This window comes from Ruditapes philippinarum, unplaced genomic scaffold (assembly GCF_026571515.1).
Source record: "Ruditapes philippinarum isolate M1 unplaced genomic scaffold, ASM2657151v2 ctg312_1_1_1_1, whole genome shotgun sequence".
In the NCBI taxonomy this organism is placed as follows: Eukaryota; Metazoa; Mollusca; class Bivalvia; order Venerida; family Veneridae; genus Ruditapes; species Ruditapes philippinarum.
This window is the reverse complement of record NW_026860715.1, coordinates 3,510-64,457: the sequence shown is the minus strand read 5'-3', so window position 1 is coordinate 64,457 and position 60,948 is coordinate 3,510. Positions and strand designations below refer to the sequence as shown.

General features: G+C 32.5%; 2 protein-coding genes across 8 annotated transcripts; one reads left to right on the top strand and one right to left on the bottom strand.

Moving 5' to 3' along the window:
* Nucleotides 1-6,264: 6,264 nt before the first annotated feature.
* Nucleotides 6,265-29,648, bottom strand: LOC132713153 (protein lin-9 homolog). Of its 6 annotated transcripts, none has more exons than XM_060695627.1 (16): nucleotides 29,524-29,648; nucleotides 22,951-22,986; nucleotides 21,207-21,235; nucleotides 20,463-20,561; nucleotides 19,293-19,432; nucleotides 18,369-18,494; nucleotides 18,034-18,191; nucleotides 16,179-16,312; nucleotides 15,466-15,606; nucleotides 13,324-13,425; nucleotides 12,580-12,666; nucleotides 10,969-11,094; nucleotides 9,491-9,589; nucleotides 8,711-8,797; nucleotides 8,184-8,278; nucleotides 6,265-6,963 (listed from the first exon to the last, which is right to left on the bottom strand). In XM_060695627.1, the coding sequence occupies exons 1-16, from the start codon at nucleotides 29,594-29,596 to the stop codon at nucleotides 6,858-6,860; spliced, it is 1,638 nt and encodes a 545-aa protein (XP_060551610.1). In that variant the 5' UTR covers nucleotides 29,597-29,648; the 3' UTR covers nucleotides 6,265-6,857. The 6 variants fall into 6 exon arrangements, with proteins under 6 accessions (XP_060551610.1, XP_060551609.1, XP_060551611.1 ...); XM_060695626.1 differs by having other exon boundaries at nucleotides 12,574-12,666; nucleotides 29,524-29,645; XM_060695628.1 differs by having other exon boundaries at nucleotides 12,586-12,666; nucleotides 29,524-29,634.
* Nucleotides 29,649-33,300: 3,652 nt separating this feature from the next.
* LOC132713152 (opioid growth factor receptor-like protein 1) lies at nucleotides 33,301-57,578 on the top strand. Of its 2 annotated transcripts, XM_060695625.1 has the most exons (6): nucleotides 33,301-33,554; nucleotides 34,539-34,611; nucleotides 34,820-34,898; nucleotides 35,412-35,478; nucleotides 36,815-36,963; nucleotides 54,951-57,578. In XM_060695625.1, exons 1-6 carry the CDS (start codon nucleotides 33,489-33,491, stop codon nucleotides 56,068-56,070), a joined length of 1,554 nt encoding a protein of 517 aa, XP_060551608.1. In that variant the 5' UTR covers nucleotides 33,301-33,488; the 3' UTR covers nucleotides 56,071-57,578. The 2 variants fall into 2 exon arrangements, with proteins under 2 accessions (XP_060551608.1, XP_060551607.1); XM_060695624.1 differs by lacking the exons at nucleotides 33,301-33,554; nucleotides 34,539-34,611; nucleotides 34,820-34,898; nucleotides 35,412-35,478; nucleotides 36,815-36,963 and adding exons at nucleotides 53,080-53,196; nucleotides 53,899-54,047.
* The last annotated feature ends 3,370 nt before the right edge of the window (nucleotides 57,579-60,948 follow it).

The following is a 60,948-nucleotide window of genomic DNA, read 5'->3' as shown; positions in this document are numbered from 1 at the left end:
CAAATTCGAGAAGTTTGCATTTAATTACCGTAGTTTGTAATTTAACTGAAGATAAATCCAACTTGCAAATACAGACCAGTCAAATGACAGACGTAAAGTATTGTCGTCATGTGGTCTCGTTAGGTCATTCTTTTCTTTACAGGAACAATGATACATTTGGATTGCTTTTACAAAAGTTTTTTAAAAAAAAACAGTCATTGGTATTGAGAGGAAATCCTGGAACAGGGTCCCTTGGACGCATCTGAATCTTACAAGGTCAATATGACCGTTTAGTAGAAAGTTAAATTCAAGCAATACATTTTTTAAAACTCGTCAAACTCACGTGCAACGTGAATAAACAGCTTCAATTGAGTTTTCAGACAATCAGTCGGTAAATTCAAAAGTGCATCTACATGTATATATACCTTCTTTATTGGACAATGATGGTTACATCTAGAGGAATGACACTTCAGTTCTGTTTTTTTTTGTAAACGAATTTTTGATCTTTCTGTTTAAATGACTACCTGTAAAGAACTAGTGGGGACCCCTTACTGGGTTAGTATTTAACTGTGGACAAGATAATGAACTTGTGGTTTTGTCCACGAGTATTTTGTTAAATCATTCTACAAACACGGCCAATATAACTACGATTGCAGTATGATCTCCCAATTTCCACTTAAGGGATTATCTTTTACTTGACTGGTCCGATTAAAGCAGATTAAAGCCTCTAGCTAAATTCTCTTACGACGGCCGAGCAGTACAATGGGGTACTTGGCCAGTTAAGCTGACAGGAGCCGAAGTGGCGGGACGACGTGTTATAAACCCAAAATACCAACACAAAAATAAAATCGAAACAATTAAATATTTTCTATTTTTATTTTTTCAAGCCTTAGCCAGGTATTAGGTATCATCGTAACACATGTTTTAAGACCTTTGGTAATATGCGCCAATCTGGACTTTGCGGCATTTATACAATCAAGTTGTTCTTTTAGGAAGGTCAAAGTTGTCACAAGAAATTTGTGTATCCGGCTAATATCGCGTAATAACACCATAATAACAATGGCCGCCACGTTCTGCTGAAATTTCTAACGCCCAGCACACATAAATGTAACGATGCTAATCAAATCTCTGTAAATAACAGCGATTAACCACTGTTCAAATGTGCCAGTCTGTATGATTGTGTTTCACACGCTTCCTTGGACGCCAAGAGTTAATCTTTGATCGAGATATAGATATATATTCACTCCGTGCTTTTATTCACAGAAACAAATTGGTCAGAATGCCCGCGACTCAAAAGGCTATAAAATAGCTGTATTGAAGGTGAAACAACGCAATGAACAATATTTTAGATGTCTAAGGTTAACTGGCCATCTGTTTATTCATTCTGTATAAATGGTGCGGATGCCTATATAGTACATAATAAGAACTGGAAAATGTATATATTTAATAACTGTAACTATTTCAAGCACAAAGAGAATATCTTACTACAATGTTGATGTATGGCATCAACAAATAGTCAGGCAGTCCATACAGTTTGACCAGTGTATATACTGTCCGTACCTTTTTTAATTAATGCGTTTTAAGTGTATGAAGCTATATATCTGCTGCAAAATTTTTGTTTGAATTATAAAAAAAGAATACTTCCAAAATGCTTGTATGGAATAAATACGGTAGTAAATTGCATTAAAAAGCGCATGGCGCGTGCACGATAAAACCCTTCTTAAAATAGCAGAATAATAGTTTGTTCCGGAACATGCTTCTCCTTTTTACGTACAATATTCATGTTTGTTAAATAACAGAGACATACTTGTACACCCCTTCCGAGAATCGACCATAAGATTATGGAACCATTATAAATTTACTGTTGATATTTTTAAAGAAAAAAAAATCCACATGTAGCTTTATACCCTTTAACTTCAATTGGACTATTCAAAACTTAAAGAAAAGCAAATCTGTTAAACAAATCAGATGAATGGCTATCATTTAATTTTGCAAAAGCATGATATGACCATACATGAAACCATGAAAGGTCCATCTAAGTTATGCCATATCCGTGGGACCTGAATAGTGATCCGATTCCTTGCAGGACGTAGAAGTCGATTTAATTGTTTCGGAGATAAAATGTGAATATCCTAGCACGAATTGCGTTGCAACCAAACGCTTTATAATTTTACGCAGTTTTTTCGGCACGTTTCGTCATAAATAAATAGAAGATAATAATTGTATACTTCTTGCTAAGCATTCATTGTATATAAACCAATCGCAACATTACGGTATTTTCAATTATAATAAGAGTGTTACGAGCGAGAATGTGCGTATTTCTTTATCTTATTATCTTATTTCTAAAAGCACGAGAATTCTTTTTCATCTTATTTTCACATCCAAATGATGCAGATTCCACGTTCAGTAAAACATACTGAAAAAGTTCAAATAAGATAATTCCTGCATGTCAACATTTATTTCTTTGTAATTGCAAAAATATCTCCGGTTCTTAATTGTAAGACTGGCCAAAAATGAAGGAAACCGTTCAAGACTGGCCAAAAATGAAATTTAGATAAGCAATATATGTTGACTTACTCTTAAATCACACACTATTGCCAGCAAACAAAGTCTTTTACAGTTGATAAACCCTTCTGCTTTCTGACTAGATCGATGTACGAAATCTCTCGAGTACGTCTGCCTCATTTCCCGCGAAATTGCTGATCGGTCGAGCGCGTTTTGTGTGAAATCTATGTTGACCCCCTAATGACTGTTTTCTTCACTAAGAAGTCTCTAACTTGACAGACAGAAATTCTAAGGAGGAAAATGAAATCTACCTCATGAATTTGGATTTCCGGGCGACTGACACAGGGTCGGAATATATTTCCATTTCTATTTATAAGATTCCGAGCTGTCAAAACATGTAGAGCTAGCGACCAGGAATCCAATTGCGAATATTTCGTGAAGCGCATAATCGGGACACGATTTGATTATTACTAATGATTACATCCCTGCTGAATTTCCATTTCATTAGAGGCTATCCCCCAATAGGATTTACACGACTAAATCAATTTGAAGACAATTGCAAACAAGCTCGACGAGGCCATTATACACTTGAGACAATGTCTGGTCATTACAGGGGATTCATTTGGGAAGGCAATTTAAAATCGGATAAATAACAGAGCAACTTTTTTTTCCTAAGAAAAAAGAGAGAAAAATTGGATAGGGGATTCAAATGAATATTTTAATGTAAAAATCTAAATCTTACGATTTGTTACGAGAGAAGAAGCGTGTTCTCAAATTCAGCGGTAATTAAAGAAATAACGCAAATCTTTTTAGAAAAAAAAACCACACACATTTTGTGATAACTAGAACTTTCCAATTATTTTAAAACCAGTCGCAAAATATGACTCTTTGGTTGGCAAATCTCAAGATTTCAACTTCCGACAATTAACACCTACAGTAAAACAATTTTCTACTATTGTTTTCTGTTTTAAAGAAATTCTCGAATTGCCATCGTGTTGGCTAAAGGCAGACCCCGAGTACACCATGCATTATTTCAGCACAAGCGGACTTCCGTGTAGAGCCTTTGGGCTTCAGTAAACCAGTCGGTAAGAATGTGTGCTCGACTTTTCTTAGTGCTTAATAATAAAACAAGCGCCTGGATAATGTAGAATGCTTCTAGGTTCAAAACTGGCCTTTAGTCTGTTAAAACCCATGCCAGAGTTATCGGCCTTGGACAGTGACATACTATGCTCTCAAGTGTGGGAAGTTTCAACCCATTCCTTCAGTAGTTTTGGAAATGCCAACTTACACGCACAAACTTTGCAATATATTATATTATAATGCAATTTTAAACCATTGTTTTCTTCTAACGTTCCTTTTATATTATCTCATCAACTTCAAAATTTATACTATAAATGTATTGTGAAAATCTTATGTCTCCTTTTATTTAATGTTTTACTTACTGTATATGTACTTACTGATGTGTATGTGTATGGATATGTATGATTGTATGTTTCGATCTATTAATAAATGGGGTTCCACATATGTGGACCTGAAGCTGAAAAAAAAGTAACATATTTCATTTGAGTATTTTATTTAAATAAGGAGCAATGTATAATTCATTATTATATTGCATGGTTAATGTTCCTCTTAATAAATGGAATACCATATAGGTTGGGCAACCGTTTGAAAGTCATGTAAATGTTTAAAGGGCCCATTACATGTATGCCCCAGAAGTAACTTTATTTCTTTTTCTCAAAAGCTTTTTTTTATTTTTGATGTACATATACTACAATAGTTTCCAAAAAAGTAACTCATTTGCTAATTACCTGAGCCATCTTTTTCTTCTGTAGCCTTTTGGCATTTAGTGCAGTTATAAGTCTTTATTGTTTTGTATGGGAGTCAAAAACTCCGTTTACATTTTGCTTATTTTATCACAGATCATTTCACATTTAGCATAACACGTACTTTCTTCAGGAAACAATAATTTACCATGCTCTAAATCATTATTTAGATATTCTAAACCTCATACTAGTATGTGCAAGTAAAATTTTATTCTTTTCTGTGGCATATGTCTATAAACTGTGTTCTGCTCCACACGATTTGTCCGGTTTGATATTAAACAGATACATTTGCATCCATCAAGGCACTAAAAACAGGGTCTTTCAAATAGAATTTGAAAGACCCCGCCCTAGTTGAGAGTTTCAAGCATGTCACACTAAAATGCCAGCATTTATTCCAGCAAAGTACAATGTATTTGAATTTAAAAGAATAACAATATATTTACCTCATCTTCATCGCCACAGGTAACATATTTTAACATGAAGATTTATTTTTAAAATAGTGTATAATATAAAAGGATCGAAATGTGGAAGTTATCCACTTTGCTTACGGAACGTCGGTGGTTCTACTCAGGTGCCCGTTCGTGCCTGAAATAATGCCCGGAAAGGCACCTGAGGTCTTCGCTGGAACGTCGCCATATGACATATGCTGTCGGTATGACGTAAAACCCAGTCAAACAAACAAGGATCGAATGTTACATCCATTAAGTTTTATTTGCTACAAAATGAGTATTTTTCATTTTTTGATAGACACGAGTGATATTTCAATGGAGTAAGGAGCTACTTATCTACGTCATATGATGTTAAGGGGAAAAACTAATTCAATTGAGATAACAGGCAGCCATTCAAAATATACAATTTAATTGCAAGGGGAATTACTTACTATAGTATGAACACGCGACCGTGAATTTATTATCTAAGGGGAATAACTACATCTAATGTATCAAATATTATTTCATGTGAAGTTATCTTACCCTTATTTACAAGGCCTCTTTTTTAAAATTGTGAGTGGCCAGTGTGGTATCTTGCAAGTACAGTGACATGATTAGAAAATAGTAAATGTTGCCATAGAAACAGACATTTTCAATAGTTATGCTATAAAAACTATCCCTTGATCAACTTTTTATCAATTTCCCTTATCTATGTTAAACAAGAGGGCCATGATGGATCTGAAATCGCTCACCTGAATATAAAACTATCCATGGGAAGGAAAAAGTATTTTATTAATATTGTAATCTATAAACAAAAGCTGATATAAAATCTAAATCTTAAACTGATATCACAAAGTTCATACATGTATTTGTATCTGAATTAGTTCATGTGTAAAAACATTATCGGTTGCTATTGCTTAGGGAAAACAATAGTTTCAGAAGATTTGTAAATATAAGGGAAATCAATGACCACCTTGGGCGGGGCCAATTTTGACCAAGGGCTATTATTTGAACGAACTTGGTAGACACCCCTAACAAGTTTTTTACATGTTTAATATCTAACCTCTAGCTCTTTGGATTTTTTAAAAGAAGATTTTTTTTAAAGTTTTTACTACATACATATAAGGGTAATCAATAACCCCTTTAGGGAGGGCCAATTTTGACCCCAGGTCTTTTATTTGAACAAACTTTGTAGACACTCATTAGAAGATGTTTCATGCCAAATATTTAAGCTCTACCTCTTTGGTTTTTTTAAAAGATATTTCAAGTATTTTCTTTTGGTTACCATAGCAACTGGAGTTCCGCATGGAATTAAATTCTTCGGACAATCTTTAAGGTGACCACCAAAGGAACTTTCCTGTGAAGTTTGGATGAAATTGGCTTAGCGGTTTATGAGGATATATCGTTTAAAGTTAAAATTTACAGACAGACGCAAGACAAACCGGATGAAAAGCAATCACAAAAGTACAAAACACCAAAAGTACTGGCTTAAAAAATCTCATTTTAAAATATACAAAAACAATATTATATATGTATGTTTCATTTATTATACACTTACAATAAAACTGTACATAAATTATATTTACAAATTATTATACAACATTATAACATTAAATTTTCCTATTTCAACAACTTTCAGAATTGTAATATCCTTAATTTAATTTCTTAATAACAAATAGCACCTGCATGTGGCTGTATTTTTAAATGACCAATTATCATATATGTATATGAGACTAGGCAAGTACATGTACTTTACAAAAATGAAAATTATACTAGATCTAATGTAACCATTAAGGTATTCTTGGGTCTCTCTAAATTATGAGGTTGAAAGAGCTTAGAAGATATCACCTGTTTTTCTTCAATTTCTTTTTCTCTTTTTAAATTATATTTTTGCACATACCATTTTGCTTATCAGTCAATTTCTTGCACATTTACCAGTTAACTATGTACAGAATTTTTTATATCATCTGCTTATAACTGCACATATGACATAACACATTATACAGATTTCATGGCATCACATGATGCATATTTTAACTGTCACATGACATGTCACATGACTGACAAAGTATAAGTCACATGACTATAGTTTCCAAAGTGTCACATGATACAGATCTGGGTGTCACGTGACATTAAAGTGTGTATTAGAGAAGGCGTGGAGGTTTCCCATCTGACTCAATCCACTCTGTACATGGTTAATATGAATCTCCACATTGTTCTTGAAAGAACTGAAATATAAATCAAAATTAAAATTTTAAAACAGAATCCTCAACATTCAAACGTTAACTTTATTATCATAGAGGTCATCGAAAATAGTGAATATGTTGCTATCATTCGCAGATGCAATTCGACCAATCATAAATTCTTACTTTCCCACCATTTGAACAATCAAACAAATCTTCCACAGCCACAAAAGGTTCTCTCGCATGCTTCTACTAAAGGTGTCCAGTTTTCTGTTAAGGAACAAAAGTGACTTTCTTGCTTCAATTATACAGTGGTGGAGGGAGAAAGTCACATACCGCTCTTTGCATTATTTCAGACACCAACAGGTACCAATGTCTTGGGTGGAATTTCAGTATATATCAGAAAGTGGGTAAGTGATTCTCAGTCAGTGATTTTAACCACACAGTAATGAAGACCCTAAAATGCACTTTATTTGTATCTCACAATTTACCATTCATTTACATACAATATTATATTTAACTTTATGTGATAAACATGTTTTTAAAATACAAAAGGTTTAATAATTTCATCTAAAAATCTAAAGACAGTCTTAACATACAAGATATTTGTAGATATTCAGCAACCTAAACTTCTAACTATTGGTATGTAGTGAGTCAAGTTTTTCTCTCGTTACAGTTATAAACAAAGTCAATTTGCTCTCTTGAAATAAATATATTATTTGCGACCAAGCAGTTGGTCGAGCATCAACTTAAATATGATTGCCTGCTTTACAGAATAATCCGTTTTAACTTCAATCTCAGGTATAGCATCAGATTTGAGACTTGGTGAAAACGAGAGCTAACAAGGCCAACACCACCCTCAAACTATTCTTAACTCTTGATAGCAAACCATCCAAGTGCAATGCAAAATTATCTAAGTTTTTAAAGGAGTATACTTCAGGAAAGGTCAAGATATCCGAAAGGCAAAAGTAAAGTGGACTTTTGATAGTGGCTCACAATCAAGATCCCAACGCCCCCGATGATATCTATGATGTTTCCATTGTTTATGGAATCCATGTTTGATTTCTACATTCACAAAGACATAATCTAGAGTATTTGGTTGATGCCCGACAATTATGACCCCCAATACATGTGTCAAGATTAATGTGACTACTTTCAGCGGCAAATGAGATACAAAGTTATGTTTAGAACTTGAACTAAAAGTTACACCCACTTTGTGTTGGGTAGGATAGATGCAATCGGTTTTCTATACATTTTGCACTTACTTTATATTATTTCCATCCAATTTTGACCTGACCTCTGTCAGAGTGTCTTGTAAGGATTTAAACTCAAAGGAATTCAACTCATTCTCTGAGAATGTCTGTAAAATCAAAGGCAAGATAAGAGAGTATGAAGTATAAAGCATATACATGCATAAGCACCATACAATGTTTATATTTTCTATGAAATCTAATCTAACAACTTTCTGTGCTTCTTAACGTAATACAATAGTGTAATCCTACTCAATAGAATATCAAAACTTATTTCCTATTGGAATAACAAATATTTTGAGTTTATTAATCCTAACAATGATAATTTTGATAATGTCTTGTCCAGGACTGTATATAACTTTTAACTTCCAGTAGTTCAATGGATACAGGTTCTTTCCAGGGGTTCACCACAAATTCAAGGGGTCCATCAATCTATGTAATTATTTTATATTGTATCAAAACAAGTTTTGTTAATATGAATACACAAAATAAAAACAAAAACACCCTTCTATAACAACAACAATTTACAACAATATTCCTACCTTTATCTGTAACATAAGAGATGTTAATTTTCCAATCAGCTCCATCAATGGTTCATTTTTGGCTAATCTTTTATTGTGGAACATATTCTGAAATAAATACAGGAAAACTTAAATCATATAACAAAATAACTACTGTATTGACAAGATTCAGAACAAAAGCACCACAAAGGTGGGGCAACATATGCTCAAATGTAAATTTGTTTGAGAAATCAAAAATAATTTTCCAATTAGGGTAGAGTCCCAATCAAGAAAATTGTCTCTTAATTATCCTTATGATACTATATGATTTCCAACATGGAGGAATTTTTACCCTAAGTGCATAATACATAAAACTTTTATGAAGGTCTCTACTAGGCAATGCTATAAGCCAAATAAGGAGGCTAAAAAGATAAGATGTGTTTTCCTGTACATTAGTCTAGTTAAAGCAAGTGACTCCCAAACACGGTAAATTTTGACCTTAGGTTCATGATTAGTATAACTTTAGTAGAACTCTACAAATAGATGCTGCATGCCAACTTGCAGGAACACTTCAAAGGATTGTTGTGTCCAAATATGAAGACAATTCATTAATTAACAATAAAGCAATAGCCACCTTGGTACATTTTTGGGACATTTTAAGTTAAAAGGGGGCATAATTCTGTTAAACTAACTATCAGAGTTATGAAACTTGATACAGACAGTTGTAAATTGTGATATGACTTTGATGTGCCAAGTTTCAAGATAATATCTCTACTGATTTCCAAGATGAACTATAGTTGGTGGGGATATAAATATACTTACATTTGTAATTTTGTTGACAAGATTAGCTGCCTCAGAATCAGCTTTGGCCTTGACCTCTGATGGCTGGTCTATAGGCTTCAACCCTTGCTCTGGTGCTATCTAGAAACACAAAGAACAAATAGTTAATAATAACCAATGGTTTTCTGTGTAGTATTATAGTATATTTATAGGTTTATCTGTCACATGACATTATCTCAGTTCTTTTTTAGACCAAAATGGCTTTCTTTGCATTAAAACTAGTATTACGCAGTAAAAATGAAACTTAAAATACTTTCAAGAAAACATTTTTTCTCTACAAACCCAAATTAACTGAATGAAGCCTGCCAAATTTATACAGAAGGCAAAGGCAGCAATAGGCGCCATTACATTAATCTTCTTTCTTGATTGGGTTTTACATTGCACCAACACGGTAGCAATCATATGGCGACTTCACAGCATTACAGGTGGAGGAAGACCTCAGGTGCCCTTCAGTGCATTTTTCAGGCACAAACAGGCATCTGAATAGAACCAAAGACATTCTGTAAGCCTGCTGAATAGCGTCCTCACATAGATGAAACCAAAGTCCCTGGCAAGATTTCAACTAACAGTAGTGAGGGGCAAGTAGTTTGAAGTCAACAACCTTAACCACTTGATATACAAACATGATACACTGATAAAAATATGACACCATCTTACATGTGCTAAATAAATTCTTCCGAGATAGACAATTACTGTAAAACACTTATTTTCGAGAGAACCTTATTTCGCGAATTTAAGGCAAAATGTCCAAAACAATTATTTCGCGTCAACATGAATTCGCGTCTTCCCGAAAAATGTGAAACCGGAAACCCGATGTTATTGGGATATTTTCTGTCCTGTCCGTTCACTAACTTTGCGTTGTTTATTTTGCGACGAAATTGAAATTAATCCATTAAGTTGGACAGATTTTCACATTAATTAGAACAATCTGTAGAAATACCATTAAAATTTTTTGAGACGCATTAATTTGTTTATACTTAATTCTAGTGCAAGTCACAGTTACCTTCCTTGACACAGGTAATATGCAGCGAAGAAGTGTTTTGCCAGTTCCTCAATAATACCAAATTGTTACAGGTAAATATTTCATACTAGTAATCTGTACGATATGTATATGCTGCAACACTTGAATAGCTACATGATGTAACTAGAACTGATTTCGATACTTTCCCGCAGATATATATCCATGTGTACACATTTTCGGATAGTGTTCATTTTTGGACAAGTGTATAGACAAAGTGAAATATTCGCGAGAAATATGAATTCGCGTCTAAGAAAACTCGCGAATATTAGCGAAAATAAATTTCTTGCGAATAATAAGTGTTTTACAGTATAATATATAGTTTCAAAGTCTTTATTCTGAAGATGAAAACTAACAATTTGGTAGAAAGGATATTATTTACTTTACATAATATGACCCAATATCTGCTATAATATGGGCCAAAAAAGAAACCGAGACTTACATCATGGCAATATTGCTGTACACCCACCAAATACTCGTTCAGGTCTTTATTTAAATTCTCAAGCTCTAGCACTATATTAGCATATTTCTTCTGGAACTCTGGAGGTATGGGCTGTTGGTATGATTTCTACAAAATATATACACAATAAATAATTATTTTAAGAAGATCTTAAACTTTCATTTAAAATTCCTAATCTGAAATGATCAGCAAGAGTAAAATAAAGACACATTATGCCTCAGAAACGAACAAATTTTTACTTCTTTAGAAATGGAAACACAAATTTTTACAACATTCAAATTAAAATAACAGTTTTAGAGCATGTTAGATGCTTGTTTCTCGAAGAAAGCAGCGCTAAATGTGGAATTATTCGTCAAGAAAGTAGCAAAATCTAAACAAAGTAGTATTTTGGAGTCCATACAAAATACTATATCACTGAAACTAGAGTAATTGCCAAAAAGAAACAGAATAAAAAGTGAGAACAGGAAAATGGCCAATGAGTTTTTTTTTTGGAAACTATAAAAGTACACCAGAAATGAAAAGCTTTTAAGAAATAAAAAAGCTGTCGGTAGGACAGCAACGCTCGACTATTCTTAGTGCTTGATAGTAAAAGAGCCTTGATAAAGTAAAATTTTCAAAGTTAACAAAAGGGCAAAATTTTTCTTTAAATCCATGTTACAGTTATAGGCAAGAGTCCTATTATGCTCTCAAAGTAGAGTATAAAATTTCAACTTGTATCAATGCCAGATATTAATAGAATATGAAAATAAGTCAATAGAATATGTAAATAAATGTAAATTCTACGGTGAAAAAGGGGTATTATTTTGTTAAAATGTATAATAGAGTTACCCCAGTGTCTACAGGTTGGGGTCATGATGGTAAACAAGTGTGCAAAGTTGCAAAGCTATATGTCAATGGACTTTGAAAATATTTGAACTATTACAAAAACTTTAACATAAATTCTAAGTCGAAAAGTTACCTCCTCCTGTCTACAGGTTGGGGTCATGATGGTGAACAAGTGTGCAAAGTTTCAAAGCCATATGTCAATGGACTTTGAAAATATTTGAACTTTTATTTAAACAAAAACTTTAACATAAGTGGTTACACCGACGCTTGGGTGACTACAATAGCTCTACTTATTCTTATCGAATAGTCGAGCTAAAAATAAAATCATTTTTTGGTCTTTAAAAACAGTATTTAAAAAGGCAGTTCACATTTCAGAACTTATGCTACAGTATCTTTAAGTGATGTGATTACAATCAACTGTCATATAGTGACATTCCAGACACTCAAAAAGGTTACAGGTTGCTGATGATAATCATATTTATTTACATCTTCATTGGAAGAGAAGTCCTAAATACTAGAACACAAAGAACATTTAGATGATTAAATTTGAGACAGCCTGATCTTGGTCAGCACTGCTTGCATGGGTAGAATCAGCCACCAACAGGCTAATTCTGAGCAAATATCACCGCTTTTTCTTCTGTCTCTAAAAATCTCAATACACCTTATATGAAATCTTACTGAATATGTTGCAATCAAAATAGTGCCCTCTGAAAATCTTTGATCTACAGAAAAAAGATGTACCAATAACATAAAAGAATTTACATTTACATGTACCCGTTTTTCTGCCTCCGTATTCATCTCCTTTAACTGTTTGATCCATTCCTTCTTTATATCTAATATCTTTGACAGACGTGTCTGTAAAATTATAAAACAATGCCTTCAATAACTTGGTGGTGGTGGTGTTGGTAGTTTTCACTCTGGATCATGGCAGTAAGCCACACTGAATTTACCAGAGCACAGTTCAGCAAACCGCATCGTTCCTGGGCAAGCTGTCAAGCAATTTACCAGTACTAGTTGCCTACACTTACGCAAGGAACTGATTACTTCTGTACATGCCAGAGCAGAGGTACAGTGCGATTGACTGTAGAAAGGATTTCATGATCAATTACAAGGAAAGTGACCTATGCTATTCAGGAATCGAACCCGATTTGCCCGATTCACAGTCCAACGCTCTACCTATTGAGCTAACTGGACGGCTTAAATAACTTTTTACCTTCTCTTTCCTTTATAACATTGAGCCTCCACATTTGTGTTTATTTATATGAAATATAAGTGATTACGTCTAGCCTTAGGCACTTACACATCAACAGAAAATATGTATTACTTGGAGAAAAAAGATAGAAAATTCTCTTTCTTTATAAGTAACAGCATTAAATGTAACTTTCGTAACCAATCAAAGGGAAGTAATTGTAAGATAAATGGTCAAAAATCCAATGTTACCTTTAAGTCAAAGACTTAACATTCTGAAATTTGTAATCAAAGAACCTGTTATAAGTTCATTCATATATTTACCACAAGAACAAGAAATTTGATGGGGAATCCACCATATGTTCCTCCTTCAATGCTCATCAATTGTCCTTTAAATGGGCTACCACTGAGTAATGGGTCATTGTCCTGGAAATGTAAGCAGATTATGTATGATACAAATTATAAGTTATAAAGATTTTGTCAGATAATGGCCGTATATAAACGGTTGTTTGGAAATATTAACTTGAGCCACTAGGGTATATAAATGGTTGTTTGGAAATATAACCCAAGTTGTCAGGTTAGGGTTATATTGCAAACAACTGTTATAATAAAGCCATATAACCTGTCAGGAATATTTATAACAAATTTTTATAATACAGCAAATTTCTTTTTTTGAAGAAGAAGAAAAAAGTGAGATTTCTTCATAAATTGACAGCAGCTGTGTATATTATTAGTTATAGATTTTTTTTGACAGGTTATATGGCCCTATATAAATGTTTTTTTGTAAATATAAGCCTAGCCGCTAGGCAAGTGTTATATTGTAAACAACAGTTTATATACGGCCATATAACCTGTCAGAAAAAAAACACTGTAAATGTACAGTATTATAAGAAAAAAATAAATAAACTGAAATACATGCTCCAACCTTTCCTTCTTGCTAATAAACACATATACAATAACAATTTAATAAAATATAAAGGCTGTTAGCTTCCAACATCTAAAAGAACTAATAGAAGGAGGGGCTTGCATTGCTACCCAAAATGTTGTGACCAAGTCTTTCGAAAATGTTTATAATATCTGATCAAATATCACTTTTAGGCAGTTGACATAACATTTGAATTTTACTGTTTTTTTTTTAAACATTCACTTGTTTCCTTTTCCCTCTGATTTATTAACTATGTTACCTAGTGTTTTGTACCATACTGTTTGCAAGTCACATTTTATTTTTTGTTTTTGTGTCAAGAATTTGAATAAAATAAAAAACTTATTAGAAGATAAAACAAGAGGGCCATGATGGCCCTGAAGTCGCTCACCTGTATATAGGCCCCCGGAGCGGGGCCAGTTTAAACCCCAGGGCTTTTATTTGAACAATCTTTGTAGGCACTTACTAGAAGATGTTTCATGCTTAATATCTAAACTCTAGCTATTCGGGTTTTTTCAAAGAAGATTTTTAAGTTTTTGCTATACACATATAAGGAAAATCAATGTCCCCCGGGGCGGGGCCAGTTTTGACCCAAGGGCTTTTATTTGAACAAACTTTGTAGACACTAACTAGAAGGTGTTTCATGCTTAGTATCTTAACTCTAGCTATTTGGGTTTATTTCAAAGAAGATTTTTAAGTTTTTGCTAAACACATAAAAGGAAAATCAATGACCCCCGGGGCGGGGCCAATTTTGACCCAAGGGCTCTTATTTGAACAAATTTGGTAGACACCCATTAGAACATATTTCATGCTAAATATCTTAGCACTAGCTCTTTGGATTCTTTAAAAGAAGATTTTTTAAGTTTTTACTATATGCATATAGGGAAAATCAATGACCCCCTGGGGCGGGGACAATTTTGACCCCAGGGCTTTTATTTGAACAAACTTGGTAGACACCCATTAGAAGATGTTTCATGTTAAATATCTTAGCTCTAGCTCTTTGGGTTCTTTAAAAGAAGATTTTTTAAGGTTTTACTATATGCATTTAGGGAAAACCAATGACCCCCTAGGGCGGGGCCAATTTTGACCCCAGGGCTTTTATTTGAACAAACTTAGTAGAAACTCAGTAGAAGATGTTTCATGCCAAATATCTAATCTCTAGCTCTGTGATTTTTTTTAAAAGAAGATATTTAAAGTTTTTTCTTTCGGTTGCCATGGCAACCAGAGTTCTGCATGGAATGGAATTCTTTGAACAACTTTGTTAAGGCTTCACACAAGGAACATCCCTGTGAAGTTTCATTATGATCTGCCTTATGGCTTCAGAGGAGATGTCGTTTTAAAAGTGGTCTTTTTAAAAGGAACATTCCTGTGAAGTTTGGATGAAATTGGCTTAGTGGTTTATGAGGAGATGTCATTTAAAGTAAAAGTTTACCGACGCCGGATGGACGCCAGACAAAAAGCGATCACAAAAGTTCACTCTGTCACTTTGTGACAGGTGAGCTAAAAATGCCCTAGACTGCGAAGGGCTTATTGACTATACAAACCAAAGAATATCCAGAAGTAAAGTTGTTAGGTATAAATCTGGGTGGAGACATTAGTGATCCATGCGTGCGATGTTGAACATTGCGGGGTCTTGCCTTCTGCTGGTATGCTGACAAAGGAATAGTCTCTACTGGTTCACTACTCTATGATGATAAACCGTGATAAATTTATATTATGTATAGTAAAAGAATGTGAAGAAATATAAAATGTCATATAACAGATACTTTGCTTGTAAATGGAATAACTCTTTCTCATTAATACTCCATTCTTTCTTTCAAATACCTTTAAATAAATAAAAGCTTATGCCCTATGGATATTTTTATGGTTATCAAATCTTTTTAGTTTGACTAATAATTATACAGATACAATGGTACAACAGATAATTTTCCAAAGGGTACTTGAATAGATTCTTGAAACGAAAAAAAATTCCTAAATCCCTAATAGGATTTGAACTAAATGCTGTTTTCGGCAAATCATTTTAAGTCAGCAATCTTAACCAGTTGTAGATGAAAGTTTCTGTTTATTACTTAAGTACATAGAAGTTATCTAGATTATCCATATCTAATACAGAACCTTTAACATTTGACAAAGTGGAACACAATTCTTTAGTGGCCATTAAATTGTATTTTGAGGGTAAGTGCAAAACAGCTGTAACTCCTATAACACAATGAAGGAGTTACATTAGTTTCACACCGATCCATTAATTTGAACTCACCCTGACTTCATAATCTGGTATAGAATGAGTGCCTAGTCCAGGTCTGTCAAAAGTTACTCTATATGTGTTATGTACTGTATCTAAGGCATCCACTACTCCAGTGAATAAACCATCCTGTGGTCTACGTAGGCGTGCTGAAACAAAAGTACTGACAGTTAAACACGCATTCTATTATATACTCAACCATTCTACTATGTATCAGCCTAAGATCTCCTTACTTTGTCCCTAACATTCAGTAGTTGAGTATTCATCTAGTCAACTTAACTGGAGCTTGCAACCTGTCTGTAACATTATAAATTTGAGGTCTCTACCAGTTTAACTGATATTATGCTCTGTAAGGCATTATTCTGTAATAAAACATGTTTATAAGGAGAGTTGACATAAGAAATGTCATCCATAAACTATAAGGAGTGTTGACATAAGAAATGACATCCATAAACTATAAGGAGAGTTGACATAAGAAATGACATCCATAAACCATAAGGAGTGTTGACATAAGAAATGACATCCATAAACTATAAGGAGAGTTGACATAAGAAATGACATCCATAAACTATAAGGAGAGTTGACATAAGAAATGACATCCATAAACTATAAGGAGTGTTGACATAAGAAATGTCATCCATAAACTATAAGGAGAGTTGACATAAGAAATGACATCCATAAACTATAAGGAGAGTTGACATAAGAAATGACATCCATAAACTATAAGGAGTGTTGACATAAGAAATGACATCCATAAACTATAAGGAGAGTTGACATAAGAAATGTCATCCATAAACTATAAGGAGAGTTGACATAAGAAATGACATCCATAAACTATAAGGAGAGTTGACAATAAGAAATGTCATCCATTAAACTATAAGGAGAGTTGACATAAGAAATGACATCCATAAACTATAAGGAGAGTTGACATAAGAAATGACATCCATAAACTATAAGGAGAGTTGACATAAGAAATGTCATCCATAAACTATAAGGAGAGTTGACATAAGAAATGACATCCATAAACTATAAGGAGAGTTGACATAAGAAATGACATCCATAAACTATAAGGAGTGTTGACATAAGAAATGACATCCATAAACTATAAGGAGAGTTGACATAAGAAATGTCATCCATAAACTATAAGGAGAGTTGACATAAGAAATGACATCCATAAACTATAAGGAGAGTTGACATAAGAAATGTCATCCATAAACTATAAGGAGAGTTGACATAAGAAATGACATCCATAAACTATAAGGAGAGTTGACATAAGAAATGACATCCATAAACCATAAGGAGTGTTGACATAAGAAATGACATCCATAAACCATAAGGAGAGTTGACATAAGAAATGACATCCATAAACCATAAGGAGAGTTGACATAAGAAATGACATCCATAAACCATAAGGAGAGTTGACATAAGAAATGACATCCATAAACCATAAGGAGAGTTGACATAAGGAATGACATCCATAAACCAAAAAATATCTGATGAACTACTTACTACTTTCATAATCATTTTCAGTGTTACTGGTGGAAAAAGACTCATAGTTAAAGGTACATCTCAGGGGAGTAGCCAGCTTTTTTCAACTTGTAGGCCCAAAGGGGGTCTGGGGGCTTTGCTGTTTTTATTGTATTTTTTGGGACTATTGAAAATGTCAATTTCTTGACCAACTTGTAGGCCTGGCCTACATGGCCTAATAGAAGCTAAGCCACTGCATCTGAATAGCACAAAAATGCACTTGGTTAAACCATCATTCACTTGTTTACTTTATCAAAATAAAACATTCCTCATAGGAACTCTACTTAAGTAAGAGCCGAGTGATAATTATACAGACACATAAATACCAAAACATTCGTTTAACCTGTGACTTTAGTTCCTATAACAAGATGGACTGGAACTTCCTCTGGCAAATCTTCATGAGATCCCACCTCGTTTATCTTACGTTGCTGCAGCAATCGGATTTTATGACGTTTAGTATGTAATGCTGCCCGCTCCTCCTCAAAGAAAGATGAAGAACACCTGAAATGATTTTTTTAAACAATGAAATACAAAATATTTACTTGTATAGCAGTATGTAATATAGATCTATCTGTAAGATCATAGAAATTGCAAAAAAATTGACCAGTGAAATTTTTATCAACTCAACTTTATGATTTTCAATAACCAGACAGATAATGGAGACTATTAAGTAATTACCTTCTAGGTTTGCCCATCAGTCTTCTAATTTTAGACCATTCAACACGCCTCATCTTCTTCAACTTCAGCTGTGGAAAAGACTCCTTCAAACACACTTGGAAATCATTTTCTCCTTGAAACAGAGGTCTGCAATACATGTATATACATATTTATTTTTGTTTTCTTTTTCTAAATACAAACAAAAAGGGATATGATCAATCCTAGAAATTCAGCTTATTTGATATTGTTAGAAAAAAAAACATGCAAAATAACTTAAAAGAGTCAATATGAGACAGTTTCAACCAAGCTTTCCAGACCATTTTGGACAGGGAGAATAATGTGGTTATTCCTAACAAAATTCAAAACCAAAGAACACTAAACTAGAGTCTATGTAAAATACCAGAGAATATATATCTTGACACAATCTGAACTTCAAGCAAAGGACAAGAATAATATCTTGTCAAAATTAATTGGGACGGGGCATAAAACATCCATAAAAGCACATTATGCCTCAGAAACAAATAAATTTTACTTCCTCAAAAAAGGCAAACATGAATTTTTATCATGTTTAAATAAATCATGTTTAAATAACAGTTTTAGAGAATGTTCACTACTTGTTACCTGATGAAAGTAACGCTAAATGCAAAATAACTTGTCATAAAAGTAGCAAAATGTAAACAAAGTAGTATTTTGACTTCCATACAAAATACCAATTCACTATAACTGTACTTATTGCCAAAAAGCAACAGGTGAAAAAATATAGTCTAAGTAATTAGCCAATAAATTAAGTAACTTTTTGGAAACTAAAAAGTACATCAGAATTAAAAAGCTTTTGAGAAACATATATAAAAGCATTTCTGAGTCATAATGGGCCTTTAATATTATCCTTGATTATTTAAATATGATGGTCGGAAAAAAAGAAATAAGTGAAACAGGATAACTTACTGGTCAAGATTTGAGTAGAACCATTCATAACACACCCATTTGTGGGCCTTCGGTAGCTTTAGTAGGTTACGTAACCTCACACCAATTATCTGCGCCACACGTTTGTCATTTCCTGTTGATACGTAGTTTCTAGAACTTGACTGAAAGCAACCAAATCAAGTCTTAGTACACATATTCACATATATAAATGCTGATTAATTCATAATATGTAATAATCAATACATTTTGCACTGCTCATTGCATATTGTAGTTATGTATTTTTTTACCTCTTTCAGATACGAACTAAGAATGCTGAGTGTAAATTCACATTACCCGGTAATTCATTTTAATGCATCTAAGAACCCCCCCCCCCAACACACACAAAAAAACCCCACTATATCTTAACTTGAAATTTACTACAAAGTCATTTGAATCAAAGAAATAAGCTACATGTATTTATGCTCTTATAACCTCATGAGTTAAAAAATTATTTGTTAAAATTTCAATAGCTGCCCTGATCTGATTAGCAATGAAGAGTCAGCATGACTGAGGTACATATATACAGATCTTACATCTGCAAGTTTATATCACAGACAACTGGAAATAAACACTCTCTGGTTGTTGGTATAACTGTTGCTAAATGAATTTATCAACAATTTAAAAAACTTAAATAGAAAGTTACAAGTAAGTTTAAGATCCATTACTTTGACTCAAAAGGATAATAACTGGTATTTGTGCATAATACTGTAACTTGGCTTCAAGCTTATTGCCTATAAATGGCCAAGTAATATTAAGATAACATGATAATTTACCCCTATTTCTTATAGGGGGTAATAACATACTGCCAATTCAGGACAAGCAAGAGCACAGCATGCAGTGTTGATGCTCGTCTGTTACCAAAAAATAAAAATCTAAGTTGAAGGCACATAACTCCCAAATTATTGCTTTCAGAATTATGCCCATTGTGTTATAAGCAAGAATTCCAAGTTTCATGCCGATAACTTTCAAAATGTATGAATAATGTGTACATTAAATTTTTTGCACAATGGTGACGACACTGACACTGCAGCAATCATACTCGACTTTTTTTATAGAAACAGACAAGCTAAATCATAGAATAACAGTGAGTCGATTCAGCACAAAAAAAAACACTGAGGTGATTCTGGACAAAAGATAAGATGATAATCTTACAGTTCTAGATTGTTTTCTTGGACTAGATTTGGCCGGAGAGGTGGAGGTATCCTCGTCATCATTGAAGAACCGCATGTTCCTCTTCCTTATACGAGATGGCTATATAATCAAATATACATATTCATTAATAAGCCGCGTCACGACAAAACCAACATAGTGGGTTTGAGACCAGCATGGATCCAGACCAGCCTGCGCATCGGCGCAGTCTGATCAGGATCCATGCTGTTCGCTATCAGTTTCTCTTCTTGTAATAGAGTTGGTAAGCAAACAGTAGAGATCCTGATCAGACTGCGCGGATGCGCAGGCTGGTCTGGATCCATGCTGGTCGCAAACCCACTATCTTGGTTTTGTCATGACGCGGCTCATTTATATGTCAATTTAGTGAATTAAAACAATGTGAAAACAACACAAAACTGTTTATATATACAAATGTACTTATTGTAATAAATTGAAAGATTAATTAATAAGGATTATATGTGAATAATATATTTATTTTCAGCACTATGGGAATGGATCAGAGTCTGTACAAAGAGTCTAATTTCAAGATGTGCAATTAGGTAAATTGATAAAGAAAAATAAAAGAACAACAAAAAAATATTTATTTGTAGCTCAGTTCTTGTATTTTGATATTAAACATACTTAAACTTTGAATGGACTGTTTTAAATTCAAAGCTGGGCAACTAATTCAAAATGCGTGTTACTAAAAGTAAGAAAATAGTAAAGTAAGAAATGTGTATAACTCACATGCCCTCTCTTGTTAGGAGAATTCAAACCTGTAAAAGAGAGAGAAAAAAAACTTTTTTTAAAGCAGCATGCCTTAAGTTAAGATTCATGGTTATTGTCATGAAATCTTTTTATAATGCATTATCATATTAAAAAAAGAAATATTTGTCAAGTGAACATGGAAAGAAATTTACACATTGCAAACAACATTTACATAAAAATGATTTTTAATCTAGAAGATAACTAACAAGAACTGTCGGAGGACAGTAAAGCTCGACTATTCGAAAATTTGTCACAAGGGTGTTTCATTGAGTATAATAATGCTTACCTATATGAATACATAAAATTGTCCGAAAAGGTACAAACTCTTCAAGTTTCAATACATTCCCTACAGTAGTTATGGAGATACAAGCTTACATACAAAAACTTAACCAAGATTTTCTAAGTCGAAAAAGGGGCATAATTATGAAATAAAACAATTCAGAGTTATGGGACTTGTACCAATCACCTTAGATAATCACAGAGACCAAGTGTGTGAAGTTTCAATCCATTCCCTTCAGTAGTTATGGAGATACCAGCTTACACACAAAAACTTAACCAAAAATTTCTAAGTCGAAAAAGGGGCATAATTATGTTAAAAAGCAAATCCGAGTTATGGGACTTGTGCCAATCATCTAAGATAATCAGAGAGAACAAGTGTGTGAAGTTTCAATCCATTCCCTTCAGTAGTTATGGAGATACCAGCTTACATGCAAAAACTTAACCAAGAATTTCTAAGTCAAAAAAGGGGCATAATTATGTAAAAAAGCAAATCAGAGTTATGGGACTTGTGCCAATTATCTTAGATAATCACAGAGAACAAGTGTGTGAAGTTTCAATCCATTCCCTTCAGTAGTTATGGAGATACCAGCTTACACGCAAAAACTTAACCAAGAATTTATAAGTCGAAAAAGGGGCATAATTATGAAATAAAACAATTCAGAGTTATGGGACTTGTGCCAATCATCTTAGATAATCACAGAGAACAAGTGTGTGAAGTTTCAATCCATTCCCTTCAGTAGTTATGGAGATACCAGCTTACATACAAAAACTTAACCAAGATTTTCTAATTCGAAAAAGGGGCATAATTATGAAATAAAACAATTCAGAGTTATGGGACTTGTGCCAATCATCTTAGATAATCACAGAGAACAAGTGTGTGAAGTTTCAATCCATTCCCTTCAGTAGTTATGGAGATACCAGCTTACATACAAAAACTTAACCACAGGGACGCCGACGCCGACAAATGGGTGACTGCATTAGCTCGATTATTCTGCGAATAGTCGAGCTAAAAATCTGTCAGAATATGCAAAGGTACATGTAGCCCTTAACTGTGTAAGTCACGCAGATATAGACATATTTTGATAAATACTGCAAAAAAATTCTTTAATTTAACTTGAAATTATTTCTTAAATTGGGAATATTTTTAATTTTTTTCAAATCTTTGAAATATTTTGGCTCATTTGGAGGCATGTTTGTATAAGATAGAAGGACCACCCATACATGTATCTTATTATAGCACAAGAACAAGAAAATCTACTTTGAAAACCATCTTGATTAGTAGTAAATATAATATAAATTATGTAAAAGCCACACAATTCAATCAATTACGAAACAATCAGAATAAGGTTTTGTATTTTACATGAAAATTATATAAAGACACCGTTGAAATCTGCCAGTAACTTATAATTACTAGTACTGATATACAAAAAAAATGTCTACGTACCCTCCTTCATACTAACTAGCACTTTTGCTGAATTACCTGAAAAATAATGGAATTACTAAATAATCACATAATAACAATTTCTAAATGTTACACAATGTTTCTGTCCTATACTAGCATGAATTACTGTACACCTGTAGGATGATTCTAGGTAGTGATGGCAGGACTAAAGGAAGTTTTCAACTCATAAACACAGGCCTATAAAAGGCCTCTTAAAATAAAGGTGTTATAATAATGGCCAAAGGCAAATGTTTTGCTTATTTCCAATTAACTGAAACTGCAATATTATCCCTTTACTTCATATATACGCGAAACAACGCACTTTCAACACCACCTCTTGTAGACCTCAAATAGTGAAAAAATGCCCTATTTAGGCCCAAAGACTGTTTTTGTTTAAGACATGTTGTTGTTTGGGGGGGTTTGAAGGGGGGCGGCAGTCCCCCTCATCACCAAGAAAATTTTGGACTTGTGAGAGGCTAAAAATGACCCCAGATCTATCATAAAGTAACGTGTTACTAATGCTGAAAAGCATTAGACTCTATCTTAATCCATTGAGAAGTTGCAGCACTTTGAAATCAATTTTGATGGAAAAAATCAACGCAAATAGTGATTTTTGGCAATTTTGAGATGTCCCCTCGTTGCAGTGGTAACAGGAAATTTAAGCCTGAGCATGTTGTTACAAAGGCAATGGTCCAGTCAACATGTGTGCCAAGTTTGATAAGTATTGAAGCAGTTTTTATAGTTTTATAGCAATTTGAACTTGTAACGGGAGACTTTACAATTAAAACAGCCATTTTTCACAAAATGCTCATGAGATAATGGGTTATAGAAATTTGCTTTAAAGGCACATTATGCCTAAGAAACAAATAAATTTTTGCCTCTTTAGAAAGGGCAGTCATGAATTTGATAATGTTTAGATTTGTATTTTTTTTTAATGCTGCAACATATGCTATCTATAAGTATAATAGTTATTAGATATCTAATATGAAAGTAGACATGGAAGTCTGTTAAAAAAAAAATCATCCATTTTCCACTTTTAAGGTGTCATTTGGTTTTCGTTTTCATGCACCGCTTCTGATTTCACTCGTTACACCTCAACAATTATTATAAAGTTGAGAGTATTCCGTAATCGGAATACCCTGCTCATTTGTGACTAGCTATAATGCAGGCATTGTTGCATACTGTTCCAGCAGGTCCAAAGGGTAACTTACAATCACCACTTCCGTTCATGAGAAGACTCAATCAAACCGAGCATATAACATTTTCAATTTTGTCGACTTGGCCACTCTCTAGTCTAGAGATAATTCTGTTTTTGAGAAATTCTATCGTAGATCTCTACCCGAGATCTGCTAAACAGGTCTAGTATTTCATGATATTTACGGACAGTCTGTAAATTTTTTGACGATCCATAATTTTACAGATTTTCTTATCTGTAATTATACAGACATTGACCTTTTCGAAAACCTAGCTAAACACCGTTTTCCGGTACGTTACCGTTTTAGCTCTGGGGAATTACACCAAATGAAGTACATAACACAGTTACTTGATATTTCTATTTTTCTATCATTATTTAACCGTTTAAGGTGAAAAAAATTGATGTTTTTGAAAATTATCAATATTCCTTTCATATCTATTGCAAAGTATTCAAAAAAATAAATTATTTATAATGAAAATCAATAAAATTCAAACAGACGTAGTGGAATCTTCCATAATAAATAAGGTTATTTTCTGCATAAACTTGTGTATTTACTTTATTTTTTGTATGGAATTATTCATACAATGATATTTAATTATTTACTTATAAAGAAATAACGGTTTTATTTCAATTTAAATTGAAAAAAGGCCGAAAACAACGAGTTCGCTATTACACTCCATTATGTGAATTCCCCAGAGCTATGTACAGAAAGTACCGGAAAACGGCGTTTAGCTAGGTTTTCGAATTCGTGAATAAAGTAAGAAAATAGTAGAAGTTGCATTAAAATTTAAAACTGCAGGTTGAAACGAATTTAGATAAGGTTACGTATTATATGAATAAATGTAACAGTATGGTAAGATTCAGAACAATTTGATGACTTTCAATTTTCACACCATTACCTTTGTAGCGAGCTCGACGAGCTGGCCCGAAGGGCCTGCTCGCAAAGGGAGCTTTACGGTAACGCGAGTACCTGCTAAGTGATGGTTTTGAAAACTTTCGTCCAAAGTACCGAATTGGACACATCGCAACCTTTCGAATTTAAAGATAACGATAAAAACTGAGGAATTCTGACTGAAAACGGATGTGTAGACTGGTCACCCGCGCACGTCTATGGGAACCATAATTGGACAGGGAACCAGAATAACGGAAGCTGTGTATAAAATATCGAATGATAAAATGAAAATCGAAGGCGCCATTTTGTTTGAAATCTGAAAAATAAAAACAATTTTTTGTCGAATTTTGTTGTGAAAACTATCCAGAATGAAAGAAAATGGTCTAACTAAGAAAATGAATCCGAACACCAATATCTTTTATTCAGTCATTAACGCTGTACTGTGAGTGTACAGACATTTAAAGTATTGTTTACGTGACGTCACAATGTAGCGCCAAACAGCACATGCAAAACAAACAAATCAAGTACGCTATTTTAATGTCGCAAACGTTTTAAGTTTTACATTTATTTCACTTTAAATAATCTTTATTTCGCTTGAAAAAACAGAGTGAAATAAAATAAACAAAGTTTTATCAACGTTTTCAAAACTCGTTCATTTAACGACAGGGGCGGAGCCATATTTTACACAGTACGTGTGACGTCACACGCACTCGTCACTGCATTTGAAACAAGAACTGTCGGAGGACAGTAACGCTCGACTATTCGAAAATTTGTCACAAGGGTGTTTCATTGAGTATAATAATGCTTACCTATATGAATACATAAAATTGTCCGAAAAGGTACAAACCCTTCAAGTTTCAATACATTCCCTTCAGTAATTATGGACTTACAAGCTTACACACAAAAACTTAACCAAGAATTTATAAATCAAAAAAGGGGCATAATTATGCAAAAAAGTAAATCAGAGTTATGGGACTTGTGCCAATCATCTTAAATAATAACAGACAACAAGAGTGTGAAGTTTCAATCCATTCCCTTCAATAGTTATGGAGATACCAGCTTACACACAAAAACTTAACCAAGAATTTCTAAGTCAAAAAAGGGGCATAATTATGCAAAAAAGCAAATCAGAGTTATGGGACTTGTGCCAATCATCTTAGATAATCACAGAGAACAAGTGTGTGAAGTTTCAATCCATAGGGAACGATCTGAGATCAGCATCGTATACGTCACTGATAAGAGACCTGTTCTAAAAATAGCCACATATCGATAACTTTCGGACAAGGAAACTGGTTAATCTACATGTAGATTATACAACATGTAATGGTTACGAATACTTTTATTCACATTTCTCTCAATGGAAATGATGTTCCTGGAGTTAAACTTGCGTAAAGCATGATTGAGATGGTTTAAAACCATCAGGAAAATAAAGATGATAGGCAATACTTTCTCTGCATGTCAATTTGAGAAAAATGCCGGCGCTTGGCAATTTGTTTTTGTTTCACTGTTTATCAAAATTAGAAATGGTGATATGATATGGTATGATTTTAAGAAATTGGGAGTAAAAATGAAAAAGTATCTTTCTGTACCAGATTTACCGTACAAAATTGTGTTTATATGTAAAATACGCAGATTGGAGAAGTCATGAATCTATCCACCAAAGTGCTACGAGTATTAGATTTATGACTATAATATCTTAAATTAATTCTTTAATAATTTTAGAATACGCAAAACTCTGCATTTTTCCTATTTTACCTAATAAAAAATGCCGATTCTAGTAGTTACTTTATCAGAAATAATGTATACCTACATGCATGCTTGCATGTATATTTAAACTGAATTGACAATTGAGGTCCGTGATTTAACATACATTGTTTACGTATAGACAATGAAATACATTTGTTTTTTATTTTATGTCTCACACAAAATATTTGTTGTTTAAATCATCGCCAATTTAGAATTACTGGTGCATTTTGTAAACTTCGCCTCATCAATCAAAAGAGTCAAACTTTTTTCTGCCTGATTGTCAAAAACCGTTTTATTGACAAATATAGAGGCCAGAGCAGATTGTGACATATGTTTAAATTTAACTTTTCAAAAGTACAGTGTGTAGTTGTCCATTTTCTATTACACTAAATTCCATTTCCGACTTGTTTGCATTCTACAATTTCTTAAAATATTGCATGTAAACAAAGTAAATATACGCTGATTAACATCATGTATCATGTGAACTCCCTAATCCCTTGTCCGAAAGTCAGTACAGGTGATTTAGTGGTGATAAGGTAAAATCTATTTTTAGAACAGTGTTACCTTCAGATCGAAGGCTATTCCCTTCAGTAGTTATGGAGATACCAGCTTACATACAAAAACTTAACCAAGAATTTCTAAGTCGAAAAAGGGGCATAATTATGTAAAAAAGCAAATCAGAGTTATGGGACTTGTGCCAATCATCTTAGATAATCACAGAGAACAAGTGTGTGAAGTTTCAATCCCAATTCCCTTCAGTAGTTATGGAGATACCAGCTTACATACAAAAACTTAACCACAGGGACGCCGACAAATGGGTGACTGCATTAGCTCGATTATTCTGCGAATAGTCGAGCTAATAAAAATGAGCGATTATTTCATACTATTTCATGTAAAAAGTACACCGAGCTCGCTTTGAGGCTTTGCCTTTTTCATATTATAATTCAGAAAAAAATAACAATCACCTGAAAATAATTTATAGACTATGTCTATATTTTTATATAACCACATTGGCGAATGCTTTTTAATAACAGGTCTTTATTATTTTTAAAAGAAGAGATTGATCTAAATTAAATTTCTTACTTTCTTCCGAATCGTCCGCCATTTTCTTGAAATTAATCAAAACGTGTTTCCCATGTTGAAGAGCGATAGGAGCAGATTAAAAACTAGTATACGGTAGTGGGGTGGATTGGGTAGCTTGTAGTTTGGGATTTTTTTTGAACACCTCTTGCAAAGGACTGTTTAATTGCCATTAAAGTGAAATAAGAAGAAAAAGGAAGGAGAAGAATGATTCACATGTCATAACATGGTAATGTAACGATTCACCACACTAACGATTCGCCACATAACGATTCGACACAGAGTAATAACGATTCGCCACAGTTAAATAACGATTCGCCACGTGTTCAAATACAAATTTTTTTTCACATCTGTTTTCAAACTGTTGATGGAAAACTTTTTTCCATTTTATATTTCATTTGTTAATTACATAAATTAATTACACTAAATACACATTTTATTGAATAAAAACACACGAAAACCAAATATTTTATTAACAAAATTACATAACACATTTTATAACTTCGTTATTTATATAAACTGGAAAAATATACGTGTACGTATATTTAGTTTGTCTTGTAATTTGTCTTTGAATTTCTGAATATATTTAAATGCCATTATGTTTGTAATGTTTTGTACACGGACAATCTTTAAATATGACATTTTTCAAATGGATAAGTCATGCCTTCTACTACCTTTAAGGTCTTTTCTAGTAGATGTTTTCATTGCCTACTTAAGTTATAGCCATACCTACAATTAGAAGAACTTCTTACGAATACAAACAGAACGTGTAAAGCGCATTACAACATAAATATTACTATTGCGAACTTTTGGAAGGAATTTGAAATTGACCATCTTTTGAATTTCATGAAAAAAAATCTTGAAAGATTTTTCCAGCATTCTAAAGGATTAACCTGGGACATACGAGAACATTTTACATGTATTTTCCAGCATTAACTTATATATGTTATAACTGAGGGCCTCTAAACCTGAGTTTTATTTTCCATAACCTGGAATTCTAAGATTTATACTGGTTTAGGGATGTATATTTGTGAATATTTATATATCTATCTATCCCTGACTGTTTTGATAGGTAAAAAATTTAAATATTTAAAAAACTTTCTAAAGCAACGGTAGTTAATTGGGGTGTCTAACAGTTTAAATAAAATACGGAGTAAAAAGTACATTGTAGAAGGCGTTTGCTCGCTATATATTGAGATCCAGTATTTTATAACAATGTAATAGCTTAAATATCATACTTAAGAGAATACATAAAGGAAGACACAAAATGATATATATTCAAGATCAAGATTTGATTTTCTTGCAGTGCAATCTACATGTATCTATATCTTAAGTTTTACTAGGACCTCACCAATAATTTTGAGCTATACTTTTATTGTGAACATTTGTTCCAAAATATATCAAATGAATGACCAGACAGACAGACTAACAGACAGACAGACGGACGGACGGACGGACGGATGGAGTCCATTTCTGTATTCCCCTTTTTTCTTCGTAAAGGCGGAAGACAATAAAACTGATGTCTTGGAAAAGCTTTCCGTCGTATGAATATATTCTATATTCAAATAAAGTTCACACAATTATTATAGTAAATGTATTTTATTTGATAACGCATTAATAAGTTGATTTCGGTAATTAAACATGAATTTTGGTCGTACTTTACCTACATGTTTGTTTACTTCCGGTAAGTCCGTTTTGTATTTTCGGATTGTGAAATAACTATTTTTAATTACCATTTGCTAAAATATTCCAATTAAAATTAGTACAGCTTTCAAATAAAAACTTAGCTATAGGTAGTTGAGTTGTTAAAGGCGACTAACATCTTATCTCAATGGGTATACATGTATAATGCTGTGCACTACTTCCGGTTTCGATTTCATAGGCTTAGGCACACAGAAAATACCAGAATATTAATAAACAAGAAAAATATTATAAAAATTCGTATGTAATATAGGTACGATTGCATACTAACTTCTGTGAATACTTTTTATGCTTGCTGCATGAAAGGTGTAATTTATAATGAACAAACATATCATCAGATATTTATATTTATTTTTAGATTCATTAAATAATTATCAAATTATCAATAAACTACATGAGTTTAAGACAAAATTAGAATCTTCATCTACAAATGAGGAAATTGACTCAAGTTTACAAGATTTTTATTGTATTATTGATGAAGTATGTTCACCACTGTTTAAAAAGAAAATTTTTCAAAAAAATGTTAAAGTTACAGATACTCAAGATAAAAAAATATGGTATGATAGTGACTGTAAACAAAAACAAGTTGCGTTTTATAGAAGTTTAAATGATTTTAGAAAAAATAAATGTGATGAATCCAGAAAAAATATGGTGAGTGCTAGAAGCGAGTATAAAAGTATATTGAGAAAAAAGAAATATATATATGATTGTGACCAAACAAAGAAATTAGAAAATTTGAGATTTATTAATGCAAAGGCCTATTGGAATTTGTTAAAAAGTACAGATTTAAATAATAATAAATCAAATACATTGACAGCTGATAACTTTGTACAATATTTTAAAGCTATCAATGATCCGGACTCTGTATTTTTTCAGCCAGACGAGGACATTTTATATTTTAATGAACGTTATTTGAATAATGAACTCCAGTGTATGTTCTCAGAATTAAATGTTGAATTGTCGTATTTAGAAATAGTGAAAGCATGTAGAGAATTAAATATAGTTAAATCTGCAGGCCCAGATTATGTTTTAACTGAATTTTTTAAGTACGGTTCGCAGAATGATATATTTGTTAAAGGAGTATTTTTATTGTTTAATAAGTTATTTTCTACATGTTATTTTCCAGAGGTCTGGACAGAATGGTTTATTATTCCATTGCATAAAAAAGGAGACGTTAATGAAGTTGGAAATTATAGAGGAATTACTTTACTTAGTACATTTGGGAAATTATTTTAAAAGTGTTAAATAACAGACTATGTAACTGGGCTGAAAATTATAATGTTTATATTGAGGCACAGGCAGGCTTTAGAAAACACATGGGAACCATTGATAATATTTTTGTTCTAAATGGTATTATAAATCATCTATTAAATTTAAATAAAAAGTTATATGTTGCATTTGTGGATTTTACAAAAGCCTTTGATTATGTTGTTAGAGACATTCTGTGGTTTAAATTGATTAAATTGGGAGTGAGAGAGAAATATTTTAAATATTTTACAATCCATGTATAAGAGCATTAAGTCACGTGTTAAATATGATAATAATGTTAGTGAAGATTTTGTTTGTATGCTTGGGGTACGTCAAGGGGAATGTTTATCACCTTTTTTATTTTCCATGTATTTGAATGACATTGAGGAACATTTCTCTATAAATGGATTCGAAGGAGTTGAGTTAGGTTGTTTAAAAATATTTCTACTGCTTTATGCAGATGATATTGTAATTCTTTCCGAATCAGAGTCAGGTTTACAGAAAGGTTTAGATTTGTTAGATATTTATTGACTAGATGGAAATTAACAGTAAACGTGAATAAAACAAAAATTATGATTTTTAGAAAAGGCGGGAGAAATAGACAAAACTTAGAATTCATATATCAAAATTCTGCTATTGAAGTAGTTAATTCTTTTTTGTATTTAGGCATTGTATTTAGTACTGGTGGTTCTTTTCAATCAACATGTGAAACATTAATTGGTCAAGCTTTAAAGGGTATATTCAAATTAAAATCGTATCTAGTGAACTTCCCTTGTCTTACAATAAGTCATTGTTTAAATCTATTTGATAAACTTATTTTACCCATTTTAAGTTATGGTAGTGAGGTGTGGGGTTTCTATAATTCAGAAAAAATAGAACGAGTTCACTTACAATTTTGCAAACATTTACTAGGAGTTAGGCCTCAAACACAAAATAATTTTATATATGGTGAACTGGGGCGCACAACTTTATTTTATAAACAGTTAGTAAATGTTGTACGCTATTGGTTTAAAATTATTGAAAGTGATGAAAATAAGTATATTAAAAAGGTATATTGCTTAATGTTGAATGATTTAGATTTGCATCCCCAAAAGAATTCTTGGGCTAAATCTATTAAAGAGTTGTTAGAAAATTTAGGTTTTAGTTATGCATGGTTGTTTCAGGGAGTAGGAAATAAAACTTTATTTTTGGAATATTTTAAAAGCAGACTTACTGATGGTTTAATTCAAAATTGGAATAGTCAACTACAAGGGTCATCTAGAGCAAGAACATATAATTTATATGCAAAATTTAAATTTCAGCCGTATTTGGATATTATCAAAAACACCAAATTAAGAATTGCATTATCAAGGCTTAGGGTTTCGGCGCATAGATTAGAAATAGAAACAGGCAGGTGGCACAAACCTTTAAAAATCCCATATTCAGACCGTAAATGTTTAATCTGTAAAACATTAGAGGATGAATTTCATTTTTTACTAGAGTGTCCTCTGTATATTGATTTACGCAAACGATATATAAAAGAATATTTTTGGAGAAATGCTAATGTATTAAAATTTACTGAGCTTTTAAACAATGATAACAAAGTAGTTATTCAGAAGTTATCATTGTATGTCTTAAAAAGTTTTGAACTAAGAACACAATATTTGAACCGAATTATGTAAAATATATATAGATATATACATGTGCATGTACAAGAATTGATGGATCTTGCATATATCGTATTATGTAATTGTTAAAATTGTATTTCTTTATTATTTTTTCTTAAGTCACCAGAAATTCTCCCCTGTTAAAGTTAAAAACATGATTTGTGAATTAAAATCAGTTAGATATATATTTTTCCAGGTGATTGCAGATTAGATACAATTGTTATGTACTGTTTATATACTGTTTGACTGCCATTGTGATGATATTTTATTGTGAAATTTAGATATTACAATCTTTTGTGTATTAATATATTTAGCTTTGTAAGATGATGGACATATCATGTCTTATTTCTGAATAAAGTATAAAATATATATTTAACATTTTCCTGGAATGTGATAAATGTATCATAATATTAATGGTGCATGCCTTCAGATGAGAAAAAAAATGATTTTAAGGAAATTATATATATAAAAGAAACAATGCACGATTTCACTGCTTTAAAACATAAACACAAAAATACACATATTTCACTGAACAGAAAATGGAAAAGCTACGTCTTCAACAATTTAAGTGACAGATCAGATCAGTGTATGTTATCTTTATACCTACTCTTATTTCATGGCTTATCTTGATCTGAAATTGCTGAACGTCTCCGTAGCCATCATATGAATATTTATAAAGTTATGATTTATTAAGCTGCAACATGTATTTCGGTAATATATGTTTCTGACGATGCATGTAAGTATTTGTTTCTGATGAAGACAACAGTCGAAACTAGTAAAGATTAAAGAAATATGTGTTGTTTTAGTATATTTTAACTGTAAGTATTTGTTTCATTTTAGATAAATAGGGAGGTATAAGGTGGACCAAGCAGTGTATGCTCCCAGAATACGATAAAAGAACAAAACAAAACAGATGAAACGATTATAACACTTAAAGGTGCTAAAATTCTTGAACAAGAAGTTTATTTGTCAAGTCTAGTGAACGAAGAAGCCAAATGAAAAGTTAAAAAATTGTATAAAACATCGTGCGGAAATGTATGCCCTTTCTTGGACTAGAAATGCCAATAAGGACACAGAGCAATATAGAAACGGATATCCGGTGAGTATATACTTTGTATATAAAGCGTTTTATAATTTATCTTTTTTCTGAGGGCAAAATTTTATAGGTAGGCTTGAATATAATTTTTTATGATAAAACCATTGATTACTCATCTTCTCGACAGGGGGTCGGCACCGGTGTCGAAATAACACTCTTTTGAATTCATTTACAACATCATATATCAGTAACCATTATAGATATTTGCTTGTAAATTCCCACACTTTTTGAGAACATATAAATAAGAAGTTACTATTCAAGATCAATAATCCCAGCATGGACTTTTGAAGAATTATGACCCTTTATGTCCTAAGAAAATATTTGGTGTAAGTTTTGCATGCAACGTCTATCTTCAAAACTACTGAAGTTTTTCATTTGAATCTGAAGACATGTCTTTTGGATCATAAATGGAGGACCTATAACCCTGACATCGATTTTGACCGAATAATAGTCCTTTGTGAATTTGGGAAATTCTTGGCTAAAGATTTGCATGCAATATCAAATTTTAAAACTACTGAAGGTTTTCACTTGAAACTGAAGACATGTCTTTGAGATCATATCTGGAGGTCTCTATCCAAGACCCATAACTCGTATGAATGTTGACTGAATTTAGACCCTAAAATGATAGATATTTCTACAGTTCTTGAAGCATGCACGAAAATAACTCGATAACATTTATTCTAATTTCAAAGCAAACATATAATTATTTATTAAATTGAACTTTATTTTTAACGCATTTGGTTTTTAATTACACACGTCTAACATGCCTAAGCAGAGATATAGATAGAGACATAAATACATGTAACAAAGCTATCTATGTCTCTGTTATCTATGTCTCTGGTTTAAGAAACTATCAGCTATGCGGACAGGCTTTGATAATATAAAAACAGATTGAAATCTTAAAAAATATCTTCATTTATAACTTTCCATGGTCTGTAAGTGACACTTTAATATGCGACATATTATTCATTAAATAGTCAATTTTAGGATAAAAAAGATGACCCAGGACTTGATGACAACTACAGATTCTATACGAACCAAATCACTTCAAAACCCAACGGTATTTAAAGTTATGTGATTACATATAGTAGAAATACCTTGTACTATTTATTTTAATAGATAAATATATCAGAGAAATTGCTATTTTTTATAAATAAATATTTGATTTTATATTTTACTAGCATGTGCAACGGTACCGTATAATTTAGAATATTTTGGTAGTATACTTGCACAAGGCATGTAAGCACAGCATTTTGATATTGTTGCAGGCGATTATATAGATCAGATTCATGTGAAATGGTGGGGAGATTACAAAAAACTAGAAGCTCATCATGGGTACATACAGTGGTTGGTTAAAACATTTTACAAATCTTTAATGTTTTACAGTAAGACGCTGTTTGCTGACAATAAAATCTGCTAAACTTTTCACTTTGCATGATACAAAATAGTTTCCCTCTTATTCACATTCAGCACGATTAGTGCATGGACGTTTAAATTGTCTAAAAATGTTTTTTAAGATTTTGCAAAAGAAAATCCGCCTCAACTAAACATGTTCCATTTGTAAACAAGTAGTTTAGAAAGGGACCCTTATAGTTAAACTGCATTGGCATTCTATAAAAGCCAGTTCATATATAAAAGGATACAACACAACGATTAAAATTTATTGTAGAATTAATAGCATCTTTCTTTCGGCCTAGATTGAAACTTCTTGAATACAGACTTCATATGAATTGTTCTATTATTATATGAAGGAATTTAATAATACTTTTTTGGCATTAAAGTGGGGTCTAAGTGTAAAAAAAGATACCTTTAGATTAACTTTTCAAACATAACTAATTGTAAAATTATTTATACTGATAGGCTTTTCCCGATCAGAGAATCTGGTTTGAATCGTTATGCCAAGGAGTTACAGCTACATGAAATAGAGGTACATGTACAAATCTCTAACAGTGCGTTGTCCCTTTGTCATTTACCAGTTGCTGACATTATATGATACTCATATCTATGCTTTTCAAGCCTATCCACCCTACAGGCAGTCGGTGCGTTCTTTTAATTTCATCCCTATATATTATAAATAAAGACTACCTATATATGGACGTTTTGGATTAAATTTGGGCCGGTGAGCGAAAGTTGATAGTTGCCTTACATTTTTCAGTTGTTTGCATGCACTATTTTCATAAGAAAATTTAAAGATTGATTTATGTTCAAAATCGTCTTCTGACGGCTCTATCAAACGATGTCCGACCTAGACAAAAAGTGCATTTTTACTTTAACCCATTACTTCATGAGCATTTTGTGAAAAATGGCTGTTTTCATTGAAAAGTCTCCCGTTCAAATTGCTATAATACTATAAAAATACTATAAAAACTGCTTCAACACTAATCAAACTTGGCACAAATGTTGACTGGACCATTGCCATTGAAACAACATGCTCAGGCTTAAATTTTCTGTTACCATGGCAACGAGGGGACATTTCAAAATTGCCAAAAATCACTATTTTGCGTTGATTTTTTCCATCAAAATTGATTTCAAAGTGCTGCAACTTCTCAATGGATTGAGATAGAGTCAAATGCTTTTCAGCGTTGGTTACACTTTACCTTATGATCAATCTGGGGTCCTTTATAGCCTTTTACAAGTCCAAAATTTCACATGCCCCTTCTGGCAACCCCCTGATGTATCTTTTGGTTGGGAGCCGCGCCGAAAAAGTGGTAACTTTTTTTTAACAACAATTCTTAAACAAAAACAAGCGTTAGGGGCCTAAATAAGGCATTTTTTCACTATTAGAGACAACAAAAAAGGGGGGCGGGTGAAAAAGGCGTGTATATCGCGTAATGGGTTAAAATTCAATCGTTTTCTGTATAAACAGGTATAATATTGTACATTTTTGCAAAAAGAAATCATTTTTGAGTCGATTGCACTTTATTTGGTAAAAATTGGTTGAAAATTATCAAAGATCTGGGACTTAAAATATGACTGCCTGAAAGAACTGGCTGAAAGTTCCGCCCGTGAACCTTTCTACCTTGTCTTTATTTATAGTATATATGGATGAAATTAAAAGAACTACGCACCGACTTCCTGTGAACATTGTAAAATGTATGTTGTATAAAAAATGAACAAAGAATAATCTTAAATAAAAATAAATATGTAAGTATGTTTGATTTTGAGTTATTTGATGTAACAACTAAGCTTTTTTTTAATCATTCAAAAATACATTGAGATTATTGTAATAATAACTTGTACATAATCATAATTCACTCGCTCAGAAAATTAAAGCGGATGATAAGGCTATACAGAGGATTTTGATATCTTACAAAATGATGCTAGATTTCTATGGAATGAAGTTGGATAATGAGAAAGATGGTACAGTTGTGAGGAGTGAAAACTGGACAGACAGATTTAAACATCTCGACAGGTGAGACCATTTACACATTCATTTTTTTTGACGATGTCAAATAAATATTTGATATTTTTTCAAATATGTGATTGCTTTTATACTTGTTATTATTTGTTAAGTTAAACAGAAGAAAAATGTCTATATCTAAATGAATTAGGTATACATGTCAAACAGCAAAAAGTTGATCATTTACCGAGAATACTTCTTTTTTGAGGCGGCAGCTTTCTTACTTTGTTAAAACTTGTGTCTAAATTAATTTAATTTGCCTTTAGAAATATGATTTCATATTTTCATCGAGTGGTTGACATAATTCTTCTTGTTTCCTAACTGCCTCTTTTTTGTTCCTAATAATATAACCTAATACTTATCCTTAAATGGCCAATGTCGAGTAGTGATCAACAAATGCATAATTAAATATACTGGATTTTTATAAACCTATGAATTTAGTATTTAAAATCGGGACTGTTTCAGCCTTTGTACAAGTGGTCATATAAAGTATTTGTATGTTTATTTACTACTCGATGAGCTATGATATTATTACACATTAACTCTAAGATCATGCTTGTGAATGAAATCGTCTTTCATGAATATGTCATCTATGTTGCCTCACAGAATGGCTTAGATTTATAAGGTTAGATTACACAAAAGTCTTGTCTTTGGACTATACGTATAGTCTGTATAAAACTGTGATGATGCATATGTCTTAGTTGTACATTTACAAGATTGCATGTTTTGTAATTTATCCAAATTTTGACATAAGGTGAAGTAATAACTACTATCCCCTTAAAGTCGCATTAATTTTACCTCAGAAGCGAATAAATATTTACTTCTTTAGAAAGGGTGTTCTTTTTTTTTTAAAAAGTCAGTGAAATAGCACTATGTCAAATGTAAAGTCACGAAGCTCAATGAAGCATCAAAATCGTTCTAAATCATGATGATTTTTCTTTCAGGTCACATCACAATTATTTGAGGATAACCAGAATACTGAAATGTCTAGGAGAATTTGGATATGAACATCTAAAGAAAAACTTTATAAAGTTTATATTGCATGAAGGACTTGTTGAGGGTACCTTATCTAATGTCATTGACAGCTGTGTCAAGTATTGGATTGGCGTTTTGAAAGATGATGGCGAAAGGGATGAAATGTTGAACAGTTATGACAATCTTATTCAAACGAAGAGAAAAAACGGATCACGACCTTTGTTTTTCAAAATATGCATACTGATGTAGCAAATCTTTATCAAAAATGTAAAGCTCATTTTGAACTTGATAATAAATGTATAATAAATGTTAATCAGAACCGTAACTCTTGTACAAAACGATGATATTCTTATATTAAATTAAGTTTAATATCTTCTCTCCGCCACCCCCTACCCCCATTCTAGTTGTGGTGCATAGTCAGGGAGCAGGGGTTAAGCAATATGTTTATAATTTTATGATATTTATTGTGTACAATAATTTTAATACGTGATATACAAAAAGTTGGAATGACAAAAACCTAAGATGACGTGAAGGACGTTTCTAGGAGTAATAGTATCTTTTGTTAAGGCAAGGACTATCAGTTTAGCACCAACAAGTTTCTTAAACTTTGCACGATTAATGAATCATGATTGAAACAACTTGATAAAAAATGGCGGTCACCTTTCTACTTTTTGAGATATCTACCGGCGCGGAATGAAAGTGATCCTTTGCTATTAGCAGGTGAACTCAAAACTGGTTAAAAGATGATCTATCGTTTAATTGTCTGTCATGAAGCAAAATTTGCTGAAAATGAGTGTGCCAATATTTTTATGTAGTAGCTTATAAATATGAAATGACGGAAATTTTCTTCGAGGTATACATGTATCCTTTTTTTTTTAAAAGAAAGTCCAGTATGTTTACTTTAATTTATCTTTTGGACTGCATTGTTATGACTAAAATGAAACAATAAAAATAAATTGGAATAAAAAAGGTATCAATCGAAAGTGGCATAAAAGAGTAAACAATCACTTTCAGGGGCACTTTCATCAGTTTGTTTCAATTATGCTTTTGCAAAATTTAAGAAAAATTATCTGGATTTGTTTAAATTTTCCGTTTTTGCCTTTGTAAAAAATATCAGGTCTCCCGGAAAAATCTTCAAAAGTAACATAGATTATATACATGTATGAGTTTTAAAGTTTTTCGTATCGAGCCGTAAATCCCCACCCCCAAAACAAATTTTTTGTCATTAGTGTAACATTTATATTTTCTATTTGGATGGCTTACTAGCACACAAACTAAACAAGACCCGAAGGATGGTTTATATATTTTATTATATGTGTTGCATCCAAGTATACACTCATAAACTCCCAAACATCAAGTAAACATACACACAGTAACAATAACGATATCTGATATTAAAGGCGTGGCTTATTATATCTTGTAGACTTGCTTACTACATCCTCCTCTATCTTTAGTTTAGAACTCATCTATAAAATCAATAAACTTAAATCATCAAAAATGTGCAAACATATTGTTATAAGAAGTATGAAATAAGCTATGTAGCAAGTCTATTGTTATAAACTCTTCTCCGTTTCAGCAGAGTTCATGAATCAATGCGATTTACTCTAATCAGTGGACTGGGCATCTGCTTCAACGAAGTAATGATAAATATAATGTCATTGTTAATTGTCATATCTTTTCTATTTTTCGTAATGTCACAAAATATCAAGCAAATTACATTATTATCACAACATTTGTTCAAACCACTAGCATTGTTATCAAAAGAATGATTTGTTTTTCCGTTCTACCACACAAGAACCAATTTTAAGGTAATTTAATAAAAACCAAAAGTAATAATTTCACGAATAACAGAATGTTCTCACATACGCTATCATTTTTCCTAGATTAATAAATCGAGCAAGCGGATATAAATGATACACTGCTATGATAGCAAATATAATTAGGGCATTATTATGGCCCACACATTTGAGTCATTAACCCTTATAGATGTAACGAGAAATGGTATCATAGATTAAACCATTTTCTTTTTTGAATCTTCATAACGTCTCGGCGGTCGGCGTTTCCTCTGCGGCCTATTTCTAGGTAAAGATGTATTATCTGCAGGTTTCGTCTGCATCGGCTCTTGATCTCCATGAACATATTTAAACTTGGAAACGTCCCGTGTGATGTCTTTTCCTTTATGTTTGATTGTAAGCATAGATCCATTCATAGCAATGATTATCCCGGGGGTAGGGTCAAACGCTGTTTCAAACTTATTCCGTTGTTCTCGTTGTAATAGCACACGATCTCCCAGTTTCAAATTATATATTTTGTTTTTCGCTTTTGATAGACTGTCCCTGTCTCGAATATCTGTGTTTTTGTTATCAAATGTCATCTTTGGTAATTTTGTCTTTAATTTACGATTAAACATTAATTCACTAGGAGCTGTTTGTGTAGTTGTTTGTGGTGTGTTCCGAAAATTCATAAGATATCTACTTAACGCTCTTTTATAATCTTGTCTGGACGCTATCGCTGTTTTAATTGCTTTTTGCAGTGGCGCCATAAATCTCTCAACTATTCCATTTGCCTGTGTGTGCAATGGAGTGATTCGTTTATGTTTGAATCCCGAATTATCAGCAAATTCTCTGAATGCGCGACTTTGAAACGGAGGTCCATTGTCCGTTTTCACTACCTCTGGATATCCGAATATCGAAAATATCGCCTCTAATCGCGGTATGACTGTATCTGCGGCTGTCGATTTGATTCTTTCAACTACTGGAAATCTACTGTAGTCACATATAACAACTAGTAACATGTAACCGTCTGGAAAAGGACCACAAAAGTCACAACTGACTTCAGAAAACACATCTCGTGGTAGTGAAGTTGGTTTGATCGGGTCTGGAATAATTCTTGTTGATGCAGCTTGGCATACAATGCATGATCTACAAATTTCTTCCACCATTCTATCCATATGTGGAAACCAGCAATACTCACGTAATAATCCTTTGCATTTTGATTGGCCTTGGTGACCTTCATGCGAAAGCATAACAGTTTGATTTTGCAGACATTCTGGTATGCACAATTTTGTACCCCGTAAAAGCACAAATCCATCTTCCGTATATGCAACTGCAAGTTCTTGATTGTTATTCAAATTCTCGTATAACCGAAAATTTTCATCTAATTTGCATTTTTGAGTTTTCCAGTCATTTTGTTCTAACGCATTTCTTACACAGCTTAATGTACAGTCCGTTTCGGTAGCTTTTGCTACATCTGACAGCTTCAATGCATCTGGCAAAGCGTTATCAGTGATAAAGCTGATATACTGCTCGGCTACTGTATTTGTTTCGTGTCTTGCATGTGGATGCCTGGAAAGATAATCTGATATCATCATTTTACCTGGTCTATAAACTGTCTGAAAATCATACGTTGTCAACTTCAAACGCCAACGTTCTAATCTTGGTGATTGTATTGTCTTGATATTGTTGAAGATCGACTGAAGTGCAGCACGATCTGTTATCAGTTTAAATTTCTTGCCGAATAAATACAAATGGAAATGCTGAATCATGATGACAGCACTCAAAGCTTCTCTTTCTGTTTGAGAATATCGCGTCTGAACCGAATTGTATGCTTTGCTTCCATATGATACTATTTTACCGTTTTGAATAAGTATTCCTGAGCATCCAACTGGACTTCCGTCGACCCAGAGTTCAGTTTCCTTTCTAGGATCGAAATATGTCATGACCTTATCACTAATTAAGGTATCTTTTAATGATGTGAACGATTTTTCTTGGTCGGCAGTCCATTCAAATTTTACACCTTTATGTGTAAGTCGTCTTAATGGTTCTGTTAAGCTTGAATAGCCATCTATGAACTTAGACAATTTAAATAGTTCGTGAGACCCAGAAATGAACGGATTTCGGATATTGATTTTGGTCTGTCCATATTTTTCACTGCATCTACTTTGTCAGGATCGGGTGAAATTCCGGATTCGGAAAATACGTATCCGTAGAACTTGATTTTAGATTGTCCGAATGAACATTTTTGGCTGTTCAGTGTGAGGTTTCTATCTTGAAGACGTTGCAGTAAAGCGCGAAGATTTGCGTCGTGTTCCTCATGTGTCTTACCAAAACATACGATGTCGTCGGCAATATCCAATATGCCTTTAGGACCTTGAAATGCTTGACGAAGCTCGTTTTAGAAAATTATCGGTGCTGCGGACACCCCGAAATTTAGACGTTTATACCTAAACAGTCCAATATGTGTCTGAAACGTTGTCATTACACGTGATGCTTCATCCAATTCAATTTGATGGAAAGCTTTGTACAGATCTAGACGTGAAAATACCGTTGCGCCGTTTAACGTCAAGATGATATCATCCACCGTCGTGCGGTTTCGGAGCCGCTACTAAGTTCGAAACCCATGGTGTCGGTAAACCTATAACCTTTTCAATGACATTCATTTCCTCTAAACTTTTCAGTTCCTTTTCGACTTGCGCACGTACATGAAATGGTACTCTCCTAGGCGGTTGAGCTACAGGTACAACACTCTCATCAATATGAAACTTAACTTTTCTGTCTTTCAGACATCCTAAGCCTGTGAAAACTTGTGAATATTCTTCAATAAGTCCTGAATATGCGTCTTTGCTTTGAACTGATTTTTGAACTGATTGTATTTGCGGTAAAATTCCAAGCTCTACCGATAATTCATAACTGATCAATGATTCTTTGTTGCCTTTAACAATATGGAAATCTTTTGTCATAAATTTTGAGTCCGACTCCACAAGCAGGGAACATTTGCCTATGAATGGAAGTGGAGATTTCTGCCCGAATGCGAACGCTTTTGTTTTCGTTTTCTTGATTTCTGGACGAATTTTCATTTTCTTGAGGTCGATTTCGCTGATAATATTTAACGATGAACCGCTATCTATCAACACATAAACATCTACGCCATTTAATTTAATGCTTTTCTTTGGCACTTTTTTCCATCTGATATTTTAAATCCAAATAACACATCGCACTCATTTGAACTGACACTCGGCGTGCTTGCCTCAGATAAAACTTGTGAATCCGACTGTTCATCATCGATTAATTTCACTTTGTTTTGACGTTTTCTGCAGACCGATATAAAATGATTCTTCTTATGACAGTAATTACATTCCGCTCCGATAGCAGGGCAACGTGACATATGGGGATACTTTCCTCCACAATTTCGGCATTTTTTATTTCGTTCTGGAGGGTAGTTTCGCCTTCCCGACGACAAACTTGCTTCTGGGATAGTTTGATATGAACGTTGCTGATAACGTTTAGGTGCGAATCCATTTGATTGACGGCTAAATCGAGGATTGCTTTTTACCCGCACTACTTGATGACTACTTGTATCCTTTGACATATTTGCTGCTTGAGTTTTTGATATTTCCATGGTTCTCATTTTTGTAAGTAAGTCATTAAGTGATTTATCCGGATCTTGTAAACACTGCATTCTCATGTTTTGTGAAACAACACCCTGTATGATCTGGCTTTTAATTTCTGAGTCAATGTCCGAAAATTCACAATTCTTAGCTTTCTGGCGTAATCTTGTTGTAAACTGGTCGATAGATTCCTCATGCAACTGCTTCATATTACGAAATTCGAATATTTCAAATTGTGTGTTTTTTCTAGGCTTAAAGTATGTTGTTAATCCAAGTTTCGTTTCCTCGTAGTTTTCATTGTCTTCTCTTAAATTCAATGTATCATAGATATCGTAAACATCATCTCCTGCATAATGAAGTAACAGTGCTTTTTTTCTTTTTCTAGTGTTTATACCCAGCCCAACAAATAAGTTTTCTAATTTATCCAAATACTTTTCCCATCGTACTCCCAGAGAATTTTCATCAGCAAAAACATCGAATTTCGGAAAAGCAGGTAAATTTTCCATTTTCAAATCTGTTTTTTTTTTCCACAGAGTCAGTTTAAATTAATTCACAGTTTTTTTTTTAATATCCGATCCTCGTCGCCAATGTAACATTTATATTTTCTATTTGGATGGCTTACTAGCACACAAACTAAACAAGACCCGAAGGATGGTTTATATATTTTATTATATGTGTTGCATCCAAGTATACACTCATAAACTCCCAAACATCAAGTAAACATACACACAGTAGCAATAACGATATCTGATATTAAAGGCGTGGCTTATTATATCTTGTAGACTTGCTTACTACAATTAGGATAACCATTATTGCAATCCCGTACAGTTCTTTCTTTTTAATTGTCTTTTTTAACGTGTTAATCATTTCTTTCATATGTCTTTTATAGAAAAGTCACTATCAAGAACCATCTATAAATACGAGATTGGCCCAATATTCTGTGACAATATTGTATAAAAGCTAAATAAACTAGTTACGAATTTAATATTTTGATGTCATATAAACCCATATTATGGAAACATTTTCACAAATTTACATAGAAAATATCAACAAACAACAAAATTATGCCATAAATACCATAGCAATTATTTGAAACGTGGCGCACGTCAAACGTCAAAGACGCCTTAAACGGCGTTAAATTTATATTAAATACAGTCATTCAACGATTGGACAGCATACACTTATTTCTTGCTATAAGCGAGCTTCCGGTCTTGTTGGACCAGTTTTAGCTGTGTGAAATGGGCGACGGAGATCGGTCTTCCTACTCGTCTTTTCCATATTTTCGCTTTCTGTAGTACAGCACTCTGGTTTCGTTCATATATTTTGTAAACAAATGCTCGGGATATGTTGTTTAACTGTTCTATCCGGTTAATTAGTTGAATTATCTTAACAGGTGTCATCCCAAAATGCTCACGAAATACCTGATAACTGCTCGCTGCGCCGCAAATTCATAGGACGTCGCCATTTTAACTTTCCTATTTTATTTGAGATATTTTCACTTTTCCATATCTCGTTCCTTTCTGAAGTCATTTAATTGAAATTGTCTATGTTGATGTCAATATTGCAGCAGAGGAAGTCAATGTGATATTTTGCAGAAACATCATCAGATATTTGAATTATGATTTATTTAAGCCTATTCATTACAAAATGCAAATTATTTGTCGTGCGCTGGGAATTCAAACCAATGTCGTTAATATTGAAATAAATTAAGTTACTACAGTAGACATTTTGTAAATAATTTGTTGTAATGTAAAATAATAAACTTATAGGTTATATGTGTTAATTAATATCTATTGGCGTTAAAAATGAACCGTCTGTAAGATATTTGTCACGGACTTTTGGGACAACCCTCGTATGTCACAACTATACAATAAATTTTCCTGAAAACCTTCGTTAAAAATTATGCAAGTAAGTAATTTATGATTTAACGATACCTCATCAGAAGAAGAAGAATAAGAAGAAGAAGAAGAAGAAATAAAGGTGTAAGTTTAAATCACTGCGGTTTAAACACCTTTATATTACATTCATGAAAATATCTCTGGTTTCGTGAAATTCTCTTAATTATGTTCTATTTCCACGAAAGTTTCTTGACAAGTTATCGGTAAGTGGTTGCGTATACATATACATTGTATAATTATTTAATCTTCTGCAATTATCTCACTTTTATCAAACCATTCAACTATTGAATATTCGAATATTTCATATCAGTGTCGCATATTGATACAACTTCTACTCAACTTCCGGTATTTATTCAAAAATCAAACAACGATATTGAAAATTTTACAATTAATTACCAAGAAATAATTGATATATTGTCATTATTACCCATAAACAAGGCGGTTGGGCCGGATGATATAAGTCATAAAATTTTAAAAGAAACAAAACTAACTATTTGTAAGCCATTATGTATATTATTTTAATAGATCTCTTCGAGAAGGTGTTTATCCTAATATATGGAAATTTGCAAAAGTTATTGCCCCTTTTTTAAAAAAGGAAATAGAAATAGTCCTTCTAATTATCGCCCAATATCATTAATTAGTTGTGTAGGTAAAGTGATGGAGCGAGTAATCTTCAAACATATATACAACCATCTACATTCAAACAATTTGATATATCCCTTACAGTCAGGTTTTTCTCCCTGGACATTCAACTGTTTATCAACTAATAGACATCTATCACCAAATTTGCGAATCCTATGACAAAAAAGCTATCGACCTGTATTATTTTTTGTGATATAATCAAAAGCATTCGACAGGGGTATGGCATCAAGGTCTGCTTTTTAAACTAAAACAATATGGTATTAAAGAACCAGCTTCTCAGTTGGGTTTACTGATTATTCTCTCTGAAAGGAAACAATCGTCTTTATAGGCTCTGAAACTATCTTCCATCCTTAATATATCTGCAGGCGTCCCTCAAAGGCTCAGCCCTTGGGCCTCTATTGTTTTGATTTACGTCAATGATATTGCCGAAAACTTACTCTCTATTACTCGTCTTTTTGCAGACGACAGCTCTTTAGCTGTTTCTTCAAACAATATCGGCCTCATTGAAACAACTTTAAATCGTGACCTAAATAATCATTAATGAATGTCCTCTAATCAATGGCTTGTGAGTTTCAATCCCAAAAAAACTGAAGTTATGTTTTTCTCTTCAAACACAAATCCTAAGCCAATTTTATTCTTTAATAACAATCGTCTTGACTTTGTGATCATCACAAACATTTAGGCTTGACAATTCTCATGATCTCAAATGGCATGAACATATCGAAAAAATAATGTTATCAGCGTCAAAAGTTTTAAGTACAATGCGTGCATTAAAATTTTAAAACTTAAACGATCTACTATGAATAAAATATATACTCTCTTATATGCGTCCGATTTTGGAATACGCCTCAGTAGTGTGGGACGGTTGTACATTAAACGAAAAGCAATCACTTGAACAATTGCAATACGAAGCCGCGCGCGTCGTTACTGGGTTAACTAGGTCTGTATCGATAAATTCATTGATTAAAGAAGTAGGCTGGGTATCTCTTTCTGACAGACGTAAAAATTCAAAAGTTAGTCACGGTTTACAAAGCAAAAAATGGCCTTGTCCCTCATTATCTTGAAGATCTCTTCCCAAGTACTGTTTCAGAAACATCAAACTATCCACTTTCGAAATAATAACAATTATGCAACATTAGCTCGTTCGTACTGAAACGTATAATAGATCCTTCTTACCTTCAGCAATTGAAACTTTGGAATTCACTTGATGCTTAGTATTCGTAATGCGGAATCACTAAACATATTTAAAACTAGAATGAAAGAAATGTTCAAAGCTCCTATTGTACCTAAACATTTTTTTAATAGGTGAAAGACTATTATCAGTTTTACCTCACGTATAAGAAACAATTGCAGCGACCTAAATGGTGACTTAGTTAGAAATCATCTTAGTGAAAATCCCACATGTCATTGCGGAAATGCAGTTGAGAATGCTGAACATTTTTTCTTTAAATGCCCGAGTTATCAAACGCAAAGAATAACACTCTTTACAGAAACTAGGACGTTCCACCCACTGAATACAAATCTACTGTTCTTGGTAGTGATAGCCTAGCATCGAAAGATAATGAAGTTATATTTACTGCTGTCCATAAATTTATTAAAAATACAAATCGATTCACTTATACCTAAACATTAAACCTTTATTGTAATCAGTTATAAATGTACTTAGAATATATATATAAGAAGTAATTAACAATACCCTGTACCCAATATAAAAAAATTTGGAACATAACAGCCTTAAACGAAACCCTTTGACATTTTAGGGGGGGGGGGGGTGGGGGGGGGGTTATACTGAACCCTTTAATCATCCATTTAAAAAAATTTAAAAAAATACACGAACTGTTTTCAAATTTTGTTCAAATTACTTTATTATTGTAAATTTTAAAAAAACGTTTTTTAAAACGTTTCATTCCTTTTCCAGAAATTTATACATGAAATCCCAATGTTTATTTTAATGCCTTTTAAGAAATTGAATATAGGTTTTTCGTTCATTATTTACCGGGGGGGCCCCGACCGCAAATGTTTAAGAATTTGGCCCCAACCCTTTGTTTTTGCTTTTTGAAATCCCTATGAAATTTTTTATCAAAAATTTGTAATCCCATGAAATTTTAGAAATTAAAAATGTTTTAAACTAACCATTAACTATTTTTTCAAACGGATTCTGGAAATACATCTAAAAAAAAAATTTTTTTGATTTTAAATTTGGTCTTGAAATTGTATACATTTTAAAATTTGTCTTTCAGTTTTTTGATCGAGAAATTTAAAGGGCAACTGCGGTTTTTAATAGTTGCAATACGATATAAATTGATGTTTTTTTTTTCTTTCATTTAAAATTTTCCTTGTTTTCCCAAAACATAGAGGGTTTAAAACATTTTCCCCAAATAATATTATTTATGTCTATTCATAAAGGGGTCAATTAACTTTTTGCCCTTTACTTAAAAAAAAAAAAATTTTAACCAAAATTTTCCAAAAATTTCCCCTTTTTTGTGGCTCAAAAAGGGTTTTTCCGCTTGAAAAAATTCTTTAAAAACCTTTTAACATGTATTTGTGATTTTGAGTTTATAAATGATAAATTTGCCAAGGGATTCAAATTTTTTTTCACCCATTTTTCCCAACCACTTTTTTCGATTTAAAAATTTTTCTCAGTTCCCAAAACTAAATTTTTGGGAAACTATACTTTAAATGGCAGTTGATCCCTTTAGTTTGAATAGGAAATTAAAAGCTTTAAATTTCAAATAAAATGAGGATTTTTTTCCCCCTGAAAGGGTTTAAAAACAAGTGAAACGGGACAAATCAAAATTGACGTCCTTTTTAAATTACCCGGGTTTAAATTTATGATGAAATTTTAAAATTCAAAAAAGGGAACAAGGGTGGGTTTTTGGGATTTCCCAAATAGTTTTATTTTTAAAAAGTTCAAATAATATTTAGAAAACTTTTTTTAAAAATTCAAAATTAAAATAAGGGAATCAAGTAAAGATATAAAAGGTATGTTAGCTACCCTTGGTATCTGTAGACAAGGAAAAACAATAAACCAAATACCCAAAATTTTTTTTCTGCAGCAAAACCTGTTTTGTAAAATACAAAAAAAAATCTTAAAGTTACCAATGTAAGAAATAAAATTTATTTATTTAAAAAAATATTACTAAAAGTATTAAAAATAAAATTTATGGAAAAAACCCGCAAAGGGGAAAAAGATTTTAACATGAAGAATCGACCAGGCATAAATATCATGAAATAATATATAAGTTATGCATGCGTACTGTTACTATAGATAGAAAAAATAGCGTCAGCTTAATGAAAAGGAAAATATACTATGTGTATTGATAATTTAAAAATAAAGCTAAAAAATAATATTCATTGTTAATATATTATACTGAAAATGAGGTACTACTAGTAAAAAATGTATTTATATGCATTCCTGCTACAAATTTGTACTGTTTATGGTATACAATGTTGATACACTTAATTTTGATTGATAAAATTCTTTAAACTTGTCAGCAGCTGAAAAAATATACTGAGAAAATCCCTTTTTCAGCTTTACAAAACATGGCTCAACATTTGAACAACATTTGAACACAGTAACCTGTATATTCATAAACTCTGATATTTTGAGATGCTGAAAAATAAGTTTGCGCGACCTCTTGTTGGGCGACTTTGTCATATTTAGAACAAGCATACCTGGGAAAGCTGATTCTACACGACCTTTACTGACGCGCGACATCAAGCTGCGTGACCTTACCTAATTTGGAATGAGGAATGATCATATCTAAAAATAATTGAGCTATACCAATGACCTAGACTGTTAATGACTAAATTGTTGTACAAAAAATGAGTAAAAAAAAAACCAGATTTGAGATGTTGGCTAGATATACCATCCTAAAAAAAAAATACTCCTTGACTAGTTTCAAATTTCACAATATTGTTTTGCGGTCTCCCTATTTACCAACAAGAATCGCCAAGAAGTTTTAAAATTGAAAAAAAAAAAAAGAATTTATTTCACATAATCAACGGACTATAATTGTTAATTAATATCCTGACATAATACATTAAACATGAAAAAACATACTAAATTCATTCTGAGATGTCTGTGTCATCTGCAGCTGATCTCCTCTTGAGTAAACGGATAGATATAGAGCCGAAGTTTTGCGATTGATATTTGTGTTTGAAGAAGATGCGATTTTGGAAGACACAGAGAACCGGTCAAAAGGATCCGAATGACAGACAATTCTAAAAACACACCAAAACATCTCCTTGCAGTTCCTCACCCTGACGGTACTTCCCCAAAAACCATTTCCTTCCCTTACAACTCTCCACAATTTTTTAAATATGCAGACAGTTTTCCCCAAAAAAGATTTTCATTATTTATTTTCATTTTTTTACAAAAACGGTTATTTCGTGTTATTATTTTCTAACATGGGGAGAATTATAGGAAATAGTAATAGGCAACATTTTTTTGATAAAACTATTTTTATGATTATTAAAGATATGTTCTGGAATGTTCCCTACCATTATGGAGCTAAATATCTTTGTCCCTACCAAATATTATTTTGGTAAAAGTATAAAAAATTTTAAAAAAAAAAATAAATTTTTACACTCTTTTTCCATGTTTTAAAAATTAATTTTGATAAAAATCTTTTTAAATTTTAATCTTAAGATAAGAAGAAAAGGGAAAATTCCCAAAGGAAGTAAAACTTTTTTCACAAATAGGTGGGGAAAAACCATTTAAAAAGTCTGATTCCCGGGTTAAAATACGGAGATGAAGGGAAGGGAATTTATTAAATTTCCCTTAGAGTTTTTTTTACTTCTTTAAAAATTTCCAAAGTTTAAAAATCGACTTTTTTAAACAAATAATAGTTTAAGAAAACGATGCAACCCCAAAAAGACACGAAAAAAAAAACAATTTAAAAGGTCAGATTTTTAGGGGAGACTTTTTTCCCAAAACCAAAAATTTGAAAACTTTTATTTTGGGTTTTCGATTTCCGTAGAACTTATCAACTTATCTCTGAATCTGATTTGACATGCAGTTGACATAGTTTGTCATGTGACTACTGAAAGTAATTAATCTTAATTCTTAAGATATTTTCGTCATCGATAAATTAAACTTATTTAAATAATCATCAATTTATACGCTATCAACTGATCTTTGTTATATAATTTAGAACAATTCGAAGTCTACAAAACTAAAGGGAAGGGTAAGGTGGAACAGTCACCGTCTACAATAGGAACAAAAAGGAAAGTGGAACAAAGCAAACAGGATAAGAAGGTGACACCAATAAATAAGAAAACAGGAAAAAGTGTTGAAAGGAAATCTGATTTGCCAGTTGAAAAGAAGGCTAGTGTAGAAAAAAGACCAAGTCTTAAAAGGAAAGTTACCGGAGCAGGAATGTTCTCATTTTCGTGGACAAGAGGTGCACAGAAGGATACAGAGCAAAGTACAGAAATGGATATCCAGTAAGTAACTTTATTAACTCATATGTTTGATAGTTAATTGTGAATGAGTTATATCCTCGTTTAAATATACTCCTATTTATATGTTACTCTTTGATAAACAGAAAAATCTGATTGTATTTTTAGCATTTTAAGCTGAGGGCCTTGTATTATTAATCAACACATTGTCATTGTCAAATTAATCAAAAAAAGTTTTGTCCTTTTCCTTGAGTTTTTTTAACTGTGAATATAACTAAGACCAGCACACTCAGACAATTAGTATTTCATTTGATTAATTGTCACAAATTATCATTTTAACTGTGATGAATCGCTATGTGGTGAATCATTAGTAATTTATTTTGACAGTTCTGTATTTTAAAGTGTATATTTATTCATTATTATTACAATTCAGGACAAAGAAGATGACCCTGGACTGATGACAACTATAGATTCTACATGAACCTAAATCCCCCTCAAAACCTGATGGTATATTTTTAAAATTATAATACCTTTCAAGATGTATGTTCTATAATAATGGATTTAATTTTTGTTTTTTTGTTGTTTTTTTAAGGAAATTTGGATATTTGGGACTATAGTATCAAATGTGATTTGTTAAAAGCTTTGTGACAAAATTAAAATTGCATGGCTGTATTTTTTCTATATGTTTGCTTGAAATACTGAAAATCTTTACATGCATATATATTTTTTAAATTTATGGGATCAATTCTTATCTATCTCCCAAATCTTTTCTGTTGTCCATCAAAAAATTTTTGGGCGGCTTTTGGGCCCTTGAAAAAAGGTCCCAAAGGGCGCTAAGTTATCAGTACTTAGTGTTTGGGGATTTTTAAAACGATTCCTTTTAAAATTAATTTTTTGGCCTGATTTTTGGCCAGGGAAGAATTAAAAAAAATAGGGCCTTTTAAAATAAATTTTTGGGTTCTTGCCCCTCGCATTTACTACCAAATTAAATTTGCCATCATGAACAAACACATGTTTTTAACGTTTTGCTCTTGTTAATTTGTTTTTCGGGGACTATTTAAAATGTTTCATGTAATTTGGTGGGAAAAACTAAAAAATTTTCTAAGGTTCCCCAGGTTTACTTTAACAGGGGTTATTTAAAAGATATTATTTTTGCACAAACCCCAAATTTGACTTCACTTTTTTTCCCTTTTTAAAAAAAAATTTCCCATGAAGTGCTAAATTTTAAATTTTTTTTGTTAAAATTAAAAATATGTTAAATGAAACTTTTTCAACCCTAAACATTTCATTGGAATTTTTAAAAATAACAAAAAAATTTATTTTTCTTTCATATTGCTTTGGTAACTAAAAAAAAGTTGTAGAAAAAAAGGGAAAGGGTCTGTTCAAAAAATAAATTATATAATTTACTTGATTTTGTGATTTTTTAATTTTAAAATTTAAAAATTTTTAAAACAGTAAAAGAACCGTGTCGGGGTTGCATGATTTTTGTGAGGGGCCCCTTTTTAAAATACTGGAAGACAAAGGCTTTTTTTTAGGGTTTTAAAACCTTTAAGTATGGTTTTAATGGTTAATTGAATATGTATAAAAACTATCCCAAACTATGATTAAGTGGCTTTCACAGACCATTTACACAATATTTCTTTATGGTTGCATAAAACTATGCTGCTTATCAACCTAAAACATATAGTTAAATGTTTTGTCAGTTTTATTTCCTTGAATTTTCATTTTACTTTGTTACAGAAATGTAATTCTTAATACGATCTGAAGTAGTTATCTAAGTGAGATTTAAGTGCTGCAGTAGCAACTGTATTCATACATGTATGTACCAAATCACTATTTTACAGTATAACATTTTAATTATCAATGTGTTACAGGCTTTTCCCAATCAGAGAGTCCGGTTTGAATTGGCACGCCCAGGAACTGCAGCTGCATGAAATAAAGGTAACTTTATGTACTTGTATGCATCTTAATACCAGGAATATAAAGAGGAGAGAGGTCTAAATGCCAATACCAATTGCTAACAATGTACATGTACTGCCCTTGGTTTTCAAGTTTTTTTATTTCCCTTTTTAAGCTGAAATTTATTGTGGTTTGTCAACTCAGCTATGTAAGTTAAATATTGATCTATAAGCTTGAATTTTATGAATGGTGCAAAAGGTTCATTATTACATTTTTTACCATAATTTTATGCCCAGGTATAGTCAAACTTTTTTCTAGCCAATATTTTGTCCGCTTACATCTCTGTGAGTATCTGTCTCAAATTCCCAGTAATTTATTAAACTACAATATGTCTCTCATAATAGACTGTTTTTATCAAAGCAAAATGTTTTTATCTTAAACTTTCTCAAAGCAAGATCTGGTATGATAAGTTACAAAGGTAAAGTATGTTACAAAAGTTCTACAGTATTTTGAAACTGTTATTTTCAAAGTCTATTAAAAGAGTGAAGTAGGTTACTAATTGATTTCTCTTTGAACAAACAAATAAGAGTAAAAATATATATAATAGGTCCATTAATTATACAAGCAAACCACCTTTGATTGTCCTAGTTTGATGACTGTCTTGCTGTTTTGGATAGAGACCCTAGGCTAAAAAATTACAGTGTCTAGAAGTAATTAGATTTGTATTTATTATTATGTATTCAGAAAATCCAGAAGAATAAGAAAGCAATGAAGAGGATTTTGACATCTTACAAAATGATGCTAGATTTCTATGGAATGGAGTTGGAGAATGAGGATGATGGTACAATTGTTAGGGCAGATAACTGGAGGGACAGATTTAGACAACTCAACAGGTTAGTTCTCGGACAATATCCAAGCATCTTTTGAATGTATAAAAAAGTTTATTCCTGACAGATTAAGGTAACAAATACTGACTTTGCAAATGTTGTGTACATTTTTTCAGTCTGTACATAAGGATGCCACAGAGGCTCAAAATAGACTAGGTAAATGTTAGTTAAATGTAAATATTTCCTAATAAAGTACATTACAACAAAAGTCTTTCTCACCGTAAACTGCAATTGCTAGAGCTATGAAATTTAATATGAAACATCATTTATTTAATTGGATCTCTACCATGGTTATTCAGATTATTGTCCTGGGGTCAAAATTGGACCTATCTGGGGTGAGGGACCTTGTGCACCAAAGTTATTCAAATTATGACTCTTTAGTTATTTGAAATTATGAATATATAGTAAAATGTTACTAAAAACTAAAAAATCTTCTCTGAAACTTCACTTGCTTTAGCCAAGTTTGGCATAAGCTATTGTCTAATGGCCCTTGAGGTAAACTGACACTCTCTAGGGTAATGTGGTTTCCTTATGTAACTTTTATATTAAAAATGATTCCTAGGTTACGGTACCAATGTAAGCAAGATTATTGGATAAGGTCATGTTTCTCTGTATAGTTAGTAAATTTTCTTATAAACTCTGGTGAGGGACAAAGGTAAGGTCCATCATGGCCCTTTTGTTTTGAATAAGTAATCTAGCTAGTCCATGCAAGGTCCATTACTTACAGTACATTGTATATGGTTTAATCTAGTATGACCAAATACATTTAATAACCAATTTAATAACCAATTTACCCTTGGATGGTTTGTTCTTCGTTTGAAATTTTATAAATATTGGATCATCTTTTAGCCAAAGATTTAGTAGTGACTATATAATGGTATATAATCACACATAATCACTATTTTACAGGTCATTCCACAACTATTTGAGGATAACAAGAATACTGAAATGTCTAGGAGAATTTGGATATGAACATCTAAAGAAAAACTTTGTAAAGTTCATATTGCATGAAGGAATGGTTGAAGGTACCTTATCTAACGTCATTGACAGTTGTGTCAAGTATTGGATTGGCGTTTTGAAAGATGATGAGGAAAGGGAAGAAATATTTGACTATTATGAAAAACTGTTGCAAGATGAAAATCTTCAAACAAAAAGGAGAAATAGATCACCTTCTCCTCCAAGTAGCTATTGGTCAGACAAGATTGAAGATTCAAAGTCTGATAAAAAGTCATTATCCAAAAATGGAAAAGATAAAAAAGCTGATAATGTGAAAGACAAAAAAGATGAAGTCGATGGAGATAATAAAAATGAAATTTCTGATGATGGCGAGGATGGAACTCTATATTATGCTATGAGTTTGATTGATGAGGATCTTCCAAAAGGAAAGTCAAGAAAGGATCATGAAATGTCTGATTCAGGGCCTGAAAATGATGACCACCCAGAAGAAAGCCAAGAGATGGCACATTTGAAAGAAGAAGCAAAGACATCCAAGAACGATGAATTGGAAGGAGGCAGTGAGTGTGATGACAGTGTACCTGGAAAAATGACCACTGGAAAAATTAATTCGGTTAATGAAACTGAAGAAGAAGGTCCCAAAGAAATTGTTGAGCAAAATTCAGGAGACAAAACAGAGTCTGATGGCAAGTCTTCTACTATAAATGGAGAAATAAAGGAAATAGAGGAGATAGATCCAGTTGGCAGTGAAAATGAAAACAAAGGTAATGACAAAAAAGATGTTGTTGGTAATTCAGAAGATGAAAGGACTGATCCTAATAAAGAAAAACATTTTGAAAAAAGTGCTTTAAAAACTTCAGATGAAAATGTTGACCTTTTACAGTCTAATCATGAAAAGATGGAAACAACAGACACAGAAAATGGTACTCATTCTGATTCAGAACTTGCTGCCAAAGGTAATAAGATAAATCTAGAAGAAAAAAGTATAGAATCTACAGAGAGTAATAGCAACAAAATTAGCAGTGAAGTTGAAAATAAAGAAGAAGAATTGATGGAAACAGAAACAGGAAATTAAAAAAATATATTAATATAACATGATTACAATACATTTCAAGTGCACTGAGACAATGACATGTTTAGTTTCAACCATTTTCACAATGCTGTTTTTATTTGTTTGGGTCGTCAGACCAAACAAATAATGGTAGCGAAATTTCAGAGTCGAATGCTGTTAATTGCAAATGCCTAAAGTAGTCCACTTTTTGAAGCGGTTACTTCCCTTTATATGTACACTAATGCCGAAAAATTCAGGGGAGATCAATGCGTAAAGATTGTCAAATGACAGGCGCATTAATTTTCAAGCAAAGTAGTTCCCGAATGGTCGAAGATTTCTAATATTGTTTCATTCTTTATAGATATACATGCTTAAAGTAAGCTCCATGATTATTTACATCTGTGTTAAACAACAGGTTTAGCGTCAAAATAATAAGAGTTACAAACCCTTATTAAGAATAATATGGTTTTCTTCAGGCCTATAACATATATATCCACTGTGGCCGAAGGGTTTGCACGCTCGCTTCGAGAGGTCTAGAGTTCAAATCCCAGTTGAGGCAACTCATTTTTTTAAAAAATGTTTTAAGTCAAATAAACATTGAATTGACTATCAGTGTTGCAATTAGTCTTATAGCCAATTTACTACAGTTATAACACTGGAAAGCATTGGTGGCACTTTACAAAAACAAATTGGTTTATAATCTCACAACCTTCACCTTTCTGACATTCTGAGACCCAAACAAATTCAGCGCCATCTGTGCTTTGATTTTTCTTTTTGATAAGTTTGATCATTATTGAATCATTGAGAGAAAAAAGACATTGTGAGATAGGAATAACTACTGCATTAAATTTGTAACTTTCCGTTATTTATGTAATAGATTTTTCCTTCTTTTAATTTGAAATTTTCCTTTGTGAGTTGTTTGGATTGCAATATAAAAGTACGGATTTGCCAGGTTGATAGAGAAACTTGACTTAAAAGAGGTGAAAGCTAAGTCTTGCTTAATACTGATGGCAGAAGACATGTTAACTTGTTAATGAACTGAAAGATAATGATTTTGCATCTATTATTAGACAAAATTTGATTGGTTGCAAATAAGGTGCTGGTACCTTAATTGTGTGCAAGTCTTTTTAGCTGAAGAGCCAAACAGTGTGTTTCTCCAGTATGTGTGGTACACAAAGTTAAGGTTATGTTCTATCCTATATACCCCTGAATATACTAGTATTCACACAAAAAATATATAAATAAAACTGTAACTGTTGGCCCCTGCTCATGACAGATAACTTTTGCGTTGATTTTGACTATCCGAGACTAACCTCAACTCAAATATATTATTGATTTTTTGTTTTATCCAGAATTTTTTTTTTGATGAAAAATCTTGAACTGTTGCATTTTTGATAACTTAGTATCAAGAGTGTTCATGTACTTGGATTCATCATTAAATTAGATTGTCATATTTGTGATAGTTCATTCATGCCAATGATATTTACAGAAATATTTGTATAGATGATAAATGAATTAAAGACATAGTATTTTATTGTGTAAAGTCTGCATTTTCCCTCTGTCCAAACTTACATTTTGATACTTTTGTGGCTAGGGGAATGTATTTTTAGAATGTCAATACGTCTGTCTGTCACACTCTTGTCCGGAGAATAACTTAAAAAGTATGGAAGGAATATTCCGTAAACTTCACACACTGATAAAGACCATTAAACGGAAGTGCAGTGTCAAAAAAATGATAACTTTATCTCCCTTTAGTTAAATGGTATGATATACTAGTATCAACAATATCTCGAATAATAATATCTTCAGACTACAGACTTGTAAAGACTAATTGTCAAAGAACCATAATGCTACAATTGTTTAGTTTTTGAATTATCTCCGTTTATGATACTTAAAAAGGCAAATGCTTGTCCGGAGTAAAACACCTAAACTATCATCAATATCTCATTGAAACTAAACACAGTTGTAAAGACTAGAAAGAGGAAGTCTAGTGTCAAAAAAGCTTAGTTTTTAGCTCGACTTTTCGATAAGAATAAGTAGAGCTATTGTAGTCACACGAGCGTCGGCGTCGGCGTAACCACTTATTTTAAAGTTTTTGTAATACCTCAAATATTTTTAAAGTCCATTGACATATGGCTTTGAAACTTTGCACACTTGTTCACCATCATGACCATAATCTGTAGACAGGAGGAGATAACTGTATCAAGCATTTTGACAGAATTATGCCCCCTTTTAACTCGACTATTCGATAAGAATAAGTAGAGCTATTGTAGACACCCCGAGCGTTGGCATTGGCGTCCGCGTCGGCGTAACCACTTATGTTAAAGTTTTTGTAATACCTCAAATATTTTCAAAGTCCATTGACATATGGCTTTGAAACTTTGCACATTTGTTCACCATCATGACCCCAACCTGTAGACAGGAGGAGGTAACTGTATCAAGCATTTTGACAGAATTATGCCCCTTTATCGACTTAGAATTTACGTTAAAGTTTTTGTAATACCTCAAATATTTTCAAAGTCCATTGACATGTGGCTTTGAAACTTTGCACATTTGTTCACCATCATGACACCAATCTGTAGACAGGAGGAGGTAACTGTATCAAGCATTTTGACAGAATTATGCCCCTTTTTCGACTTAGAGTTTACGTTAAAGTTTGCATACCACCTCAGATTTTTTCATATACTATTGACATCTGGCTTTGAAACAAGTTGAAATTTTATACTCTTCTTTGGGAGCATAATAGGATTATTTTCAAGGCCTATAACAGTAACATGGATTTTAAAGGAAAATTTGGCCCTTTTGTTATTACTTTTAGAAAATTTACATTATCAAGGCTCTTTTAGTAACAAGCACTAAGAATAGTCGAGCCATGCTGTCCTACCGACAGCTCTTGTTGAATTATCTCCCTGTATAATACTTGATGTTTGTCCCTAAAAAGTACTGAAGTAATCTGAAAAGAACTTCAAATAGTGATAGATATCAGTGAAAGAGTGCAATGTCAAAGAACAAAATAAAATTTCAATAATTCTTGTCATGAGTGTAGTTGTAAATGATATCTCATTGGAACTTTACACAGTTACAGCAACAAGTCAGAAGAAATGCAGTGTCAAAGAACAATATCTCCCTTTATGGAACATAATAATAAATATATTGACGCAGAGAGAAGATCTAAACTGCTACCTATTATCTCCCTTTATAATTCCAAATGTTTGTTAGACATTTGGTTAAGATTTAGAGCCTGTTTCTTGGTTTATAATGATAAAGAATAATATTTCATAGTAATGGCTTTCAAAGATGTTTATTTCCAATATGTTACTTCAAATAACAAAACAACGTCAGTCAGCTACAAGTAATCCATATTAATATCATGCTAATATCTGTTTAAGTTAGTAATACACGTACTCCATTTTTCTCATGAAATACACGACTTAATAACACAGAGTTGTTTGAGTGCATTTGCTACATTGATAAAAATACTGAGAAGTGACCAACACTTTCGTAAAGTTTTTTTTGACTCTAGGTTAAATATTTTTGGGGCTATGCGCGACACAATGAAAAAAAAATGCAAATTTTACTAAGTCAAGGGAAATAACTCTACAAATACTGATAATGCACTTACAAACCCACAGATGCACAAATTCACATGCTCACCAACATTTTCTCTTTAGGTCAAATACTTTTAGGGCTAGGCACGACACAAGTTAATTTAACTAAGTCAAGGGCAATTACTCTACAAATACTGAATAAATCCACGAGCAAACCCCCAGGTGCACAACTAAACATGCTGAACAACATTTCTGTAAAGTTTCATGACTAGGTCAAATCTATTTCGGGCTACACTCGACACAAGTTGAAAATTGCCAAATTTTTATTTAATCATGGGCAATAACTCTTCAAATACTGAATAAATGCAAACCCCAGGTGCTTAACTACATGTGCTGATCAACATTCCTGTATTTAAAGTTTCATGACTAGGTGAAATACTCTTTGAGCTACGCACAACACAATTTGAAAATTACAATATTTAACTTAAGCAGCAGCAAATACTGGACAAACTGAATTAATCCAGTCATGCGAAACCCCATGTGCACAACTTCACATGCTGGTCAACAAGCACTTTTAGAGCTACACGCAGCACGACGTGAGAATGCAAGTATGCACGGACGGACAGACAAAGGCCAATCTTAATGTCCCCTCTAAAGTGGGGGCACAACAAACCAAAAAAGAATTATATGGATGTTGTTGGTACATGATCCGATATTACATATCCAGCAGAAAATGTGTTCGTGTCAGACTATATTAAGGACCTTTCATCGGCTACTGGTGCAGTGAGAGAAACTGTTTCCGGCTAAACAGTTACACCGAGTCCAATCGTTCACTATGTTTCCCAGGCGGAGAACGCATGAAGAGATCAATTTTACAGGTGGAAAACCGATAATGTGGTAAGAAAATTGTCTTCAATTTCTTTGAAAATGCATATTTCACAAAACTTTATAGCCTATTCTGATCTCGTATGATTAATTTATCCGACAGGCATCTCAAACTCGCCAAATCTTTGTTAACTTATTAGATCATTATCGACAACTGCACAAGAAAAGTCACAAAATTGGTAAAATCGCTCTTTGATAGCCAATAACTTGACATCCAAGCAAACTTCTAAACATTTGTATCGCTCTAAAGGTTCTTTATTAACATATCCTCATCCACCAAAAGCCTGTTCTTTTTCTATTCCGTATTTTTGGAGCACAATATTGTTTAAGCGAATTTTCAAAATGAACTCATGAGCCGAACTTTTCATCAGATTGCAAAATGAACGCATGAGCAGGCGGAATTTTTGGATACTCCAGTTTTCATGGATATCTCACATGTTATCGATCACAGAACCTTTAAATTCCAAAA

Coding starts and splice junctions, on each gene's coding strand:
- LOC132713153 (XM_060695626.1), bottom strand. CDS start 29,596: ATGGTAATTAAAAATAGTTATTTCACAATCCGAAAATACAAAACGGAC. Junction 22,987..29,523: donor GGAAGTAAACAAACATGTAG/GTAAAGTACGAC, acceptor ATTATTTTTCAG/GTAATTCAGCAAAAGTGCTA. Junction 21,236..22,950: donor GCTAGTTAGTATGAAGGAGG/GTACGTAGACAT, acceptor TCTCTTTTACAG/GTTTGAATTCTCCTAACAAG.
- LOC132713152 (XM_060695625.1), top strand. CDS start 33,489: ATGTATGCCCTTTCTTGGACTAGAAATGCCAATAAGGACACAGAGCAA. Junction 35,479..36,814: donor TACAGCTACATGAAATAGAG/GTACATGTACAA, acceptor TCACTCGCTCAG/AAAATTAAAGCGGATGATAA. Junction 36,964..54,950: donor AGATTTAAACATCTCGACAG/GTGAGACCATTT, acceptor ACTATTTTACAG/GTCATTCCACAACTATTTGA.